Raw genomic sequence first — 72,089 nt, 5'->3', positions numbered from 1 at the left:
CAATTCTCTCCCTCCCCCCTCTTTTTTTTTTTTTTTTTTTTTTGTCAACTTATATGTTGCAGGATATTGTGGAGTGGGGAAATCAGAAAAAATGTTTAATTGCAGTAGATGCTGAGATTTAAAGTTAAAACTACCTAAATGGTACCCCTGCTTCAGCTCCACCAACAGCAGCAGCATAACATGTTTTGTACACATTAAAAGGAGGGACTCTAAAGTTCTCAAGCAGGCAGAGTAAAAGAAATGCTGTCTGTAAATTTCCATTATTATTGATGGAAATATTTTTCTGGTGCTTTGAATGTGTACATAAAATACATGTTCAATAACATTTACTGAAAAAATCTAATCCTTCCAAGCCTACGTATGACCCTGCAAGTTGTTTGACAGAGCTTTCTGGGTCTGGTGCTGGCAAAAGAGGCTTGGGGTTATAATTAAGACTACGACTTTGTCATAGACGTTTTTAGTAAAAGCGAAGGACAGATCATGGGCAAAAAACAAAAAATCATGGAAGCTGTGACCTGTCCCTGACTTCTACTAAAAACATCCCTGACAAAATGGGGAGGGAGGAGGGTCCAGCACCTGGCCCACCCCAGAGTGGCTGGGGGCTGCAGGGACCCCATTGCCCAGTGGCTGGGAGGGGTTCCCCTGTGGGACTGGAGCTGAGGAGTTCCCCCCACTGCCCTGGAGGGCTGGGAGTGGCGATGGGTGTGTGTGTGGGGGGGTTCCCCGCTGCCCACAGCAGCAGGGGAGCTTCAGGGGGGACCTGCTAGTGGCAGAGGCTGGGGAACTGCAGGAACCCCTGCCCCAGCCACTGAGCAGCTCTGGGGTCCCTCTGCCAGTGCTGCTGCTGACTGCGAGCTGTAGTGGGGCCCCGGCTGCTTGTGGCAGCTGATCTGCTGCAGGGGAACCCCTGCCAGTGGTGGCTGGGCAGCTCAGGGGTTGCCGCCAGCGGTGGCAGCTGGTCCTTTGGGAGGGCTGGGCTGCCGCAGGGCCCCCGCTGCCAGCAGTGGCTGGTCAGCTGCAGGGCACCCAATGTCATGGAGGTCGCTGGAAGTCACGGATTATATTACTTCTGTGACCTCCATGACCTAATCCTGGCCTTAATTATAATCAAAGAAACTATCCTATCAAAAAGGGGTAATAAATATTTTTTAAAAATGCAATGTGTTATACATTGTTACAAGACTATATTATAATAGGACTTAATCCTGTAACACTTACGTTAGTCCTTACCAATGAGAGTAGTTCCATTCATTTTGGTGGGATTGCTTATGTAAGGGCTATTAGCAAAAAGTAAGAGTTTACTGGACTGTTCTTATTCTACATTGCAAATATAATTTTTAAGATGTATTCCTCAGCTTACTCTTGTGGAAAAAATGCTCTCTGGGTCAAATTTGCTTTCCTTACACAGGCAATATATGCTTTGACTTCACTGACATCAGTTGGATTCCTGCCCATGTGAAGACTCTGATTTGGCCTATTAACATAAAGGTTACTCTGTTAGAACATCCCTGATACTAGAGAGCTTGCTGCATTATCAGAAGTTTATAAATATAGTACAAAGTACTTTTAATGAAAGGTCACTTAAGGATATTGCCTCAAAGTGTCTTGTGGTTGATGTATGGGTATGTAGGAGTGTTTTTTACTGCAGTGCAGTTATATGGAGAGCTATGTAGATATGATTCCACTTTAATTTCACTCAAACATTTTTAATTCTGGGGTGAATTGTATGACGATGTGAAGGTGCAGGTAGGTACAATAGCGTCTCCTGATGTAGCTCTGCCAATGCACCTCAGTCCTGGCCAGTAATACCCTCTGGTTACTACAGTCCTGGGCAGGCACCTCTCTCTTTAGTGAGACTACAAATTGCACTAAATTGGATGGGATTTTTGTAAGTGGGCAAATGCCCAAGAAAGCTATCCCTCCCCAAATTCTCTAGACTGTTCTATCCTTTATAGATTTGCCTTTAATCCTGCGAGTTTGGATAGTTAGAGTCCTGGATTTATTTCAGGCCTTATGAGGCCTGATGACATTGTGCAACAATATGGGAGTGTGGTGTCATCCTGCACTGATACATTTTGAGATTAATCAAATCCTGATGCTACTTCATAAATTTGTTTCTTTTCCCTACAGGGTAAAGTCAAATAGAAATAGGTGGGAAGCTTAGTTCAATCATTTGACTTGTGACTAAAGTCAAATTTAACTCACAGGTGAAAGAGTAAAGTAATAAATTAACCTAATAACATTTAATTCTTTTGGCTCCCTAAACTTGCATGTTCTCCTCCATCGTCCATAGATTAAAACACTATAATTTAAAAAACATTTGCTTGTAGGTTCAAATATACTTGGACACTGTGAGGTGTCCACCCCACACAGAACTGGAAGGGATTAAGGTGGCCAGGTAGATCTATTAATTGCCCAACCTGCCCTAGACAAGAAGCCAGGGAGGGCTGGGACCTAATTGCTGACAGTACCCAGCTGAAGAGGAAGTAGCAGGGCCTAAAAAGCCAGGGAGCTGGCAACAGAAAGGGGCTGCAGTCACTCCCTGAGAAGAGGGTTTGGAGCTGGTACACCGAGAGAGGAACCAGGAGTTATAGGAAGCAGTCCAGGAAAGGAGCAGTGAGGACTGGGAGAGTAAAGCCCAGAACTGTTGGGTTGAGGATCCCTGGACTGGAACCCAGAGTCATGGGTGGGCCTAGGTTCCCCTACTGGCCACTAGGGAAGTGGCACCATCAGGGCAGCACTGGAGAAGACCGCCTGGGACTCTTTGTGCAGAATGACTCTGGGTAAACCCCCAAGAAAGGAAACCACATAGTGGCCTGGCTGGAGGGCCAAGTCACAAAGAGGAGTCTGTGGTTCCTGGAGTGAGGGGGGCCACAGGGCAAGATGACAGAAGAGATGCCACCAGAGGAGGGGGTGCAGCACCTGGCAGAGCTAATTCCCAGGAGGAGGTGCCAGCTGTGGTAAGTGAGCCCTGTCTCCAACTGGTGGAGAATGTGGGCACACAGTCACCCCTGACACAAGGGGGTTGAGAGACTGTGGTGGACTGAATAAACCGAATAAGGCAGTCACTCCTGATACAAGGGGAGTGAAAAAGGCCACAACAGGGAAAGAAAGAGACAATGGAGCTGCAGTGTTGGGAAGCCTTTTGTGCAGAGGGCTCTTGTATCCTCCTAGGTTGGATTCCAGATTCGTTGCCCCCTACAGAAGGGGGGGATGACAAACAGGGATGGATCCTGGCTCTGCTGAGGCAGGTGCTGGAGAACCAGCAGACACAGTGGGAGGCCCAGATGTACCTGCAGAACTATTTGGTACAGCTGACTGAACAGTAGCTGCATTTACTTAACTTCCTGCAGGAGGAAGTTAGTAGCGGCTGCAGAGAGTGAAATTGTAAAGGAGGTAGCTGGGTTAGGAGGCCAGAGGCCCAGCCCAAGGAGTGTTATGCCTGTGGAGGGGACACCTGGAAAGACTATGCCCCTACCTGTACAGAATCCTGAAGGAAAGAAGCAGGAGTCGTCGTAAGGAGTGTTGGGAAAGGCTGCAGTCACTCCCTGAGAAAAGGGAGGTGTGTTTGGGGGGCTGCAGAGATGAGATGCCTAATGTTACTCCCTGGAAGGAGGGCGGGAAGAAATTGGCAAACCCAGAGGAGTGGGAGGCCTAGGAGGTATGGACGCAGCTCACAGAAAAGCAGCAAGATGCAGAGAACAGACCTTGGTTGTTGTGTAGAGTGTCCGTGAGGCAGAACGCAGAGTAGAAGGTGGGCCCAGTGAAGTGGAAGACTCCCTGAGACTGCTGGAGACCAGGAACCTGGATTACCTCTCCCTAACCGCTCGCCCTGGAAGGGGAAACCATGAAGTGACCTGGAGGGTGGGCTAGGTCACCAAGAGGCTGCCACAGTTCCTAGAGTGAGAGGGGGACTGCAGACAGAGAGGTGGAGGGATGGAATGCAGCCATGGGAAGGGGTGTTGTCCTGGTGAGTTAATCCCCAGAAAGGCCAGGAGGAGATGCCATACTCTATGGTGAGTAGAGTATCCCCCATAACACACCAATGGCATTTTGGATTTGTGGCCATCCTGGGCTCTGGCCTTCTTTTGAAGGTGAGACTATATTTGTCATGAATGATTTTGTACTGGCTTTAGATTGACCCAATTGGCCCTCTCATTGGCTTTTGATACGACTATGAGGTGCTACTTCAACTACTAAGAGGCATTGGGCCTGATTCTCCACTGGTTTGCCACTTACATAGTCATTTATATCTTTGCAAAGGAATGTAAAGTTGTGGCAGGAGTAAATGGAGAGTCCTGATCTGGGAGCATTTTACATCTCCTGTACTTTGCAAAGATGTAAGTAATTATGTGAGAAGCGAGTCAGTAGGAAAGTCAGACCTATTTCCAGTGGCCAGTTTTTATTGCTTAGCCCCTCCTTTCTGAAATTCCTTCAGAACTCTTGGATGCATCAGGTCTTGGTGACATTGCAATTTACATAATCAGTTTATTCTTCACCTGCTACAGAGACTGAAGTGAGAAACGGGATGTATTGGAACAAAGTCATTTATCTTCTTTGCAATTTCCTTCCTTCCCTCTTTATGTATTCCCTTTACTCCCTGATAGTTTTGCAGATCCATTGACACTCTTGCATTCTTCCTGTTTCTGATATAAAGAATTTCTCATTTGTTTTTTTATCTCTGGCCATTTGCTTTTCAAATTCCTACTCTTCCTCCTAGTTTTCATCTTGCATTTTAATTGCTGTAGTTTGTTCCTTTCTTTTGGCATCACTTGGGCTCCATTTCCTCTTCTTGAAGGACACTCGTCATTTGAATAAAACTTTTGTACTGGGCCGTTTAACCATACTAGTTTTCTTCTTGCCTTTCTGTTTCCATTTTTGTTACGTGATCAGAATACTTCATATAACCAGGGCCGGCTCTGGCTTTTTGGCCGCCCCAAGCGTGCCAAAAAAAAAACAAAAACAGGGCGGCCAGAACAGCAAAGTGGGGGAGGGAGGGAACAGTGATCTGTGCGCGGGTGCAGGGGGACTGGCTAGCGGGGGGAAGAGGGAGGGAGCGGGCGGGAGAGAGAAAGAAGGGGGGCAGCCAGGGCTACAGCGGGACGCTGCCACGCAGCCCCTCCCGCCGCACCACACGCCGCGAGGACTCTGCTTCGGTCAGCGGGGAGAGAAGGATGAGGACTGCCCTGCTGGGCTTGCTGCAGGGCGCTCCCGTCCTCTGCGCTGCTGCCCCCTACAGGGCGGCTGGAGCGGAACCAAAAAAAAAAGCGGCCATGCCACCCTAGGATTGGGCAGAATGCCGTCTCGTTCAATCTGCCGCCCCAAGCACCAGCTTGCTCAGCTGGTGCCTGGAGCCGGCCCTGCATATAACTGTAGTCTGGAGTGCTTACCTAGCCTCCATGCTCCTTATAAATGTTTTCATTTTGTAATTTTGTCTTTAGGTTCTTTTTAATGAAGTCCCCTTTTTTGTTTTAAAATTCCCCTTCCTAAAGGCTCCACTCTTCACTAATGCTCCCAGTAGTGCAGTTACATCAGTGCTACATCAGAGTATACATTGTGACTATTACAGTTTACTTCTTCCCTGGAGCAGCCAGGAGACCAGAAGGCATATTGTGATTTGGGGAGTTATAATCTTCCTCCCAGTCTGCCCCAGAGACAATAACAAACTGCCCTTCATTAACTGTTATACCACAAGCTGATGATTAGCTCAAAAGTACCAATAATATAAATTTACATCATGTGGCTTCCTGATGCTTTCGTGTTGCCAAATGATAAAAATGCCCTGTAATGTGTTCTGTTTACAACATTAATTTGAGAAGCGGCGACTAAGGTGGGACATGAGAGGTCTATAAAATCATGACTGGTATGGAGAAAGTAAATAGGAAGTGTTATTTACTCTTCTCATAACACAAGAACTAGGGGGCACCAAATGAAATTAATAGGCAGCAGGTTTAAAACAAACAAAAGGAAGTATTTTTTCACAACGCATAGTCAACCTATGGAACTCCTTGCCGGAGGCTGTTGTGAAGACCAGACTATAACAGGGTTCAAAAAAGAACTAGATAAGTTCATGGAGGATAGGTCCATCAAGGTTGTTAACCAGGATGGGCAGGGATGGTGTCCCTAGCCTCTGTTTGCCAGAAGCTGGGAATGGGTGATGGGGATGGATCACTTAATGATTACCTGTTCTGTTCATTCCCTCTGGGGCACTTGGCATTGTCCACTGTCAAAAGGCAGGATACTGGGCTAGATGGACCTCTGGTCTGACCCGGTATGGCTGTTCTTATGTTCTTAATCTAAGGTCTTTAATATCTGTCTTTTCTCCCATCACACCGAGCCCTCAGTTGGAACATCTCCTGGAGACAATGCTTGATTGTAATTTGGCTGCAAGTGAAAGTTATATTAAAAACAATCAGTCAAAACTATGGGCCAGATCTTGCAGTGTTCTCAGTACCTCACTGGGTTGGGCCTTAACTTATTAGAAAAACAGTGCAGTCTCTGGTTATAATTTTGTGCATCTATGTTCCCATATCTGAGAGATGTATTTGCCAGAACTATTATTATTCACATAAATTGACATGGCACTTTACAACATGTAAAATAGTCTAAAGAGAACACAAGAACAAAATCCCTTCCCCAATGAGTTTACAGCCCAGCGCCTCAAATGTTTACCTTAAACCACTGCTCCTTTAAACCACACGACACTTGTTAGCAGTGCCACTTATAATAAAACAAGAGTTAACTAGAGATAAGCGGGGGGAGGGGAAGGCAAATGGTTATAATACAAAATAAAAATCACAAAACATGACTTTGGGTCTATACTTATCACTAGTTCCCTTTCCTAACTAATAAAGTAGCGCCCCACCCCCTAGTTCAGTAGGCTGCAGAAGTGGCTGGTTTCTCAAAAACCAGGATCCAAATGTTCATGAAAACACCTCTGCTTCACCACGGGTTTCCTCACCGAAAGGATACAAAGTGCCTCTCCCTCTGTTGTACTGAAAACAGCTTTTTGTTTCTGTTCACACACAGGGCAAACCCCTGCCTTGTTGTAAAGTTCCTTTTTTACTTTTACAGTGGCTTCAGTCATTTGCAGTTGCTTTTGATGGTTTCTGATTAAAAAAATCTTAGTATTGTGCAAGGCTAAATAATTGAGCCTTGCAGTGCATCACTGTCCAAACAGGGCTGGGTGGCAATGCCCCCTTGCATGAATGGGTCATCACTGAGACACATTATCTCCAGGTGACTAAATTTCTACTCTACAGCCATAAAGTGTACTTTCAGTATAAATGCATTATTCCTTAAGTATTACCCATTCATACTGTGATACTCTATACCTTGGGGGAGCATCATGTAACCCCCATATTCTTCATTTATATATAATTGTATTTTGCATATAAAGCAGGCCATGTGAGGTATCAGGGGAAAGGTTATGATCTGCTGAAAGTCATTTTTATATCTAATTATGTATATCATTAATGCATATGAAGTTATGAGAATGTGTTGTTTGGTTGTGACTAAAATATGCTGTGGTTTTGGAAGAGCCAAGATACTAGCTCTCCAGAGACAATGCCAAGGAAAGTAACTGACACCCACCCAGGTGTCAAACAACCATTGTCCAGCAAGGGAGCTACAATTCAATGACTCACCTGCATGAGGCCATACCAGGGGAAATTCTTAACCTTGCCTGGGAACTCAGCTATGCCCACCAGACATGCCTGGACTTGTGTTCTCCAAGCACATGGGACTGAGGGTATAAAACAGAACACAGGCCAAGTATGGGGCCCCTTTCTCCTGCCCCCACCCATGCTGCAAGCAACAAAGACACTGAGACGACTGCAGACTCCAACAGAGGAGACTGTCCCTTAAACCTGGGCCAAACATGTATATTAAGGACTGCAATATCTAGTAGGGTGAGAAACTGCTTAATCAAGATGTTGCCCAGTCTAACAGAGTTTAGAGTGTGCTTATATTTTATTTTGGTAACTAATTCTGACTTTTTGCCTAACACTTATACTCACATAAACAAATTCATTGACTACAAAAGATAGATTAACGGTTTATCTATCTTTACCCGTGAGTTTGCCTGAAGTGTTTGGTAATCAACTCATATTTGCAAAAGCTGGTGTATATCCACTTTTCATTGATGAAGTGGTGAACCAATTAATAAATCTGCACTGCTCATCTTGAGCAGTGCAAGACAGTATATGCCTGATGTACCAGGTTGGGAGCTGGGGGGATTTGGCTGGTGCCTTTCTGTGTGTGATTCAGTTGTGCTGAGTGATACAGTGCCCAGAGAGGTACACTGCTTGTCATTAGCAAAGCATTGTGAGAGACAGCCCAGGCTGGAGAGTTAAGGGGGCACAGTGGTCCTATGGTCTCAGGCTGCACCCCAGGAATCCCGTCATACACCCATCTTGCAATAATTATGAATCTTGACAAATTAGAAGCCTTCTGTTGATACTCTGAATGGATAAATACCCTCCAAGACACATGCTTGGTGTAGTGAGTTTGTCAGGTCTGAGATAAGAGTTGCTGGCAAAGAGCAGGAGACTTTTTGCCAAGGGGCCTCTGTATCACAGCTCCACACACTTCATTCAGGTCACTGCAGTTCTCTGACAAACAGCAGGAAACAAATAAAAAAGGGCAGAAGACCAGAGTGCCTATGGCTCAGAACTCACTCAGCCCTAGTCTATGAAATCTGTCACCTGCAGATATATAGTATACTTTAGGTCTACAGGATGCTAAAAGAACAGACACCACTTCATCAGCTAGTTCATTACAAGCAGAACAGTTGAGTGTAGTACACTCGCTGATAGGCCCAGATGTGAAGTGGTCCTGCTAGTGAAGGCAGGGGGCTGGACTTGATGACCTTTCAAGGTCCCTTCCAGTTCTAGGAGATGGGATATCTCCATTTATTTATTTATTTGTTTTAATTTATGTCTACATACAAACTCAGACCCAAATCTTGCCTGCTTCAAAGAGTTCTTTCCTTCTTTGCAGATAAAATCACCCAAAACCGGCTAGGGCTTCCTGTGGCAGAACTATCCACCTGTGAATGGGGTACAACACACACAACATATGGCTTGATTGCATTTGGACTGTTGATGAAGGAGCTAGGTCAAAAGTTATCTTAGTAAGAAGGGAGAAACATTTGAGAAACTGGCCAATATGCTCACTGTAGCAACAACCAGAAGTAGATCACCGATTGTCAAAGGAGTGCAAAGCATTGGGGGCCTGCTGACTTATTGCTACTCATAGACAAACAGAATGCCACAGTGGCAAGCCCATCTTCCCTTGACAGCCCACACAAGGACCAGTCACAACTGTAGCCCTTGCACTTGGGCACACCATGGGGGAGGTCAGTCATAGCTTAAGGCCAGAGGGACCACCAGATCATCTAGTCTGACCTCTTGTGTACCACAGGCCACCCCAACACTAAACCCTACAACCAGAGAACAACCCACAGAAGACCAGACTGTCAAATGCCACAGAGACATAATAGGAGGGACAAAGTTGCACCAAAGCCTGAAGCCCCTGCAATGGCAGTGAACTGATTAAGTGAGATATACCCAGATAATCCTGGCAAGTGAACTGCACTCCATGCAGCAGAGAAAGGGGAAAAAAACCTAAGCTCACTGCTAGTCTGACCTTAGGAAAATTCCTTCTTGACCCCACATATGGCAATCAGTTAGATCCTGAGCCTATGAGCAGGAACCAGCCAGCTGAGCACACTTCTGCATTCCTCCGAAGAGGATAAGGATGGACAAGGAAAGGGGGGGAGAACCAGAGCCCCATATCCCCTCCACACTGGTCCATGGCACAGCAGCACTGAGTAAGTTGGCATAGGCACAGTCTCTCCCTGAGCTCTGATGGGGCAGTGCGGTTCTTCACCACCTAGCCTGGGCAATAGCTAAATATCACAGCTTGGCCCTCTGTTAGCAACAACTTTCCTCTTATGTCAGTTCCAGTATAAACTCTACCTTTTGATTAATTCTTCTTAACATATACGCAACATGCCTCAGGTGGCATGTGACCAGGATTCATCACCGAAGACCATTCGCTTCCCTGGCCTGGCTACTGATAGGGAGTGATAATGCTGATCCATGCCCCCTTTGGTTAATTGTTAAGAGACTTTTCCATATAAACAATTAGCTGGATGCAGTGCAGAAGACTGATGTCACAAACAGAAGATTTAGGCAACAGATGGAGAATGTGGTGATAAGCTCTTAAAAACACAGAACCTCTTTTACTTTAACAGTTCCTGGTGGTAAAAGAGAAGGATGGGGGAAAATAAAATGTGGTATGCAATAAGAGTAGAATATAATTTTTAAAGAGAACATTATTGTGGCTTTTATGCTGTTTCAATGACTGTAAAATACAGTGAGGTTTAGAGACGTTAAAGAAACGAGCATGAATAATGGGAGACTTGGGGCCTGGTCCTGCAAGGTGCTGAGCACTCTCAGTTCCCACTAAATTCATTGGGAGATGATGTTCAGAACTTGGCAGAACTGGGCCATTAATTTGAATACATGTAGAGCAGTTTCACTTGAGAAAAAACCCCAAACAAACACATATGTCTACAGTAGGAGAATGTTGGCAAGGAAACAATATTACCAAAATAAATCCAGGGACTTAGTAGAGAGCATATTGCACAAGAGCATATAAGACAACAAATGCTGAAATGGGATATATAAACAGCTACTAGACACAGAAGCAGTGAGGTCCTTATTAGTAAGGCCACAGCTGGGGTGTGGCATGCAGTTTTGGCATCCATACAAAAATGAGCGAAAGATTTAGAAAACATTTTATTATTGCCTATAGATGACAATTAAGCTTTGTTGTCATGTTAATAGTTTGTGCCATGAACAGTGGAGGATGTTTAAAACCATAAGTTCTTTCTGAAATGTATGACGTTTTAATACAATTAATCGTCTGTCTTCCTCCTTGCCAGATCATCGTGACCTATGAATCAGACAGTCACTCTAAATCCCGGGCTGCCACCCAAAGATATTTACTCTTGGTAATGCAGCAGTGTAACATGACCTTATCATTAAAAATAGCCCAAGGGATTGGCCCACTTAGTCTGTGAAACTTCTAGCTTAGCTTGTGCTCCTGTTTTGGATGATACTATTTTAGAGCATGGTGCAGTTCATTTAATGACAATACAGATGTAAGTGTGAATAAAGAACAATATTTTATATTAAATCAAGAAGGGAAAACAAAATAAACTACAGTAAGCACTGTTTTGTACAGGGCCTAGCACAGAGTGGGGTCCCAGTTCGTGATTAGGGGCTTGCCTCTTAGGTCCTGTGCTAATACAAATAATAAATATGTTCCCCAGTGTAGAATTATTAAATAAAAGGGAGAAATATATATGTTATACTCTTCAGCATTGCATAAGCAGTTAGGTATAAGTCTCACACTTAAAAATAAGGTAGTAGCTCACAAAACCAAACAATAGCTTACTGTACATATGCAGTGTGATGGGGTAGGAGGAGCAGTAGACATATTAAATATTATGTTAGTGCCCAAAGTCCCAGTCTGCTGGGCAATGTACAGCCATAGAAAAGAGACAATCCTGCTGTGAAGAGCTTACAATCTTTGTATGAGTCCTTTGATGTTGACTCTGGAGGGGATTCTGTTGCCCTCCATCTTAGTGGTACTCCCAGAAGGAGCTCCTGGAAACTGGGTAGTGGTCTGGGTTAATACCCGGCTACTATCAGGACCGGCACACAACATTTTGGCACCTGAGGCGGGGAGCTCAAATGACGCTCCCACACCCCCACACTTGGGCCAAAACTTTGAAAGGTCTCGATTCTGCCTTCTTCCTGTTCTACCCCTCTCATGGTACTGCTCTGCTACCTACCCCAATATCTGGAGCAATGGAACAACTGGACAAAGCAAAGTCATACCTACAGTCTTACTGGTCAGATGAGGGATTTCAAAACGTTCTGAAGAGTGCACAGAAGTTGGCAGAAGAACTTCACACTGAAGCTATTTTCTCACCCATTCAAGAATACAAGAGACACCAAAGAAGAAGACATTTTGATTACGAGGCACGGGATAATCCCATAAGAGACCCCAAACAACAATTCAAAGTTGAATTATTTAACCAGGTGCTAGATTGTACAATACAGTCACAATACAGTTGAAGAACGTTTCATGCAGCTCAAGGAACACAGCAGTATATTTGGGGTGTTGTATGATATTCCAAAACTCCTCACTATAACTGAAGAAGACCTACACCAGCAATGCAGGGCACTAGAGACAGTGTTGACACATGATGACATACACAATATTAATGCGAGTGATTTAGGTGATGAACTGAAAGCTCTTTCAAGATACATTTCAGCAGGATCAACTCAAGCATGCAACCATCTCAATAGAGCATGAGCTGGCCCAGACTGTGGTCCCTCAGGAAGCAGTTCAAATCTTTGCAACCAAGAAGGCATGGAAAGCACCACTTTAATTATCAAACAGATAAAAATGCCAGTGTTTACTATGCAGACAAGAGAAGTTACATTTGCTGTTCAGGCATTCGAAAGTTAAGTATTACTTACAATTTTTGAACAAGGCATTTTAAGTTGTTAGTTCTCCTTTATTGGGGTAGGTAGCAGAGCAGTACCATGAGAGGAGCAGAACAGGAAGAAGGCAGAATTGAGACCTTTCAAAATTTTGGCCCAAACAAGGGGGTATGGTGGTGTCATTTGAGCTCCCCGCCTCAGGTGCCAAAATGTTGTGGGCTGGCCCTGGCCATGGCCTCTCCACTTTGTCACCATTCCTCCAGCACAGCACTCCACCATCTCTGTGCATCTAGAGCAGAGAGAATACCTATGCACCATCCATCTTGTATCTACTCTGCGGATAATTCTCAGTCAGCTCAGAGACACCTTAGCTGGGAACCTGTTTAGGGTTAGCACCTTAAAGGCATGCTGGGTTACTGCTGGGTAAAGAGAGGGGGAGTGGCTAGTCAGAAGCCAAGACAGGGCACTCTGGAAACATAGCTACATTGTTTGGCTCTTATATTTTTGGTTCTGGAGTTCACTGCATGTAAAGCTCCATGCAAGCAATGCAGCCAAAGAGTTTTGCCAAATGTGTATCATGTTGGTTGAGCCACCAGAACCCATGAAATAAACCTGGAACTGGCAGAGAATTGTTTTGTTTATATCTGTATTCAGTGAGCATTCACTTGCCTCTCTCTCCCAGCCCTGTTGCACTCAGATATACTGTGCTTTCACAAAACCATATAGCTGACACAGCAGTGTATGCCATGAGTGGGAGAACTATCCAAATAAGATTTACATGCAAGATAATGCCTACTTTAAAAAGAGACAAAAGTGACAAAAAAATCTAGTGAAGGACTGGCTAGTTAAGGGGATTGGTAAGACTATAGACCCTTTCACCTGTAGTTTATATCCAGGACAGGTCAGCAGTGACTGTCTAAAAGTTGCTGTCTGGTTTATGTGACATGTTGATTGGTACCACGTCCAGTTCCCAGGGTACTGGTGTCCATATCACAAAAAACTACCACTGCGACTGCTGTCAGTTCACTGGCAGGATCATCCCTTGCCAACATGTGGACTCCGGTGAGAGCTAGCTGGTGCACTAAGCATGAGGCGCATGTCACACCACAGCCCTGGTACTAGGGTATGTCTGCACTGCAATCGGAGGTTCTCAGTTAGGTATATCCACATGAGCTTTAATCTAGTTAGCCTGGCTACAAATATTTGTAGCCAGGATAGCTAGCTTAAAGCTAGCACAGTATGCCTACCCAACTGCAATTGCACCTTTGATTGCAGTGTAGACACACTCATATGAGGCAAGAGTCCCAACAGCCGCCTCCTGGAATGGGAGCAGCAGGAGCTCCACCTGATGCTGAACAGTAGTAGGAGTTTTACTATGCCCTGGTCTATACTACGAGTTTAGGTCAAATTTAGTAGCGTTATATCGATTTAACCCTGCACCCGTCCACATAACGAAGCCATTTTTGTCGACTTAAAGGGCTCTTAAAATCCATTTCTGTACTCCTCCCCGACGAGGGGATTAGTGCTGAAATTGACATCGCCGGGTTGAATTTGGGGTAGTGTGGATGCAATTTCGATGGTATTGGCCTCCAGGAGCTATCCCAGAGTGCTCCATTGTGACCGCTCTGGACAGCACTTTCAACTCAGATGCACTAGCCAGGTACACAGAAAAAGCCCTGGGAACTTTTGAATTTCATTTCCTGTTTGGCCAGTGTGGCGAGCTCATCAGCACAGGTAAGCATGATGGAGTCCCAGAATCGCAAAAGAGCTCCAGCATGGACCGAACGGGAGGTACTGGATCTGATTGCTGCTTGGAGAGACGAATCCATGCTATCCGAACTCAGTTCCAAAAGGTGAAATGCCAAAATATTTGAAAAAATCTCCAAGGAAATGATGGACAGAGGCTACAACAGGGACTCACAGCAGTGTCTCGTGAAAATTAAGAAGCTCAAGCAAGCCTACCAAAAAACCAAAGAGGCAAACGGCCGCTCTGGGTCAGAGCCGCAGATGATGAGCTGCATGCAATTCTAGGGGGAGGCTACTACTACCCCACCCCTGTCCGTGGACACCTGCAAGGGTGGAGTCTCATACAACAGGGATGAGGATTTTGGGGACGAGGAAGAAGAGGAGGTGGATGAGGATGAGGATAGCGCACAGCACGCAAACGGAGAAACTATTCTCCCCAACAGACAGGAACTGTTTATCACCCTGGAACCAATACCCTCTCAACCCTCCCAAGGCGGGCTCACAGATCATGAAGCCGGAGAAGGCACCTCTGGTGAGTGTACCTTTGTAAATATAATGCATGCTTTAAAAGCAAGCGTGTTTAATGATTAATTTGCCCTGAAGACTTGGGATGCATTCGCGGCCAGTACAGTTCCCTCCTTTTAAATGGTCAACCCAATGGGTGCTTGGTATGGGAAAGGAGGGTGCTGCTGTTTGAAACCATTCCCACATGTTATGAAGGTTGAAGAAGCCAAAGACTGTGGCTTACCAGGGCTGCCTGCAAGCCGAATTCTGTTGCCCGGCCTTGCGTGTGTGATCTCTCAAACCAAACCGGCAGGCCGTCAATATAAGAGGCAATATGTGACCTTGTACTGAAAGCACATGTGCTATGTAATGTTAACAGCTTGGTTCACCATGAAAGGGTCTACCCATTGTTCTCTAAAATGTGTCTTTTTAAATACTACTCTCCCTTTTTTTCCTCCCGCAGCTGCAAATGTTTAAACGCTCCCCCTATCATCTCCATCTCAGAGGCTAGCACAGATAAGAAGGCGGAAAAAACACACTTGCACTGAAATGTTCTCTGAGCTCATGCAGTCCTTCCACACTGAAAGAACTCAGCAGAATGTGTGGAGGCAAACAATTCAGAGTCCGGAAAGCAGAAAATAAATGCGAGGACAGGAGGGACGAGCAAGATGAGAGGTGGCGGCAGCACGATGAGAGGAGGCAGGATGCAATGCTGACGCTACTGGGGGATCAAACTGATATGCTCCAGCGCCTGGTAGAGCTGCAGGAAAGGCAGCAGGAGCACAGACCGCCGCTGCAGCCCCTGTGTAACCTCCCGCCCTTCTCCCCAAGTTCCATAGCCTCCTCACCCAGATGCCCAAGAACATGGGGGGGGGGACCCTCTGGGCACCCAACCACTCCACCCCAGAGGACTGCCCAAGCAACAGAAGACTGGCATTCAATAAGTTTTGAAGTGCAGCGTGGCCTTGACTTCCCTCCTCCCCTCATCCACCACCCTACCAGGTGCTTCCTTCCTCCCCCACCCCTCCCGGGCTACCTTATTAGTTATTCCCCTATTTGTGGGATGAATTAATAAAGAATGCATGATTTTGAAACAATAATGACTTTATTGCCTCTGCAAACAGTGATTGAAGCGGGGAGGGTGGTTGGCTTACAGGGGAGTAGAGTGAACCAAGGGGGTGGGTTTTCATCAAGGGGAAACAAACAGAACTGTCACACTGTAGCCTGGCCAGTCATGAAACTGGTTTTCAAAGCTTCTCTGATGTGCAGTGCACCCTGCTGTGCTCTTCTAATCGCCCTGGTGTCTGGCTGCGTGTAATCAGTGGCCAGGTGATTTGTCTCAACCTCCCATCCCGCCATAAACATCTCCCCCTTACTCTCACAGATATTGTGGAGCACACAGCAAGCAGCAATAACAATTGGAATATTGATTTCGCTGAGGTCTAACCAAGTCAATAAACTGCGCCAGCATGCTTTTAAATGTCCAAATGCACATTCTACCACCATTCTGCACTTGCTCAGCCTATACTTGAACAGCTCCTTACTACTGCCCTTGTATGGTTTCATGAGCCATGGCATTAAGGGATAGGCTGGGTCCCCAAGGATAACTATAGGCATTTCAACATCCCCAACAGTTATTTTCTGGTCTGGGAAGTAAGTCCCTTCCTGCAGCTGTTCAAACAGACCAGAGTTCCTGAAGATGCGAGCGTCGTGTACCTTTCCCGGCCATCCCACGTTGATGTTGGTGAAACGTCCCTTGTGATCCACCAGTGCTTGCAGCACCATTGAAAAGTACCCCTTGTGGTTTATGTACTGGCTGCCCAGGTGGTCCGGTCCCAAAATAGGGATATGCGTTCCGTCTATCACCCTACCACAGTTAGGGAATCCCATTGCAGCAAAGCCATCCACTATGACCTGCACATTTCCCAGAGTCACTACCCTTGATAGAAGCAGCTCAGTGATTGCATTGGCTACTTGCATCACAGCAGCCCCCACAGTAGATTTGCTCACTCCAAATTGATTCCTGACTGACCGGTAGCTGTCTGGCGTTGCAAGCTTCCAGAGGGCTATCGCCACTCGCTTCTCAACTGTGAGGGCTGCTCTCATCCTGGTATTCTGGCGCTTCAGGGCAGGGGAAAGCAAGTCACAAAGTTCCATGAAAGTGCCCTTACGCATGTGAAAGTTTCGCAGCCACTGGAAATCATCCCATATCTGCAACACTATGCAGTCCCACCAGTCTGTGCTCGTTTCCTGAGCCCAGAATCGGCATTCCTCGGCATGAACCTGCCCCATTACCACCCCGATGTCCAAATTGCCAGGGACCGTGCTTTGAGAGAAGTCTGTGTCCATGTCCTCATCACTATCGTGATCGCGCTGTCGTCGCCTCCTCACCTGCTTTTGCAGGTTCTGCACATACTTCAGGATAATGCATGAGGTGTTTACAATGCTCACAACAGCAGCGGTGAGCTGAGCGGGCTCCATACTTGCCGTGGTATGGAGTCTGCAGGAGAGCAGAGTTGCAGCAGAAGCGGTGGATGATGATGGTTTGCAGACCTACTGCACCGTCTGCTGCCAGCAGCACCCAGGACACAACAGCAGCAGTGACGGTGAGCTGAGCTGAGTGGGCTCCATGCTTGCCGTGGTATGGCGTCTGCACGGAAAAAAGGCACAAAACGATTGTCTGCCGTTGCTTTCACGGAGGGAGGGGTGACTGACGACATGTATCCAAAACCACCCGTGACAATGTTTTTGCCCCATCAGGCATTGGCAGCTTAACCCAGAATTCCAATGGGCAGCAGAGACTGCGGGAACTGTGAGATAGCTACCCACAGTGCATCACTTTGTGAGTCGATGCTAGCCACGGTATTGAGGACGCACTCCACCGACCTACTGCGCTTAGTGGGGACATACACGATAGACTGTATAAAATCTCTTTCTAAAGATCGACTTCTATAAATTCTACCTAATTTCCTAGTGTAGACATACCCTATGTGTCTAGCACCTGCTTTGGTACTTTATAAATAGTGAAACAAGAATAAAGAATGGACATCCTTGTTGACTGGGTCAAAAGAGGTCAAGAGCAGGTGAGGCAATTGGCAAAGGATGTCGAGGAGCACTGCACTGGCCATGCGGTATCTGCTCTTTGTCCGGGGTGGACTAAATGGACATTTCAGGCATTTGTCCATCAATTCAGTTGTATCCCTTTCCCAGGGTTGGGGGGGGGGGTGTTAAAAAACCACTGCCCCCCAAACCAGTTGTTACTGCAGTTTCATATATACAGTACTACACACAAAAGTTGCCAAGTCATGCTGTGAGTTGGCCACTTCCTGTGCACCTCCTCGTGGCCAGGATGCCTTTGCAGTGCCCTGCTCTTCATTCTTCTTCCAGGCCCCTTTCACAGACACCACACACTTTGCTTACCCACTCACAACATCCTTTTCGGGGAGGGGAGAGGGCTAAGTTTATTCAGACAAAATAAACTCAATCTGCCCCAGGGCATGGCTCTTACCTCAGAGCCTGGGTGAGCAGAGAGATTCCTTCACAAAGGGTACGTCTACACTTACCGGAGGGTCCGGCGGCAGGCAATCGATGTTCTGGAATCGATTTATCACGTCTGGTTTAGACGCGATAAATCGATCCCAGATTGATCCCGGAAGTGCTCGCCGTGGACGCCGGTACTCCAGCTCGGCGAGAGGAGTACGCAGCATCGACGGGGGAGCCTCCCTGCCGTGTCTGGACCCGCGGTAAGCTCACAACGTAGCTGAATTTGCGTACCTTAGTCCGAAGTGGGGCGTTAGTGGGGACCAGGCCACAGTCTTTTATCAGTTCTTAGGAAGTAACCTGATCTGAGGCTCTGGTTGCAACTGTTCTGCTCAGAGCTGATTCCCTTGCAGACTTCCCCAAATTAGCTCCCTCTCCCCAGGGGAGGCTTCATGCTCTTTTATTGCCAAGGTGCCAACGCTTTCACTGGGCCAGGTGTTTCTGGTTGGCTCCTTTAGGAAGCCTGCTCCAGGCTGCAAGACTCCTGCTGAGTGGCTCCCTCACTGCCTCTCACTCCTTTGCTCTCTCACACATGCACTCAAAAGTTAGGAAATATCAGACTTGTGGTTGTCTGTGCAACCTTAATTTGGCTCCTATTTGCATATCCATTATCATACAGTCTTGAATTACATATTCACAGTGCATACAGCGATTGACAACAGAAGGAGACTCTACAGCCTCATGAAATCCCAGCCTGACCTAGGGGAAAGGTCGGAACAGACCTGTTCACTTTTAATGACAGGACCTGCATGGTCACAGTAGATTACTACTCCCATTTTTGGGCAGCGGACAATCTGGAGAACTGTGATCAGGAAACCGAAGGCACATGCTGCGAGGCATAGCAGCACACCTGACACTCTATGCTCAGACAGGGGCCACAGTACACTGCAGCAGAGTTCAAATGCTTCAGCACCAAAATGGGAATTTGAACACAAGATGTCTTGCCCCTGGGTACTCACAAAGCAACAGGAAGGCAGATTTGTCAGTAAAGACAGCTATGGCAAAGGCAAAACTATCTAGTCCCGTTGCAGCATGCACTGCCAGGGACTAGATAGTAGCCCATTACAGAGACTGATGGGTCAGAGAACCAAGACTCTCCTTCCCATGATGGGTGGTCTGATGCAGCCCAGCAGCAGAATAATGGACAGGACACAAAAACAGGAGAATACCAAGCTAGGCAAACAGCCTACTACTGCAAAGGAGCCAAGGACCCAAGGCCATTATTCACAGGTGAGCAGGTCTGGGTGCAACCATCAAGTAGCTACACAAAGCAATGGCAAGTAGCAACAATCCAAACTGCAATGGGACACAAGTCCTATGAGGTAGCTACAGACTCAGGACAATGGAGAAGACAAAACCAAAGACAATTGTGGAGTAGTAGCAGACAATTGGGCCCAAGCCAGGACCAGGAGGACTTAGAACAAACCTCAGCCATCAGTGGGCCTGATGGAGGTGAGTCAGAAGAAATTAGGTATCTAGCAGTCCGAATGACCAATAGGACGCCACCCAACAAAATGAAGACAGCCACAGGGAAACAAGTTCCCCATCAACAACAATAATTCAAACTGAAACAGGAGACTGGTTTGAAGACTAGCACACTTGAAGCACTATGAGGCCTAACAGGCTGCATTGAGCTGGTGGTAAAGGCTGTCTCTCTAGGGTGGGCTATGCATTAGTAACCTCTGGCCCCAGCCAGTCAGCAAACACTTGCATAAAAGACATTTTCATGATCATTTTGCAAGGCTATAGGAATACAGACACTAGTACATTTTCTAGGAAGGACTTTTGTTTAAAATAAATGAATATTCAAGTGCATGTCAGTGCTCCTGGAAAGGAATCCTAGCATTTAAACCTAGAACCTGTATGGTGTGTAAATGCAAGTTTCTGGGTGGCAGTAATTGTGAAGAGCTCCTTGGGGGATAGGTTTAATTGTGTTTATCAATGGGCCAGACTGGGTCCAATTCTGCAGCTCTTAATTGAGTAAAACTCCCTTTGAAGTCAATGGGAGTTTTGCACAATTAAATCCACAGAATTATGTCCAATATTATTTATTTAGGGCAAGATGCCTGGCCCTTACATAGCAGTGCAGTGGGGGTGGAGGAGGGGCACAAGAAGCCTACATCGCTCATCCCTAACATGACTCAGGTTATGCTCAGGAACTGTTTCCTCCCTGGCAGTGGGTGTTACAGTGTGTATATCCCCAAATAAGTGTAAGGATGGAACTAACTCCAACTATGAATTTCTTAATTCTTATTATTTCAAGGCTCTGACCTCTGTGTGCGTGGTGAAAACAATATAAATTGTGTAGCAGCAGAACAGGTAAACCCCTAATCAATAAAAACTGGGATATCCCATGGCTGTCCACCAGCTATCGTGATAGAGAAAAGAGCAACAGATACCACACTGATAAGCTTTGTGAAAAAATAAATATTTCCTGTTGCATTTCTTGGAGCTGCAAAGACTGCTCTGTCTCTGTATTTATTTCCAGGTCTGATTCAAAGTGTTGATAATAATCTTTAATGTTCTAGAGGCCTGATCCAAAGCCCAGTGAAGTCAATGGAAAGATTCCTATTGACTTCAATGTACTTTGGATCAAGACCTATATGTCTGGTTTCCTGCTACACAAGAAACCACCGCTCCTTCTGCACCACTGGAGCTCTCCCAGTGTCTAGCTTTGAATGTCTTGGGGCTAAGAAAGTATTTTTGATAGAGGATCATGGACTCTGGAAGTCACTTCTGCATTGATCACACAGAGATTATCTGTGTGTGTGTGTGTGAGAGAGAGAGAGAGGGTGGGTTACAAAGTTGTTGTTATGATCAAATTTCTCATGAGTGTACATATATTCTGGTAAGGCTCTGATTTGTTCCTGTGTCATCATTCTAGGACACAAAATCAATACCAGCGCAGTTGCTACAGTAACAGGAATCCTATTTCAATTTGCTTTATATAAGATGATTTGTTTATTTCAAAGCTAAGATAAACAAAATGACCATTTTAATGTATTTAATCATCACATGCTGTAAATAGCGCGTAACTAGACCCAGGCTTTACTAAGCATCATATGGAGAAAATCTAGCTATGTTATTGGTAACATTGCATATCGCTGGGGGAGGGGGACATGGACAGAAAATTCCAGTCTAGGATTTCCCATTGACTGCTACTGGTGGAGTGATAATTAAATGTATTTTAAGTGATGGAGACTTTCTTCGAGCTAACACTAATGCAGTTTTCTTTGACTTACTATTTGTGCTAGTTTTCCTTGGATAAAAAAAACTCACTTCTGAGAGACAAAGGTAAATCCAGATGTTTGTCATATATTCTTACTTCTTGACTGAAACAGACTTATTCGAACTCTTTTATAATCATTATTCATAAACCATTTTCTGCTTTATAGAAACAGTGTAAAATTCACTACTATTCATGTAACTGATTAGAAGTCATTTATCAAGCATCATTTAACATTATGTAAATACCCAGCGAAATACTGGTCCTTTTGAAATAGCATTAGTTTGTCCTTTTACATATACATTCACCATACTTCTGCTCTCCCACTGTGCCTATGAAAAGATAATAAACGCCTTTACAAGGTGTTGTTCTTGATGTACCAGCATCATGTAAACAAGCTAAACTAGGTTGGATAGCTGTGCATCAGTTGCTTGAGTAGCAGGCTCCCTAGGGAGTTACATTCTAAAATTTTCTAGAGGCACAATGGAGAATTTTAGACCCTTTAGGTGCAAAGGAGCATTGCAGAAAATCTTGAAGAAATCAAGGGCCATAAGTAAAAATCCACCTTTGCAGCCAAATAAAGAGTGAAACTTCGATGGCAACAGCTTTGATCCTTCTCACCTTCTCCAAGAATAATTATGCTAGAATCATGGCAGATAGCAAGGGAAGGAATGAAGAGAGGGAGCAAGATAGCCTTTCAGCCAGAGCTGCAACTGGTCTAGAGAACACAAGGAACATATTTTGGCTGACCTACCCTCATAGTCACTGATCAGGCAAAGAACTAGTTTTAAAGGATCCAATTAAAGAGAAAGAAAGATGAAAGAAAGCAGAATGTCAACTCTTGTATCTAATACACTGAGTGATGCCAGAAGCAATTTATAATCTATTAGGTCAGGAGCTTCGCTTAAACCAGTATAAATAGCCCAACTGGTAAATCATTTTAAACCAAAACTAAAGCAGTGAGTTTGTTAAAGATTTCTGGCTGTAAAAGCCAGACTGGCAAAAGCACTTTTTAAAACAAAAACAAAAACTATTAAGTGAAATATCCTTTAGTTCTAGTCAACTCCACACCCTAATGTGGATTAATTAGGGTTTTCCCATAGCTTTAGTTATAGTTATAGATAGTTATTAGTTAGAGGAGGTAACTGGTGCAGAGTCTGGATTATTCATTGTCATAGATAAATGACAGGCAGCTTGGATCTTGGTCTGGCATTTGTTTACAAAGAAGGAGCATAAGAAAACTCCTGCCACATACAATGCTTTTCTATTTAGCGTGTTTTCATCCGCTACCTGAAAGACAGCTGCTAGTGGCTCAAATTTATCACAGGGCCAAAATTCATACCAGGGTAACTACAGGGAAATCAATGGTGCTGCTCGAGAGGTAGATTTGGTCTCCAGTACTCCGCATATTCTGTTGGAATACCCAGTAGTGGACTGGATAGTACATTACTTAGTCTAAAAGCTTCCTGTGGCACATGTTCTTTCTCTACACAGGGGACCTGATTCTCATTTTCATTAATTATGTCCTTTTAAAGGCCCCTTTAAACTGCCAGGATGTAAGAGAGAATCAGGCCCTAGACTTTTTCTGAAAGTTTTGGACTCATTTTTCCTTCTGCATTTTACACATATAGAAGAGGAGAGAGGAAGAAAACCAAGGGCATCTCCAGAGACCTACAGTAACATTCACTGGAACAGAGGATGTTTGCTTGGCTGTCTAAACAAGAGACCTCAAGTACCCACGTTAACACAGGAACCACTCAGAATTCAATCAGATCCAGCAACTCTACCAAGAATAACAATTTGCCTATCTAATGCCAAAAGGAAAATCAATACAAGCAGCTTTCCTCTGATTTTTTGGAATTGCAAAACAGAATATCACATGGCAAATATAAGCCCAGGAGGGATGCTGTCATGCATCAAAATATCACACTGATTGATTTTAAAAGTTGTTCTGAATGCTGAGAAGAGGCCCTTTTTTAGCTAATAAGATACCTAAGCATACAAGAGAGTGCACTATGGTTGAGGAATAGCGTATGTTAGGGTGTAACAATAATCAGATGGGCCCACACAAAAAGATTCTACTTTCCCCCCATCCACAACTCTTCTATGCCCTGCTCTTTTCACCATTCACTCAGCATGTTTGTCCCAGCTGCCCTCCAGTCCTCATGGTCCTGGTAGCTCTGTCTTTCACCTCCACCTTGTGGTGCCTTGACTCATTGGCAAAAAAGGCCATTGCTGTCTGCTGCTCCCCTAGGCAGATGTCAACTGCTTTGCCAGAAATATATACTCCTCCCATGTCAGGCTCCTTCAGGGACTGCTTCAAGGTAGATTGATGGGTGGTGGATGAGTGAGTGGCTTAAAAAGAGCCACCACCAGCTGCTTTCCCTGCTCAATAGCAGGAGATTCTTGCAGTGGCCGTGGGTGCTTTCTCCCGCTCCACCTCCTCTGGGTCGTCCTAGCTGTTTCTTTCCATCCCTCACCATCTACAGACTCATCAAGGAGAGGGGAAGGGCCTTGCTTGGAGCCTGTGATAGCGGCTCCTACAGGGCCTCCTGGATGCCTGGATTCCAAGCAGCTCTGAGGGATGCTGGAGAAAAATTTGCGTCCCTGAGTTTGTCACTCCAAACAGGGGAAAAGGAAGAATATTCTCTGGACTACAATCCTTAGTTTATGTTCCCTCTAGCACAAAACCATTTGGGATTAGGGATGGGTCTGAATAAAGCCCAGGATCCAGATGAGACAGGGTGAATAACCCCTGCACTAGAACTGACAGGGTTAAGAAGGAACTTGGGGCCCAAGTGATCCTGCCCAATGACACCTGCAGAGCCTGTTCCAGCTGGACATGGAGCTTAAAAGGGAGCCAAACAGCTCAGAGGGGGCCTGACAAAGTGGGGAGAAGGCTCTATCCTCAGAATGCCTGAAGAAAGATGCTTCAGAAACCTTCTCTGGTAGAGGAAAAGGCCTGCTGAGCCCAGAGGGGCTGAAGGGGCAGTCGGTACCTTTTCTCTTATGACTTTGTGACCGGCTGCAAGACTCTGATAAGGGTGATGGGAGGCAGCCTTAAGACACTCCTTGGTGCTAAACATTTGGTAACCCTTATAGGCTCTGAGCTGGAGGCTGATGGAATGGAAAGGCCTGGTCTCCCCGCCAAACCCTCACCTTCTGGACTCCTCCCTAGAGGGAAGGAAGGAAAGGATTAATACCTCTTGCACCCCCCCAGCTGGGATCAGACACTCATGGATGGGGGGGTGGTCCATAGCCAAACCCTGTATCTCCCAGAAACAGATAGGACTGAGTGATAACCTAACTGGAGGGTCAAGGCAACCCCCGATAAAAGACAGATTAGCACCAGGGATGAAGGTGATCCAGGGGAAGAGTTGAGATGTGGTAGCCAGGGGCCTAAACCCCTAACCACCAGGCAATGCCACCTGCCCATCACATCAAACACTATGAACTTTGAATCTAACCCCTAACTCTAATGGGTTGAACCAATATCCTGGATCTGAACATCCCCAAACCTTGAGAAAGTTCAGCTCTAGCTCTGAACTTTGAGGGTCAGGCTTGTCTTGATCCTGAGTAATATAGGGGAAGTGTGGAGTATGGAAATGGAAATAAAAATATTCTCTGTGCTTCTTAATGGGATTATTGTCACAGCTTTGCTTTAGTGGAACAATTTGGGGAATCTATACAATTTATGAATTCTGTTAGATGTTATGAGCTCTCTGTATGTTTATGCCCTTATTACTCCTGGGGGAATTCTGCATCACTGTGCATGCACACAATTAATGTTTTCTGAAGATTTTTCCCCCTATAGAAAATAGATTCTGCTGGGCTTTCACCAGCAGGGACTCCTGTGGCACCAGAACAGAGGGCAGCTGGCTCATGGGCTGGAGCAGCTAGCTGCGGATAGGGAGGGAGCAGTGGCTGCATTCCTCACTGTGCCCTGTCTGCAGGGCCAGGTGAGGAGGCATGGGATATGTGGGGGGGACACAACAGAGTGGGTCACACAGACTGGAGTTCAGAAGGACTAATGTGGGTGGACAGACTGGAGTGGGGGCACAGGAACTAGTGGGGTGACAGCATTGAGCCAAGGATTGAATGGGAGTGGGGGTGCAGGGCCACATAGGGATGGGGCGAGGAGGGGCGGCTGAGTGGGGGTGCAGAGCCACATAGGGATGGGGGAAGAGGGATGGCTGAGTAAGGATGGGGGAGGAGGGTGCTGGGACACATGGGGACGGGGCAGTTGTGCTTAACTGACTGGGAGAGGCTAGGGGTCAGCCAGGATCTGCATGGGGGAAGTTCCCAACTCCCTAACAATCCCCCCCCCCGAAAAAAAACCCAACCTGTTCCATACTTCTGCCACCCAAACCCAACAATCCTCCAAGTTAATTCCCAGCAATTACTTCCCTCATTCTCTGCTCCTCAATTACTCCTGACACACCCAAGCCTTTGTTCTGCTTCTGAGGAGTGCGGGAAATACATTTCTGTATTGTAGTTTAAATTAATTACTCAAAGTTCTGTATTAATGTGCCTAGCAAGGAATCTATTTGTAAAAAAACATTTCCTGAATCTTTCTTGTTGTCTGTATTGTTACAGACATACTATATTGTGCACAGAATGTTCAATTTTTTGGTGCAGAATTCCCCCCAGAAGTACCTTATGACTTTATTGTTGCACCACACTTCTTGTGCTTAGATGATGGGGAGTGGTGCCTGGGTATTTTTCTCTGAATGGGACAGTCATTAAAGAACATCAACAACTGCATAGAGCTTGCCTTAGCAGAACAATGTGCTGGCTACAACCTAAGTGAAACCAGTTCTCTCCAGATTGCCTACAGAGGACAGAGTGAAAATCCCCTCAAAAGGGGAAAAAGACAGGTGTGGGTGCAGGCCTTTAAACCCCCAGCATAGAAGATGGTCAAGGATTGAGACAAAGGGGCATGCTTTCTGAGCAAGGGGGAACCTTCAGCTGCTGCACTAGCTGAAGGAGGCTGGCTGCAGGGTCAGAGAGGAGAATCAGTGACCTAGAAGAGAAGCCTGAGCTGGTGGAGTGAGGTCCAGGAAAGGGGACGGGGGATCCTAAAGGACACTGCCCAAAGAACCCTCAAGAGTGGTGAGGAAACTGAGGCAGGGAATGGTGTACAGGTGTTCATTGTTTTGACTACATGTATCTCTCTTGTGCTGTCTAAAAGAGAAGAGTGTTTGTTTTGTGGAAACCCCTCTGCAAAGACTGAGCCTTTTTTGCTTCAACTATCATGTATCCCTGAAGGGTTAAACTATAAATCACAGTCTCCATGAGGGTGGAGCTCTGAGGAAGGTGTGCTTAAGCTAGTGGTGGGGTCTTATGGAGGGAGGGGGGAGTTCAGCACTGGTCTAAGGCTTAAGGTAGCTGGACCACAGGGTCTCCTGAGAAGGGGTACAAGACAGAGTTTGTGCACCCAGAAAGTATACAAAGGGGAGCCTGCTCTGGCCAAGGGAAGCTTAAAAGCACATGAATCCTGCATCTGGATCCAAGCACAGCAGCCTGGTGAGTGTCCAACAAGTGGGAGCTCAGCCAGGTGTGTGACAAAAGTCTAAAAGGTGGCTTTGAACCATGGACTCTTTGAAGGGAAGAAAACACAGCAAAAGAAAAATATCCCCTCCCCCCCGCCAACTTGTTACAAAAAAGTAATCAGAAAATTGGGCTACATCTAATTTTGTAACTTCTATGGCTCTTGTGTATTGCCATAGCAAGTAACCACAGTCACCAATTTAACCTTTACCTGGGCAGCATGGAGAACAGAATCCAGAACCTGATCCTCAAATTCGTAACAGCTAAGCCATAGGAGTATCTTCATTCGTTATCACCAATATATTCTCTCATAAGCTGACCCTGAATACAAGATGGCAAATCATTTAAAGCCACATCCCTATAGGCCAGATTGCTAAGGGTTTGAAAGATGTTTGGATATGGTGTTACAATACATGATGGTATTTGTCCCTTTCATGCACACACTTGTTGAAAGTTGTGCAGTTACCTATCCGGAGTAAATCTTTAAGCCAAAGCTATTTTGGCTGTTCTTCAAAAAACAAAACAAAACAAAAAACTCCTATACACTTCTCTTTGAAAAATAAGATATAACCAGTAGGTTTTATTTCTGTTGCACCAGTAATATTAGAATGTAAAGCGTTTTTAAACAAGAAAACCCTTTGTTTGAACAGAGCAGCAGGAAAAAAGGAGGTTAATTTTCTTTCTGCTTTCTTTAAGTCTGGAGAACTTCCCAAGATTTCCTTACAAAGAGGAATGTAATGAGAACTGAGATGTGTGGGGGAATTTTAAATATTGAAGAATCAATGGATAAATAAGGGAAGGGAAGGACACCGCTGTGCTGACAGAAGTCCAGTTTAAATGATTGAAGAGAAATTCTTCCATGTTTGTCTTATGATGGTGTGAAGATTAATTTTCTGGACATTTAGGCCTGCAGCTGCTGTTCAGTTCAGCACTTCACAATATCAAGTAGCAAGTTTCCAGATTTAAAATTCATTGGTGCACGCTTCCTGGAAGGAGGGTGAAATCAGTCCATATAACGTCCAGCAGCCTAGCTGATTTGGATCTCTGCCAGAGTAATGTATAACTTGTTGGAAGAGTTCTTTTGCTGGTGGTCACCTTTACTAGCAACACTAATAAATCATACTTTTCAGGGCTTCAGATCACGGCTGATAAATTTAGCTAGCAACGTTTTTATAGTGAAAAGATTCTTAGAGCATAACTTTGCATTTCTATAGGCTTTTGCAAACTGCTGGAATTAGCAGTAAGAAAGAATGGTATCTTCTATGAGAGCTGCTGAGGACAACCACTTTTCATTTATCTTATGTTTCTAGAGTGATTTTAGTACTGGTGAAAGGTCCTGCTTCATCACCCAAGAGGACAAAGTCCCTTATTTAGCCACAGGACAGTTACAGCAGTGGTAGCAACAGGCTTCTACCCATACCACCCATCCCAGACAATGTGTCTCCCCCACGAGGGACCACCACTAGGGGAGGGAAAAGGTAGTTGCCTCTGCTAAGAGAGTCTTTTGTGATAGTATTGTTTGTGACATGGATAGGGTCTCTGTGAGTAGTTCCATTTACTGCCATAGCACCCCCAGATGTCAGAACATGGCATTGCAGGTGTTCACCTCTAGCATCTCCTATTGACCACTTTTTTGGCCCTGCAATGGCCAGTTTCTGTCTACATCCAAACAGAAGATCCTTCTGCCCCTCTCAGGAAACATTGAAGTTTACTGCTTTTCACTCTCCGCTTCCAGGGACAACAGATTTCCTTCTTCACTTCCTTGGTTGTGCACTGCCATCCATGGCACTTTTCCTGGAGCAGGAGGCCCTTCTTCCTAGCAGGTTTCCCCACTGCCTCACCTGCTCAGAGATTCTGGCAGCTTTTTCCAGGGACCTCCTTGCTTCTTCCAGGCCCTGTGTCAAGGCTTCCCACAGGAGCTTGACCTGCTCCCTGTAGTTCTCTTCAGCCTGGCTTCACAAGGCCTTTCCCAGAGAGAGGGAGGGAATGCCCCATGCTTCTCATTCCTGGGTCTACTCCTTACTGAGTTCTCCCTGACCTTTCAGAACAGGGCTCATTAATTGTAATTGGGTAACTGTAACATTTTTGGGGATCACTCAGACTAGCACAAGGTTCTGTCACTGCCTGCCCTGTGACCTCGGGTGCCTTAATGCTGTGCTGCTATGGGTCAGAGCCCTGACACCAGTAGCCAGCCTATAAGCATAAAGGTCCTGAGTCTCCCCAAACCCATCTACCCCAAGTATTTAACCACTAGACACTTTTTCCCTTTGGTTTGTGACCTCCCAAAGGAGTGAAACCTGCCCCCAGTTATCAGTTCACTTGGGCACATGCACACTTCACACAGTTTGCACTATAGTGACCTGCCTGGGGTAATAATAAACAAAAGGTTTATTTAATAGAAAAATCAGATTCAGAGATGAAATAGTAAGTTACACAGAAAATAAACATGAAGACAAAATTTCAGGCTTTACAATATTAGCTACATTCCCTTTTCTAATATGTTACCTATTGCCTCTGAAGAGTTTCTCCACATACCCCCATCACAGAGGGGCTTCAGCATTTCACAGACAGCACCCTGCCTAGATACTGCCTCTCAGTTTCTGGACATCCTTCACTTTGAACCCCTTCTCTTCTAAGGGTTTGCATTTTTTTTCTTTCTCTCAGACTATAGTGATTCGTGGTGGGGGAAATTCTTTCCTCTTAATTTTTCAAGACAAGGGTTTTCTTTTCAGTTTCAAGTTGATTCAGTGTTTTCCCCATTAATTCTAGTGGTCCACCATTATCTCTTTCTGGTTGAACAATGGATAGGTATTTGACGGTAGTCTCATATAAACAACTGGCTTGGGAGTTCTTCTCTCCATGCAGTTAAGTGCACTTGAAATTATAATACCAGTTCTGAGCATACTATTCTATGTACACAAACACATCATTCATAACCACAGTCTGTGTACATATCTCATGACCATAATGTTCAGACCATTACATACTTTCACAAAAGCCCTTACTTGATACACTTTCATTGTACAAGAACATTGTATACAATCAGTTGAGTCAGCTGCTTACTCTTTGGGTTTCAGACCCCCTGTTCTGCTCTTGGGTTGTCTGGATCCTGATTGACACAGACACCCAATCAGGATCAGCTGGGGGGCTAACTGTTTGTGACATACCAGGGTACAAGGCAGACTAATTAATAGCTGTGTCATCCTCTATCTTGGGATGCCCTTTACACTGCTTTGCTGCTGTAGCCTCCAGCCTGGACTGTTCACAAACAGCCTCCAGCATGTAAGTCACTCCCAGCTCTGTCTCTTATCAGCCTGGGTTGTACTGCAGGGTGACCCCAACACACCCCCAATCTCAGATTTTCCTCCAGATATGTATATTCTGTACTGCCCAGCCCTTTCCTGGACAATAAAAGTGTATATAAAGTCCATTATTTCTGTAATAAAATAATATGCACACAACTTGCCACCCCAAATGGAGATTTCCAAATACTTCAATTTAAACACCCTGGATTAGATGAAACAATAAAATAAGTTTAACTACAAAGAGATTTTAAGTGAGTACATGTAATGATGCATAAAAGTCAGAAATGGTTACAAGAAAATAAAGTTAAAATGTTATTGGTGCTTAACTTAACAAACTGTATCAGATTCAAGCAAAGTTTCTGCTTTCGGTGGTCTTACTGACCAAAACCTCTAGGTCAGGATCCCTTCCCCAGAAATCAATGAAGGCTTCTTCTATTGTTTCAGGTCCAGAGAATCAATGGGCAGGGAGAAAGGGGGTGTCTTGGGTGTTCTCCCGTCCTTTTTATAGTTTCAGTCCTCCTTTTGAAAAATACTTCCTGCTGGGTACTAGGAGACACAAGTCTATGTGGAAGGATGTTCCCTGCTACTTTTTATTCACTTGTTTGAGCTTATTTTGTCTCCCCTTCCTGCTTGATGACTCTGTTTATTGATTAGATGCAAATTAAGCAGAGCACACATTCCTTTGTTTGAGACAGACCTGTTTGCCAACTTCTGTTTGGATCATGTGTTAATAACACCATAGAGGGGAAGCTTATAACTTCACATACAATGTTGCCCCACACATTATATTTTATCCGGACAATATTGACCAGCAAATTATGAGGATTCAAATGATACACTTTGTACAAAGATTATTACAATGGTGTGTAGGGTGAGGACCCAGGGGTACATTGTGTCACACCGCTACTGAACAGACAAGGCTGAGAATGACTCGCTTTAAAGGGCCAACTATCCTGTGATAGTCATCAATGCACAGGGAGTGGGGAGGGTGCACAGGGCTCTTTACAGTGGTGGGTGGGACCCCTTCCTTCCCCTTGTAGCCAGCCCAGAAAACCCCAATTCTCCATTGCAGCTCTTTCCCATCAAGTTCCCTCTCATGAGAAGCAGCCCGACCACCCCCAGCTTCCTAAAACTACTCCAGTTCCCACTGACAAACACTCAATGCACTCCACTCCTCTTATATCCTATGTCCAACTGCCTAAACTCTTGGATTGCCCCCAAATGTCCCATCCACACACCACAGTTGTGCAAACCTTCTGTTAAACCCCAAAGTACTTTATTCTCCCCTCCTATATCTCCTGACCATAACCCTTGTCTGTAACCTCCCTCTTTTCCATCCACCCACAAAACTGTTCCAACCTTTTTTCCTGATGCCTCAATCCTCAACAACTAAAAACCAGAGGCTATTAACAATATTGTTTATATACCATATGTGCCTCTTGCTGAACTTGTGTAAATGAATTATTGTAACTGAGTTTTCAATTGTTATCAACATTCTATTTGATAAAGTGTTGATTGACTGAGTTAGCAACACTCCTCACAAATAACAAGATACTGTACAATATGGTATATGCAGATAACTTTTCCTGCCAATGAAATATAAACACTTTGAAAGGTGAGATGCAGCAACCATTCTATTCTAGCAACACTTCCCAACATATCTGAAGACCGAGAGAATAACTTATTCTGTTGAACAAAAGGGAGAATTTAGGGAACGAATGTAAACATCCAAGTTGGAATTTGCAGGACAATGTTGCTATCACCTCCACTTTTCTGAGAAACACCATGAGATCTTTAATGTCTCATCTGTGGTGAAAAAAGCTGTTCACAAAAGCAGTTGATATTGTATATTTGTGTCTTTTTCTTTAAAAATGAGATTATGTTCAGTGTATGTGTATCTTTGTATTATTGTTCCCATAGTAAATATTAGTGTTTTTGTGAATACTGTCAAATACAATCGAATATAAGACAGCATTCTATTTTCCTCCTGAGCTGAGCTTATACAACAGTTAGAACTATTTATTAAAACGTTAGATTGATCTAGAGGGTTTAATGACTCATTTACTGGGCAGGAGGAGAGGGAAAAAAGAATCAGAACTTGAGACAAAACTTTTTAAAAAGGGCAATGGTTAAAAACCCAAAGAATAAGATTATGGGCTTCATCCTTTCCCCACTGAAGCAAATGGCAAAACATCAGTTGACTTTCAAGTGAAATTAAGATAAAGTTCTGTGGCTCCAAATGCGGTGCTTAACTTACATTTAGCATCAGTGCTTAAGGTTTTAAAGTGTCACAGTATACACCAGTATGTATTAACTTAATCAATGGCTAGACTGTGAGTTGGACTATGTACTCACACAGGTGCATAAAGGGGAATACATTTCCCTCTCATGCCCTTGGACAGACTACATGGGCCTGGGCACACAGGTGTTAACAAGCACAGTATTCCTGTTATTCTCCCTCCCCTGTCAGTTGTTAGGCCTAGTAGCTTTTGACTCAGCAGACTGTATAGATTTTGGTGATCAAAGTCTCTGAGACCATAGGCGCAGGAACTAGAGGTGCGGGGAGTCCCACCTGCCAGCCTTGCGCCTGGCGTTCCGGCTGCCGCCCCGCGCGCCCAGAATCCCGGTTGCTGGCCCCGCGTGCCCGGCCTCAGCTCTGTGGGGTGGGGGTGGATAGGGTAAGGGGACTGGCTTTCAGCACCCCCACTATTAAAAATGTTCCAGTGTCACTGACTGAGGCTTAGGTGAACTCAACCTAAACTTTTGGGAACTCTCTGAGTTTCTCCTCAGTGTGTTTCTGTGGGGACTGACCTGTTTAGATTTAGTTTGTTTTTCTTTATTTGTTTAAGTATAAATGTGAAGATAATGTATTTGGATGATGAAGTAGCCATGTTATGTTGTAGAAATTAAGTTGTGGTTTTATTAATTATTAATTATTATTATTAATTATTATTATTATTATTGTTTCTTTATCATATGATTTTGTAAAGTTGGCACTCAAGAATTAATTCCTTTTTGGGCCTTGAATGTGGGGAGGTTGACCCTGAGCAATCCTTGCTGAAAATCCTTAGAGACCGAATTCAGGGTCTCCAGGTGCTTTTCTATGGGAGTTGGGGGGGTTTAAGCACTGAGAAGGGCAATGAAGTAAACTCTAGCCCACCCAAAGGTTACACTTGCTTCTGATGATGAGTTTGGAGGGGTTGTGGGGGGTTGTTTGAAGGCCAGAAGAGGATGTTCAGGAAAGATTTCTTTCAGGATGGGTTCCCTATTGAGCATGGTTGTAGTTAGTTGATGATACCTGTTATGGGTTCCAGTGCGGGATGCTAGGTGACAACTAGGGGTGTACAGTGCAGGGGGGTATTTTTATATTGAAGTAGGTTCTCTCAGGGTATTTGTGTGGCCCGTTCTACTTCATGATCTATTACTCTGGTGCAGTTCCTAATTTGGTGAAAGCGGTTTTATGTGTGTTGAGGTGTGTATCCCAGTCTTGCTCCTCAGAGCCTGTTCTGCGGTATCTGAGTGCCTGGCTGTAGATAACAGATTTATGGGAGTGTTTGGGGTGGTTACTGGCTCAATGAAGGTAGGTGTGGTGATCCATGGATTTCTTGTATGTAGTTGTCTGTAGGGTTCTATTAATGGACCACTTCACCTTGACTGGTCCCTTGAAATACGTGTTAATAATTTATGCAAAAAAATCTGTTCCACCTTCTATTTAGCTGTGATGCTCTGAGTAAGTTTCCCAGACCTGAAGAAGAGCTCTGTGTAAGCTCGAAAGCTTGTCTCTCACACCAACCAGAAGTTGGCTGAATAAAAGATACTACCTCACCCACCTTGTCTCTCTAATATTCTGGGACTGACACAACTACAACAACACTGCACACAGGAAAGAAATTGTCAGACACAACACAAGTCACTGGCAATCAGAAAAAAAAAGCAGGATTGATGTATACTGGCTGATGATATAAAAAACACAGATGAAATCCTCCTGAATGGCAACAAAGTTAAGCAGCTAACGTAATTACTTGACACGTTTTGAAGTTTCTTTTTAAAATCTTGTGCATGGGCAGATTTACTAAAACTTTGTGAAATTAATTAAGCACTCTCTCAGGAACTCGTTCAATTAATCTTTTATTTTAGCAGGTAAATATAGCAAGAACAAAATGTAAAGAAATAAATGGTTTGTTTATATCCTGTTCATGCCAATCAAACATATTACAAATCCACAGTAATGAGATACTTAGGCCTTGGCTACACTGGCAATTCACAGCGCTGCACTTGCTGCGCTCAGGGGTGTGAAAAAACACCCCCCCTGAGCGCAGCGAGTGCAGCGCTGTAAAGCACCAGTGTAATCAGCGCCTGCAGCGCTGCAAGCTATTCCCCTCAGAGAGGTGGAGTACTTGCAGCGCTGTGAGAGAGCTCTCGCAGTGCTGGCGGCGCGACTACACTTGCGCTTCACAGCGCTGTGAATCCACGAGTGTAGCCAAGGCCTATGACTCCTAAGTATCAAGGCTAACTTTATCTTAGGGTATGTCTACGCTGGCAGAGTTACAGTGCCAGCAGTTACAGCGCTGCTGAAAGAGCACTGAAGGGAAACCGCTGTTTGTGTTCACACTGTCAGCTGCCTGCGCAATAGCATGTTCACACTTGCGGCACTTAGAGCAGTATTCGGAGCGGTGCACTCTGGGCAGCTATCCCACAGAGCATCTCTTCCTCTTCTGCCGCTAAGAGTTGTGGGAAGGCAGAGGGGGTCGCGGGGCATCCTGCTTCCTGTCCCAATGCCCGGTGGTGCATTGCTTCGCATCCCAGAAATCCCTGTGCTTCTGTCCACATTTGGGGCCATCTTTCAACAGTTTGTGTAGTGCGCACTTTGCCTCTTCAGACTGCCGGAATGGATCCCGGACTGTTGACCAATATGCTGCTCACTCTCACTAACATGTCATGAGTGGCAGTGGAGTTATTATTTAAACTATAAAGGCAAGAGGAGTTCGACATTGATTTTGCCACTCATAGTAGCTACAACACAAGATTGCTTGTGGCATTCATGGAGATGCTGACCAGAGTGGAATGCTGCTTTTAGGCTCGGGAAACAAGCACTGAGTGGTGGGATCACATCATCATGCATGTCTGGGATGACGAGCAGTGGCTGCAGAACTTTTGGATGAGGAAAGCCACATTTAAGGAATTTTAAGGAAAAACTCCACTGCCATTCGTGACGTGTTAGTGAGAGCAAGCAGCATACTGGTCAGCAGTTTGGGATCCATTCCTGCAGCCCAAAGAGGCAGAGCGCGCAGTACACAAACTGTTGAAAGATGGCACCAAATGTGGACAGAAGCACAGGGATTTCTGGGATGCGAAGCAATGCACCACCGGGCATTAGGACAGGAAGCAGGATGCCCCGCGACCCCCTCTGCCTTCCCACAACTCTTAGCGGCAGAAGAGGAAGAGATGCTCTGTGGGACAGCTGCCCAGAGTGCACCGCTCTGAATACTGCTGCAAGTGCCACAAGTGTGAACATGCTATTGTGCAGGCAGCTGACAGTGTGAACACACAACAGCGGTTTCCCTTCAGTGCTCTCTGAGTGGTGCTGTAACTGCCAGCGCTGTAACTCTGCCAGTGTAGACATACCCTTAGCTGCAAAAACAAAGATTATGTGGTATAGGTCAGGAAAGGCAGTGCAAAGCCATGGCAGGCAGCTTGAATAGCCAAAACTGAGACCTCATTAAAATTAAAGCAGCAGATACTGACATGCTTTAATCCTCATGTAGATGGATACACATGTTTTGCTGTTAGATTTTTCAACACCTCAGCCATGCCATTTGCATTCTCAGCAAACTTTTTTCATACAGATGTGATGATGGAAGGTTAAACTTACTGAGAGCTTGAAACGTCAAAATCCAGTAAGGGTTCATGGTAACTATCTGGTGTTCTGGTGCCAGGACTGCCGTGCTAACATGCTTGAAAATGCTACTGTTATATGTACTTTTAAAGGTAATTTCAAGCAATTTTTAGAGAAACTGTAATTTCCAAAGCCTTCTGCTGTGCAAAACCAGTTTCCAACAATAGATGCTTCTGTATTGTTTCACCACTGAGACCATACACCAACCTGTCATAAAGGGTGAAAAGGTGAATGAGGTAATATCTTTTATTGGACCAGCTTCTGTTAGTGAGCTTTTGAGCTGCACAGAAATTCTCTTCTTCATCAAAAAGGGTATAATTTAACACACAAATTCAGCATTAAGCCAACATTTTAAGACTATCACAGAACATTAAACTTTTTTCCCTCTTCTTCTTGGTTTCTCTTATGAAACCCGAATCCCTCTGCAGCCGGTAGTAACAGTGAAGCAAAATGTGTTGGAAATACTTGTACAATTTCTGTATGTTCTGAGTTTGCTACCATCAGACTACATAATGCTATAAAGTGGAAGGTTTGCCCCACACTCAGGAGAGTGGGTATAGTTGGATTCACAGAAATAGCATTTGCAGCTGCACTGAACATTTTTAATATTTTGTAGGAAGTCCATATTCTCATCCAAATGGCCCAGAGGTCCTTTCGCAGCTGCCATTTTAAAAAAATTGAGATTAATATCTTCAATCTCACCACACACATGGCCAACTGTCCCTCCTTTCCTCTCGGGGAGTTTTACTTTCTCATTCCAGGGCATGAGAATACACAACTCAGCAAAATAGGTTTCATTCACCTACTAGAACCCCTGCATCTAAAAAATACTTAAAAAAAAAAAATCCAGTTGTCCTGCAGCTTTTTTTCCTGATGATTCATAGGAGAATCATCAGACTTGTCACCTTTATTAAACCTGGAACTTAGAGACTGTCACATCAATGAGAAAATTCACCAGTGGCAGATCAGTAACCAACTATTTATGATGTTCTCCTGTACAGAAAGATCTAAAATAATTCCTGCCATCCCATCATTTTAAGGTATATTGTTAAAATTAACTATGCATTCTGTGCAGTAACTGTTATCTAATCTACCATGGGTACTTATATGGTCCCAATCACCATAAGTTCCAACCCCCTCTCTTTTTTGCTTCCCAATCTGCTTAATTTATTTATAGGTATTTTTGGTTTGATTTATTTTAAGTGAGAAGAGCTTGTTTCAGGGAAGTGAAACCCAAGGAATGAGTTTTCCATTTAGCTCTGAAAATTGTGAGTTATTTTTATTTCATCTAGTAACAAGTTCTGTTTTCTAGCTCCTATGGATGTTCTCTCTCCCATGCTCACAAGCTGCCCCATACTGATTGGCAGTTCCATTATTCCAGTGGAACATAGCTGTCCTGGTAACTCTAGTTGTTACTGAAAGAGACAATCTCTCAGGTAGCTAGGGCTAGTCCCAAGGAGAGGGTTGTTTATTTGGACATAGACTTTGAACTGGATTCTGTATTCAGTGGGGAGTCAATACAGAGAATGGAGCATGGAGGTGATGTGTTTGTGACACTGGCAAACCAGGTGCCAGCTCTTGCCAAGACTGCAGGCATTAGCTAAGAACCGACAAGCTCATAGCTGGCGACCAGGCCAGTTCACCTATATGTTAGTTTTGCTCAAATAGGTATTAGTCTCATAAGAACGTATTTAGACTCTATGAAGTGCTTGTAAATTGCTGCATGCATTAATTTCACTTGTAATGTCTGTATTCCGGGCTATAAGAAAATATGTAAATTTTGCTTTATAACTTTGAAAATGTTTGCTCTCAACTTGTGAACCCAGGCACAAAAATCATCCCCCTCCCCTTCCCAGTCAGAAAGATTATCATAATCAGATGGGACATCAAGGGACATCACAATATAAAGGATTGATTAATGACCCTATCAGACCTGGAAAATACTATGTGCCAGGAAGCTTGTCCTGTGGACTTGGAAGCTGAATGAAGGAAATAAAAGAAAGTCACAGGAAAATTTTCCATCTTTTTGGCTGGTTGAACTGTGACAGGGCTAGACACATCAAACTGAAGCCAGAGATTCCCAGGGGCTGCCCCGTATATCTGCTGTGAAAGACTTGACAGATTCTCTACAACTCTGTCACTTAGGATTTAGATGATAGCTCATTTGTGTGTATAAGTTTGCTTGCTTTAACCTTGTAATAACTCTCTCATTTATTTTCTTAGTTAAACTATCCTTTCCTGAACCCTGCTCTTCTGGCTTTCAAATTACCTCCCCAATCTGCAAACTCTTCATCATTGGAAGCAAGCTCCCCACAAACCAAGACACAGTCACCAACTCAAAGCAGCAGCAGACCCTTTGAGAACAACAGATGCAAAACCTGCTGACATATCTCCATTGGTACAATGATCAATACCACCCACAACACAACTTTCAAAAGGCATGTGTAAAACCCATTGATATCACAACTTATGGTGTACCTCATCCACTGCACTAAATGCCCCATAGCAACTATGTGGGTGAAACCAGACAATCACTACGCTCTTGAATGAACTCACACAGGAAAATGATAAAAGACAAAAACACCATATCACCTGTGGGTGAACATTTTTCACAAAGCGATCACTCTATAACTGTCTGTCCTCATCCTCAAAGACAACCTGCACAGCACTTTCAAATGATGTGCCTGGGAGCTTAAATTCATAACTTTGCTAGACACTAAAGATCAGGGACAGAATAGCAACACTGGATTTATGGCTTCTTACAACAATCTCTAAACCACTAAGGGCTTTTCTACACTGGCACTTTACAGCGCTGCAACTTTCTCACTCAGGGGTGTGAAAAAACACACCCCTGAGCGCTGCAAGTACTGCCCTCATGTAGGTGGATTTTTTAGAGTGTTGGGAGAGCGCTCTCCCAGCACTATGCCATGACTACACAAGCCAAGTTAAAACTTGTAGGGAGGGATAGCTCAGTGATTTGAGCATTGGCCTGCTAAACCCAGGGTTAGGAGTTCAGCCCTTAAGAGGGCCACTTAGGGATCTGGGGCAAAATCAGTACTTAGTCCTACTAGTGAAGGCAGGGGGCTGGACTCAATGACCTTTCAGGGTCTCTTCCGTCTCTATGAAATAGGTATATCCCCATATACTTTTATGGGGGGAGGGATAGCCCAGGGTTGTGAGTTCAATCCTTGAGGGAGCCATTTAGGGATCTGGGGCAAAAATTAGGGATTGGTCCTGCTTTGAGTAGGGGGATGGACTAGATGACCTCCTGAGGACCCTTCCAACCCTGATATTCTATGAGTCTATGAAAGCACTGCCACAGCAGCACTTTAACGTTGCCAGTGAAGACATGCCCTATCACAGCCATCCCTGTCCCCCCAGCCCCAGCTGATTTCCCTCCCTTCCTTTCCTCCATAGGACTGAAGAGGTATTACTGGGCCACTTCACTTTGAATGGTCCCTTGAAATATGTGTCAATTACTTATGCTAAACAATCTGTTCAAACCTTGTATTTAGCTGTGACACTCTGAGTACACTCCTCAGACCTGAAGAAGAGCTCTGTGTAAGGGCACACTGGCTTGAGTAGTCGCAGTATAGCCAGCGCTATAAAAAAACCACCTCCATGAGGGGAATAGCTACCAGCACTGGGAGCACAGTGTTGGTGCACTGTCTACACTGGCACTTTACAACACTGAAACTTGCAGTGCTCAGGGGGGTGTTTTTTCACACCCCTGAGTGAGAAAGTTGAAGGGCTGTAAAGTGGCAGTGTAGAAAAGGCCTTAAAAAGCTACTTTTCTCTTGAAGGTTTCTTTTTTTTTTAAATATCTGAAATTCCGGCACAGAACAAATACCCAGTAGTTGCCAGTCACTTAGCAATCAATTTTGAAAATCACATTAAATAAATAATGACAATTAGGTGGACTGCAGCCCAGACAGGATTAATGAAATAAGTTTGTGAAAAGTTTTTAAAAAAACAGACTTGATATATATTTGGTTCTACTTGTAATGTTTCATAGGCACTCAGGAGTCAGGTTGGTTAGACAGAAGCTTTATTTAAAAGTGCACTAACTTGCAGTTCAGTTTGAGTTTGCTTAGGCTTCTGTGACTATTTAGCTGACAATGGGCATGCTCAGAGGCTTAGCACAGTTGTTAGCGCAGTCAGTCTCTAGCTAATTCTAACTCAACTTATTTGCATAATCACTGTGGAACTAATAATGTGATACCTATCAGCAAAGTACTGAAGCCTTCAAAATGGATGAAAAAAGTACATGCACCAGAATTCTTTCTGCAAGGAAATTAGCATGTCGTTCACAGCAAGACACAAGTAAAGCTAGACACAGCATCAAAACAGGCTTCTAGACTTTTACTTTGATACTTTTATTACCAGTACCATTTCATGAAATATCAGGGTTTCTAGCAAATCTAACCTCTTTATAGGTAGGGCACCAACCATTACAGTATGTAGTTACTGCAAATAGAGAAAATGGGAGGTATGAAGGTGGGCTACATTCTTGCTGTCCTGATGATTCGCTGCTTAAACATTTTAAGATTTCCTTTAATGAAAACAAAACAAAATTCTGGATCAAAATATCCTCTAGAAAAAAGTCATATAGTCTATTAAAGAGCAAGACATTTTTCAGCAAAACGTTTTGTGGCATTTGAGTACTGGCTGCCTGACCTCATTTGACCCCGGCCACATACACATGCTCTCACTTCCCCCTGAGGTAAACTCAGGGTTACGGTGGAGAATAGCAGGAATGGTGGGCTTTTAATTGACTTCTTCATTCATCATTTATCCTGCCTTGCGTAATTGTTTTCACTTTTCTGAGGACTTGTGAGACTCTGCTAAGTGGTGCAAATTTCCTGGCAAAGCAGCCAGTAAGTAGCTTATTTACAGCACAAATGGCAAGGTAAGAGAGGAACCCTATGTTTCTTCATATTTTGTATATGTTTAAGACCAAATCCTCCAATCAGCTCTACAGGCTGATGCCACGTCTGCATTGTGGCATCCAGCCTGGCAGCCAGAAGGAATGCTAGTTTCTGCCAAGATGATAGATCTGGTTGGTTAAGGGAGGTTTGAAATAACACAGTTTAACTGTAAACTCCAGCAGCAACAACCTCAAGAGGATCAGGGTCCTGTGGTCTCGACTATCATACAGGAAGCGTCATGTTCTAATCTTAGCTGTGTGGCTTGGGACAAATTGCTTAACCCCACTGTCGCCTCATATAAAATAAAGGGATTTTAATTTATTTGTATAGCACCTATTGTTCCAGCAAATAGTGCTCCGGTCTCAAAAATTACCAGTGAGCCATCTGTAAAATGGGAAAATAATACTCTTTTCTCCTACTCTTTATTTTGTCTAAATAGACTGAAGCCTCCAGGGAAGGGACACAGTGTGTATGTTGTAAAGTACATTGGCCCATACTCAAGTGGGTCTGGGATTACTTAACTGTTCAACTCTAAATAAAATTAGTTTGATAGAAATGTTAAAGCAGTTTTCCATCTTTACGTTAGAGGGTGCTGAGGTAAGCTATGGACTTGCATTGAGGTGGGGCTCTCAGAGACATTTCCTTAATTTCTTGCCTAGTAACAGTCATGAGTTAATATGAGTGAAAATGGCTGACAAGTTGCTAATTATTTTTAAATAAATGAAGTGTGGGCCCCAAGTCCATCACCCGGAGTAGAAGCCCATTGCCAATCTCTCCAGCAGGAGCCCCACACGTGTCCTGGTTTTGGTATTCTTGGAAGAGCCCCAGTCTTTGGTCGCCACAGTGGATCTTGCAAGACTGAAATTGTCCATTATGACTGAAGACCTAGAGATTGTCAAAGCAGAGGAGGCGAATTATATGGACTGTGGTGCCTGTGCTCCACCAATATTCAGGAACGTGGGCCCGACTCCACCAATGTTTGGGCTTATATTTTCGAGCTGTGCCATCCATAAGATGGACCAGGGCAACCTCCCCGTGCTTTCGGGGGCCCCGAAGTGGGGTCCAGGGCAGCCTGGGAGGTTAGCAGGGGGCCTGGCACCGGCAGCAGCGAGTGACCTGACCCCAGCCTGCCCTGCCTTTTCCCGCCCCTGCTCCGCTCCCGCCCCCATGCCACCCCTTCCCCCAAACCCCCACCCCACCTCTTTTCAGCTTCTGCCCCCTCCCCTGAGCAACACCAGGATCCAGCAGTGCGGAATGGAGCGGTGCAGGCTGGGGCCAGGTTGCTGGCTGCTGCTGGTGCCAGGCCCCACGCTAACCTCCCAGGCCGCCCTGGACCCCACGTCCCCCTGAAGCGTGAGGCCCCCAAAACACAGAGCCTGGAGTGGTTACCCTAGTCTGTCCTATGGATGGGACGGCTCTGCTTGGACCCGTTCTGGGCATCACCAAAAATTATACAAACCTGACGCCCATGTGCCAAAGGCTTGGGCCACAACAATCATATCTAGCATGCAGGGACCATCTAACTAGCCTTTGAAGATACAACGGTGGCCCCTGAGGTGAAGTGAATGGGATACTGACCCCTATAAAAATTAACATCATGAAAATTAAATGTGTCACTCTCGAGACATTAGCAACACCAGACACTACATGCCCCTGTCCTCCTTTGTCCATGCCCCTTGTCCAAGCCATCCAGAGAAAATGAGGTGAAAGACCTAAGCCTTTGGCCATGCCATCCTGACGTCTGCAACCAAATGAGACTCCCCATATACACACACACACCAGGTGCCTAATCTTGTTCACAGCAAGTTTACACAACATAGTACTTGAAATATTAGAGGCTTCTAGCATCTTATCCACACAAGCTCACTTACCTTTGCTATCACTGTTGCCGCTCCACAATTGGCAGAAGTTTTAGCAGGAAATTTTAACAAGAATTTCTTAGGCCATGTCTACACTACAAAGTTTTGCTGAAGCAATTACGTTGGCATACGGCCACCACAGTTAGCATATTGCTTTTGTGCAGGCATACCTGGCTCCTTGCATCAGCGCTGCACGGACTCACCAGAAGTGCGTGTGTTGGTGTACCACGGGTAGGTATACCACCGCGCAACCTGCTACTGTTCAGTCTTTTGGGTAGTTTTGACAATGCATGGTGGAGCGGAAATGAGTCACAAAGGGGTGATTAGGAGCAAGGGGTCAACTTCCCATGATGCAATGTTGTCCATCCCATAATATCATCTATAGCCCATAATTTTCTAGAAATAGAGACATTGTTCTTTGACCAACCAAGGAAGTAGCAGTCTTCTATGAGGGCCAGATATATTGGAATTGGAAAAGGTACAGAAAAGGGCAACAAAGATGATATGGGGTATGGAACAGCTTCCATATAAAGAGAGATGAATAAAACCGGGACTTTTCAGCTTGGAAAAGAGACAACTAAGGGGGGATCTGATAGAGGTCTATAAAATCATGACTGGTGTGGAGAAAGTAAATAAAAATATGTTATTTACTGCTTCTCATAACACAAGAACTAGGGGTTATCAAATGAAATTAATAGGCAGCAAGTTTAAAACAAACAAAAGGAAGCATTTCTTCACACAGCGCAGTCAACCTGTAGAACTCTTTGCCAGAGGATGTTGTGAAGGCCAAGACTGTAACGGTGGTCAAAAAAAGAACTAGATAAGTTCATGGAGAATAGTCCATCAATGGCTATTAGCCAGGATAGGTAGGGATGCAAAACCATGCTCTGAAGTGGCCCTAGTCTGTTTTCCAGAAGCTGGAATTGGCAACGGGATGGATCACTTGATGATTACCTGTTCTGTTCATTCCTTCTGGGGCATCTGGCACTGGCCACTGTCAGATGACAGGATACTGGGTTAGATGGACCATAGGTCTGACCCAGAATGGCTGTTCTTATGTTTTTATCTCCAGACAAAAGGATAATAGGAGCTAGTGAGGGCCAAATTCATAGGAAAGGCTAAATTGATGCAAGACCTCCCCCCCCATAGTGATAGTTGCTTATCTCTGCTAGAGATTTTTCAACTTTGAACCCTCTCCTGGAGCCAGGTGCTTATGCTCTTTTAGCAAAAAGCCAAGGGCAGGGAAGGACCTCTTAACTTTTAGCCCAGTGGTTAGGGTATTCAGCTGGGATGTGGGAGAACCCCAGTTCAAGTCCCTCTCTCCTTGCCAGGGAGAAGGGTTTTGAAATGGGACCTATCACCTCTCAGATGATCACTCTAACCACTGGGCTATGGGATATGCTGATATGGAACTCCCTCACTCTCTCCTCTTAAAGCTGTTGCACTGTGGATAAATAAAGAGTCATTGGAGCTGGGGAACTGGATCCTACTAGATTGGGCTCTGCACATGACTTAGGGGGCCAAATGCCTATCTTACCCCAGTTTGTGAATAGTTCTGGGGCTTAGGAATCTGGAGGCCTAGAGGGTGAAACCAATACACACATTGAGAGGCAGAAACGTAAGTGCCTATGGAATTTATACGGAAAAAACTTAGGCGCTGAGTGAATTTAAATACTTACAGGGTTCAGAGGGAGTTTTGTGCATCACAGTGGCCCAGAAACTGGGACTTTAGTACCTGAAACAGGGACTTAGGCACCTACCTCCTTTTGTGCATCCAGGACTTTGTACCTGACTTATATGAGCCAGATTTTGGTTGATGCACTCTCAGAGCTGGTCTACGCAGGGAAATTTACAAACAGAAATACAATTTTACTGATATAGTCATACCGGTATAACTCCCTACATAGACACTTATTCTGGAATAAGAGTGTCTTGGAAAAAGAGGGCACAAAAGAAGGCTTCTAGAAGTAGTCTATGCTTAACTATACATTTACAAGGTTTATAAATAAGAGGGCAACATCTCGCCTAACACTAATCAAGACTAATGCTGATGGACATTGTTGCACTGGCTGTGCTTTGTAAGCAAATAACCCAATCAACATGCATCACACGGAGGTCTGTATTAAAATTGTTCTTTATTGTAAACAAGGTATAAAGTACGACATAAGAAGTATTGTGCAAAAATTTAAAGTAGTCATAAAAGATTATCTAGCACATTATTATCCAACTGTTTAGTTGTCTATATTTGTGTACTCAACATAGTAAGATACAATAGAAATATGGTTAGTGAAAGTTGATGCATTATTTGTCACAAAATCTACACTATTAATTCAAGGCTGGTGTCTTTACTGCCTTATGTTTACTTTGCAAATAATTCCTAATGTTCTAATTTAATACAGTATAGATTATATCCTTATTACATAGAGACCATTTATCTCAAATAAAAATCATCTTCAAAAGTGACCTCCACATCAAGTAGCCTAGCATAACATATTTGTTCTTGCCTTCTTAGTAAACCCGTGTAATTTATTATTCTTATAGTTACATTTAAAACCAAACAAACAAACAAACAAAAAACAACAACAATATACTGTCTCAGTGTTTATGAAAAATGCAGTGGCATGGAATTTTGAAAGGTATAAAGGAAACCATAAGCAACTTGAAAGCAGAAGCATCATAGGATGCCTAAATATTACCTATTGTAATAAGCATGAGCTTTCAAGAGGAATAGCAAAAATAGTATTAGCTTTCTATATTATAATAAATTAATGGGGATTTAGATACTTTTGGCTCTCTCTAGCCACATGGCAGCACTCAATCTATTCCATATTTGGACAGTAATGTAAAACTGGCATGACTGATATACTTGATACATTAAATACTGTATCAAGTGGTGAGCCTCAATGCCCATCTCTTGTACAGATGCATTTCTGATCAACAAGTCTGTACCATACGTTGATATTTCTCTCTAGTTTGTGCTCTACTGAAAACTCATTACATCTTTGAAAGCTGTAATTTCAGTTGGTTTCAAGCATTAACATCAGCCAACAGCTCTGCATGACTTATGTCTGACCACTCTATAGACATACAAGTAATCTGCATAAATTCAAAACCCTTTGCTACCTGTGCTGCTCTGCTCTCAAACCTTCAACCTCTTTCTCTTTTCACCAAGTTGAAAAGAAACCTGACATTCCATTGTTAGTCGCTGGTTCTCTCAGTAGCATTTCCTGTGACCAAGCACAGACTGCCTTTGCCTCTCTGCTGTAGTGCCATCAACAGCTGGCACTGAAGAACTACAGACCTGGAATAGGAGCTTTTATACATCACTGGTGGTATACCATAGTGACAACAGTTAGTTCCGGTAACTTTTCAGGAGTTCTTTCACTGTGCAGGTGTAGATGCAGGTGGCACAACAATGTCATTTAGCTTGCTCACTTCCATTTGCCAGTTTGGTAGCTTCTTAGCTGACAAATGCCGCCGTGCATGCTTTGTTAAATGGTCACTCCTCATGAACCGCCGATCACACATTGGGCAAGCAAACTTCTTCTCACCGGTATGCGTTCTGCGATGCCGAGACAGTTCATCAGATCGTGCAAATCTCCTGTCACAGCCTTTCCAACTACAGCTAAAAGGCTTTTCTCCTAAAACAAAATAGAGATGAGCATTTATTTAGCAACAATTTTACTTTTGACTGGTAATATTTGTTTGACTTTTTTAGAACCAATTTCTACTGTGCCAATCAAGACACAAAAACAAACCAACAAACCCAGAGACATAGAATATTAAGATGGTTTTGACTGTACTAATTCGAAGAATCAGCATCACCAGGTAGCTAGCTGTACAAAGAAAGGGTCATTGCACTAGACCAGGGGTAGGTAACCTCTGGCACGTGTACCTAAGGCAGCATGCGAGTTGATTTTCAGTGGCACTCACACTGCCCAGGTCCTGGCCACCGGTCTGGGGGGGGGGCTTTGCATTTTAATTTAATTTTAAATGAAGCTTCTTAAACATTTTTAAAACCTTATTTACTTTGCATACAACAATAGTTTAGTTATATATTATAGACTTATAGAAAGGGACCTTCTAAAAACATTAAAATGTATTACTGGCACGCGAAACCTTAAATTAGAGTGAATAAATGAAGACTTGGCACAGGACTTCTGAAAGGTTGCCAACCCCTGCACTAGCCTTTCATCACTAGAAAGCAGAGTTCAGCTTGTGCTTTATTTTTCAAAACAGTTTTATTCTCATCCTTATCTTCATTTATATACATTATAAAACCACAACAGCTTTGCATGACCAGCACCCACTGCTGAAAATGCTATCTGTACTAAAAACAGGAGGCATGTTACATGACAAGGCTGAAGTGTGCTAGTAGAGCTGCGTAAACATACATAGCCCCTTATCCTTTGCTAGTGTAATTAGATTCACTATCATATTTTTTTTAAGAACTGCGGGGACACCTGAAGGAACGACTCTCTGGGGTATTAATGTTGAAGGTAAGAATGCTAGTCACCTCTCCTTTTTGAGGCATCCTACCAAAGATTATGCCATGTATTAACACCTACTGGCAAAAGCAAGCAATAGCACTCTGGGACTGCCCCACAATGCTAGATTCTGTTCGGTCAAGACAAAAAAAAAAAAATCTTTAGAGATGTACAATGTTAAGAGAGCGTTGACTGAGGTAACTAGAAAGGTCACTATTATCAGGAAGCCAGCTGTACAAAGGATTAGTGCACTAGCCTTTCACCTCTGGAAAGCAGCAAACACAAACAAAATCACAACTCACTAGAACATTGATTAAACATTAGCATAAATATACATGAAAAGCTTTCTTTGAAATTCCTGCTATCCACTGATTAATGACTTACCCGTGTGTGTTCTCACATGGGCCTTCAAATGAGAGCTCTTGAAATAAGTCTTTCCACATCCTGGATAGTTGCAAATGTGGCTTCTTATTCTTGATGAGTCAATTGGTGGAGTGATTTTTGCTGCAGAAGGTGTAAAACCTGGAGCAGGAGCAATAGGAGAGAGTCTAGTGCCATTTGGACTAATGATTGGAGCCTTTGTGTTCTGCACAACTGGCTGGGGCACAACAAACATAACGGCACCTTTAGGAACTTGAGTTCCCATGAACACCATAGGCTGGCAAAGGGTTGATTGTTGGCTAGAAGGAGTGTTGGGCACTATTGCTGTCACAACAGAGTTGTTAGTAGACAGAGGAACCATCTGGCAAATTACTGGCACAGGTGAGACACCACTCGCTTGCACAGCAGGTGAAGATACTATCGTGGATGACTGCTGTACTGATCCAGGAACAGGCTGAGGTTTACTGGTTGAAGTCTGGATCAGGGACAATGGACTGACAGCTAGTGCTGTACTTGTTTTTTCTTCTAAAACTGGCAGTTTGTCACTTTTGTAAGTTGCTCTGTTTGGTGACACAATTGCACAAGGTGGATTTTGTTTTGCAGTTCCATTATTCTGTACATTTATTTCCTTTGAAGTATTGTCCTGATATTTCAACACACCAGCTGCTCTCACTGGACATGTTCTGTGATTACAAAGCTGAGCATCAGCTGTATGGCGAATAACACTTGTTGCTTGAGCTTTCATTGGTCTGGATGCTGGAGACTTTTCAGTCTCTTTAAAAATTGCTGAAGGAACAGGCTTTGAAATATCAGTGAATAATCTGCATTGTACAGCAGATGGCGCTGCTGCTGGCAGATGAATTACTTGAGACATCTCAAAATCAGATGGGCTGTAGGGTGGAGTCAGGCACTAAAAGGGGAAAAAAGATGCAAGTAATGAGACAGCTATTCAGCATGATTATTTCTCACAGTTAATGTGATCTAAAAAACTTTAATAAGGCGGGGTACAATAATAGAATAAAGCTTACAAATGCTGGTATTGCGTGAAAGTCAGCTGCACCAGGTAGCAGGTTATCATCAGTTTCTTCTGACATATCAGATGCTGGTGTTATAGGTCTCAGTTCGGCATATTTTTTGAAGTCTGATTTCCAGTTGCAGCTCATAGACATAAGGGCTTCTACGGCTTCAAAATCACTCTTTTCAGCGGTATTGTTCCAGGAACGTCTATTATTGTTTTGCTTTTCAGTAATCATCTCTTTTCCTTCCTCCTAAAAGGAAAAAAGGAATATTTTTCAGTTTACTGTTAAATTAACTAATTAACAGTTCCTTGTTTAAAGAAAAATTACAAAAATTAAATGCAACCTGTAAAACATATCATACTTCACAGAGCGGATTCAATATTTTTAAAGACACTCTACATTCCTGTTTCTTCCCCTATTATATAACCTTTATTAAAATGTTAATATGATACAGGGAATCAGACTGATGAATATTCTGCCTGCACAGTTGTGTAAAAGTTACTAGTGACCCCCCTTAATAAAGCAGTTGTTATGTCAGCCAGCGGCCATTAAAAGAAAGCAGACACCTTAAAGACACAGTAGCCTGAACTTTTCAACTGTTTTCCCTTCAAGGCCTTAAAGTAGTTGGAGCTGGTCCCAAGCTGGTTTTCACTGACCAAATAGCAAAAGCACGGGTCTGACCACCACCAATCAAGTGTTAACACTGCAAAGACCTTAGTCTGAATGTGTATAAAAAATCTGTAAAATGTGTGTAAGACAGAGTTTTTGTACTAAAGTGTAAAGCTCTCCTTTCTTCTGCAGAATAAAGCAACTCCTCCTTATCCCTGTCTGGCTGTTGTTAGCTCTCAGCTAAGTAAACCCGATATTTCAGTAACAGTTGTCTAGTGAAATTAGTTTTTGAAAAGTAACAGTAAGTTAGTCCCTTACTGCAAGTTTTGAATGACTGAAAGAAAGCAAAGCAGAGCAGACAGGGATAGCTCAGTAGTTTGGGCAGGGACCTGTTAAACCCAGGGTTGTGAGTTCAATCCTTAAGGGGGCCATTTAGGGATGGGGGCAAAAATCTGTCTAGGGATTGGTCCTGCTTTGAGCAGGGGGTTGGCCTAGATGACCTCCTGAGGTCCCTTCTGACCCTGATATTCTATGTTCCTTAAACTTCACTTTGAGTTATTTTGTACTTACTGTTCCTTTATTCCACCCTACAAGGATTTTAGTTAGGGTACAATCTTAATTTTTTTGTTTGAATAAACTGAAAAGGGTTGAGGCACAAAATTTGACTGACTTGAATTGTGACCTAATAAAGTTTGTCAGATAATATGGAAAGTGTTTCTGTTGTTTTATGCTATGTGAGTATATATACGCACACACACTCATATCATTTGAATATTAAAAAGATTAGGTAACCACTATTTTGTGTAGCTGGAGGGTGGGTAGGGAATGTTTTGGACTCTGCATGATCATATAGCAGCCACCATTGCTGAAGCCACTGACTTTAGAGTGCTGATGCACAAACAGATGTTTGTGTGCCTGAGCTGGTTGGTGAGTGTCTTCAGTGGACAATTTACACCTCAGAAAGCTGTGCCTAAAGTGCTCTTGCCAGGGCCCAAACTCGTGGAGCTTCAGCATGCATTAAGATGGAGCTATTTGATCAAGCTTTTAACCAGCCTCTGGATTATTCTTAGGGGCAGGACAAGTAAGGTTTTATAGATGCTTTATTAAAGGCCTGTGTTTTGCAGATTTTTGAATTTTATAAGTACAAGAAAATATGGAACATGCAATACTCAGAAGATGGATCCTGAGAGAGCTAGGGGAAGGTTGTCCGCATTGGATTCTATAGGGCACTGGCCTATATTAACAGAGACGTGACCAATGAGCAAAAGCAGCGCAGGAAAAAACTGCCTCTGGCTCACAAGGGAGGCAGCAGAGGCTCACGGAGATCCTCGCTGGCAGACGGATCCTGTGTTTGAGCCACGCTCACCTCAGTGAACCTCTGTGACTCACTCTCTCCATCCGTGCACTCAAACCACGCAGTACCGCCCCCGCCTCTCGCCCATTGGTCGCCAAGGTCAGGGGCCTCAGAAGCCGAATGGCTGGCACAGGGCCGAGGCGAGGTTGGGGCGGAGGCATGTGAACAAAGCGTGATCAGCGGCTGGTCCCAGGCAGTCGCGAAACGTGGTGAACTGGGGACTGCCGCTCGGCGACCTTTCCCCTACTTGTGCTGCGTTCGGTCTCCCTCTTCCCCCGCCTCCCTCCCCCGCAGCCGGGGGCTGAGCCCGGGCCCGCCGCCAGGCAGGAAGGGAGCCCGCCTGCTGCAGCAGCGGGCACGGCTGACAGCCAGCCAGCCGCATGCTTCCTCGCAGCTCCCGCCCGGCCAGAGCCACACATGCGGGAGGGCGGCCTCAGTCCACCCCCGCGGCTCCCAGGAGAACAAGGCGGAAACAGCCCCGCCTCTCGAAGGGTTGCGGCCGAGAGGTTCAGCACCACCACACCCGACGCTTTCCCGCGCCGCAGCTCGGGTTACCAAAGCGAGCCCTAGGAGGGGGCCCGGCTGCTCGAGGGGGGGCTCTGAAGGGAACGGAGACTGGGCGCTCCCTGCCCCCAGGCTGCACAAGAACCATTCACCCAACAGGCACAAGCCCTGCCCGGGGACTCTTGCATGGCGGGAGCTGGCCACGGACTCCCTCGCCCCGCCCGCCGCCGCCTAGCCTCTCCCGCCGCCTTCAGCCAGTCTCGTCTCGCCCACCCCTGGCTGACCTCCAGCCCCCGCAGCCTCGCCCACCGGTTTGTCCCAGCCTCATCCCTCCCCGTTCCTACCGCCCTCTCTGAGCCTCGCCCACCGCCTTCCTCCTGTCTCACCCCCCAGGGAATCCCCCACTCACCCGCCCCTTTCCCTCACAGCCCCCCTCAGTCTTTTACCGTAACCCCCATTGCAGTCCGCCCCCGACCAAACCCTCCCACCCACCTCCCCGCTTCTCCCCAACTACCCTCATCCTAGCGACATGCGCCCATAGCTCCCGGTACACACCACGTGCCCCCTCCACTCACCACAGGCCCCCCAACAACCTCTCCCCGCCAGCGCCCGCAGACTGACGCCCTCTGACATCCCGCTCCCCAGTAACTCCCCCTCACTGCCATCCCCGATCTGCAGATCACCACAGCTTCCCCAATACCCCCCCGCGACTGCCTCCCTCTTTGCAGATCACCACAGGTTCCCCAATAACATTCCCACAATCCCTCCCCCTCTCTGCAGGTCAGGCTCCCCAATAACCTATCCCAACCCCCCACACACTGTCTCCCTCTCTGCAGATCAGGCTCCCCAATAATATACCCCAGCCCCGCCCAGACTGCCTCCCTCTCCCCAATAACCTACCCCAGCCCCCCACTGCCTCTCTGCAGATCAGGCTCCCCAATAACCTACCCCAGCCCCCCACTGCCTCTCTGCAGATCAGGCTCCCCAATAACCTACCCCAGCCCCCCCCCACTGCCTCCCTCTCTGCAGATCAGGCTCCCCAATAACCTATCCCAACCCCCTCCCCCGGCCTCCGTCTCTGCGGATCAGACTCCCCAATAACCTGCCCCCCGCCCCCGACTGCGTCCCTCTCTGCCATCCCCTCTCCGCAGCGCAGCGCACCGCAGGCTCCCCAACAACCTCCCCCCGAGACCCCGATCCTCTCTCCAGATTCCCACAAGCTCCCAGTATCCTCAGCCCCAGATCGATTCCTCCTCTGCCACCACAGGATTCCCAGCTACTCCTCCCGCAGCTCCCCAAAGGGAATCCCTTGTTCTCGGGGCTCCCGCCCCAGAAAGGTGGCATCGTACCCCAGACATCTCTCCCCCTCCATCTTCCCTGGGCTGAGCCCCTTCTCGTGCCCCGCATCCACCTCTCCCCAGGTGCACCTGATGCGGGGAGGGCTCGCTGGGCACCAGCCCCCCCAGGACTAGGAAGCTGAAAGAGCCGCACTTACAGCTGGCTGGTAGAGGGAAGATGCGAAATTCAGCATGGCCCGGCTGGGAGACGCGGTGGCTGGGAGCTGCTCTGATGCTGCTGCTGCTGCTGCAGCTGTTGACAAGAGCCTTCACCCCAGGCGCTCTCTGGCCGCTGCCTTGATTTTCCTCTTTTTGTTCGCAGCTGCCCATTCAGCTGGCGGTTCCACCAGCTCGGCGTAGGGGGAGACCGGAGCTGGCCGCGGCCAATCCGCTGCAAAGGTGTGTGAGGCGGCGGCCAATGGCGAGCGGGGGCACGCGTGATCAGCGGCTGCCCAGCGGCATGGAGAGCGTGTCAGCTCTGCGTGTGCACTAGCCCCGGCAGCGTGTTCCCGGCGCAGCCCTTGGGTAAGTCCCGATGCGGGCTGAGTCAGTGTCACGTCTCCGCTCTGTCTCCCTCTCCGGATCCATGTGGGAGAGGCGCGCCCGAGCGGGGGAGGGGGCAGCAAGATACTTCCTGTCAAATGAGATCATACCGCGGGGGGGGAGGGGAGAGCATAGCTCATGTCTCCGCATCTCCCTTCTCATCGACTAGCCGGGACTTGTCCTTGCGAGTCCCTCGAGGTCTCAGGCTGGGTAGGGAGTACTTTGTCCAGGTTTTTTTTTGAGGGGGGGGGGGAATCCTGTGGGAATCCAAATGGCTATACCTAAGTGATATCAAATGGAGCAGTTTACAGTCACCAGTAATAACTGCTATTTATTATTTTAGTTGTGGCCTCCCTCTGAGCAAATATTAACCAACTTTTCACGGCAATACCCCTGTGAGGTATGCAAGTATTATCTTAATGTGACAGATGGGGAACTGAGGCACGGAAAGATTTGTGACCCTGGGGTAAGTGTGGCAGAGCCTGAAAGAGATCTCAGTCCCAGCTTTAACAGAACCATCTGATATTCTTACCATTTGAGTGGGCTGGTCAGTGTGATCCATGGAGGCTCCAAGTTCCAATATTCATTGCTCCTAGGGGGCCTTCAATGCAGTCAAAGGAAACAGCTGCTCAGGTTCCTACGTGTGTATGTCACCACTCTAAATCCAGCCAAGGTTTGAGTCCCAGTGACAATGAGTTTGCAGTTCGTAGTGTAGAATGTGAATGACCATAATCATCTGTAGAACCCAGCTAAAACCTCAGTCCTAGCCTAGCCTGCTAATGGAACACTCAGAGGATAGCCTTGCTGTAACTAGGTTCAGTCAGCTGTCTTCCTAGTGGCTGGGCCCTTAATGAACCCCCACCCAAGGCAAGCTCTACTGAGCCTAGCTCCCTTACTATTACTCAAAGGGAAGATAATTTAATGTTTTACACACATGCTTGAGAAGAGGCAACTTATGGCTTGATTTCTCCTACTGGGAAGTTGGGACATAAACTGTAAGGCCAGCCTCTTCTTAATCGGAATGGTGCAGTTTATGTGGCTGTTAGTACTTATTTTACAGGTTCTTATATTGTTACTAAAACTGTAGTATCTGAGTGCCTTGCATATATTAATGTATCCTCATAACACTCGTTATTTAGAAAAGTATTATTATTAGTCTTTTACAGATGGGCACACAGAGATTAAGTGACTTTGCCAAGATGGTACAGAAGGTCTGTGGCAGAACTGGGAACTGAAACTAGATATAGTCCCAGTCTAACACCTTAACCACAGCATGTGCTGCTCTGTCTTGATCTGAGAAAACGACTCTTGCTTGGATCAAGTTGGAGTATCTCTCAGGCTAGAACCTGTTATCCCCACAGACTATAATTCTGAATCAAAGATGTGATGACTGAGGGTCATACTGTTGCAGTTAGTTGGCTGTTTGATAAATGGACCGTGCATTGGTCCCTATATCTCTCAGTGATTACACGGCTTTACTGTAACTGTTGTTGGGGGGGAGGGCTTTGTAGTTAAAAATTCTATTTCCCTGTGGAGCTGGCTAGAAACTTGAAGAGTGAAAACATCTAAACTTTTAAATTTTACATTTGTCAAACTTTATTCCTTTCTTTGTATTATTAAAAGAGCTGAAGTCAGCACTGTTTTAAAATTAGTGTTCTATAGCATCTTTGTCCAAAACATCTTTGATAGTGATGCTGTAGAAAATAAATACGGGTCTGACTTAACTTCCATTAAATTCATTGAAAGTTGGATTGGGATCAGTGGCAATTTAGATGCTAAATAACAAACTTTTTTCTGCATTTAATAAAAATTGTTACTGGTTTTCAATCCTTGAATGTTAAACTTTTGAAGTATTATAATGTCTGAAATAATCTCTCTAATTGCTTTCATTTTCATTTAGTTCCAAAATACTTGGTTAACTATATACATCTAATACCAATGAAATTCAAGCCTGTCTTGGTTGGAGGCTGGCAGTCAACTGACACATTGCATAGCAACAAGGGATGTAGGAATTTTGGCTAAGGACACTGGAGCAGAGCTATGAAAAGTGCTATGGGATCTTTAACTTTCACACACAACAGGCAGGATGCATTCTAAAGGCTCTAACACAAGCAACTTCTTTTGTTGTCTTTGGGAGGATGAAGAATTGCAGTGCATTTTTAGATAGTACAGATATGTATTTAGAATCCAGAGGGCGCCCCCATAATATGTGTAATGATTTAAATGCATACCAAATATTGGGTTAAAATATTCACAGTGTCCTTTTAATTAACTCTAGGGGCCTGATTCTTCACTTAGTTGCACCATTGTAAATCAGAAGTAGCATAAAATACACCTCTACCCTGATATAACACGGCCCGATATAACACGAATTCGGATATAATGCGGTAAAGCAGTGCTCCAGGGGGGGCGGGGCGGGGCTGTGCACTCCGGTGGATCAAAGCAAGTTCAATATAATGCGGTTTCACCTATAGCGCGGTAAGATTTTTTTGGCTACCGAGGACAGCGTTATATTGAGGTAGAGGTGTATATTGAATGATGTCAGCATAAAACTAGTGTGAGAGGAGAATCAAGTCTTTTGTGCTTATTTTCCTTCCACAGAAACACATTGGTTAATCATTTGGGCTCTAGGAAATGCACACAGAGCAGTGCCAAACTCAGCATTCATTTACATTAAAGTAAATGTGGAGTCACTCCACAGAAGTTGATGGAGTAATCCATCCAGATTTACACCAGTGTACCTGAGAACAGAGTTTGAAACACAAGCTTTATGTTTCCCACCAGAATAAGAATAAATTATTTAACTATTACCTTTCTTCCCATGTTGGAGTATTATGGATCAGGTTTCAGCAACCATCCTTTCAGCCAACATGGACTGGACATGGACTCCTTTCACAGTCACTCCTGAGTCTAATATCTTCTATAGAGGTTACTGTTGAGAAATGAATGTATCTTTTCCTCCTTGGCTGTCTGTGTCTTTCCTCTCTGTGTGTCCCATCCTCCTATGCATGTTGTGCTGCACTGGAGCAGTGTAGTTGGACATAGCACCGCTTGGAATGAGTGTTGTCAGGTCTGAACTCAGCACTTAATACAGTGCTTTCTGTCATTGATTGACAGGGAGTGCTGCATTCAGCTACACCAGGGGTCGGCAACCTTTCAGAAGTGGTGTGCCGAGTCTTCATTTATTCACTCTGATTTAAGGTTTCGTGTGCCAGTAATACATTTTAACATTTTTAGAAGGTCTCTTTATAAGTCTATAATATATAAGTAAACTATTGTTGTATGTAAAGTAAATAAGGTTTTTAAAATGTTTAAGAAGCTTAATTTAAAATTAAATTAAAATGCAGAGCCCCCCGGACCGGTGGCCAGGACCCGGACAGTGTGAGTGCCACTGAAAATCAGCGTGCATGCTGCCTTTGGCACGCGTGCCATAGCTATGCCATTTCAGAGTGATATGTTGTCGTCAGGACAAGCGATAACTAACTGGTGTTTCAGATAGAGGCTCCGTCCTCTGTTACATGTGGCAGGGTCTTCCTCTGTGTGTTCTTCTTTACCCCCATCTCTTTAATGGAAATTATAATACAGTACCAAGATGTATTAGGGGGAAGGAGGGGAAGAGCTTTTCTGAAGCCCTCAGGCCCTGGTGCTCTCTTCTCTTGCTGCTTTTTTTTTTTTTTTTACTGTGGTTTCTCATTATCACGGCAAAAAATGTACGGAGTGCAGGACACAAAAGAAAGCACAAGTTATGAGGATGAGAAGGTGGTTGAGTTTGGCAGCATCTGAAAAAGTATCACCTCCTCCAAGGCTGTTACTTTGGTGGTTCAGTGCACCATCTCATTTCTCCTGCATTGGGACACTCCCCTCACTCCTGTTCTGCTCCTCCAATAGCAGATCACCACCTGCAGATGGGAGCTGACAGCAAGTTGGTTGTATCTTGCTGTTTGCTTGGAAACATCACATAATACTTTGCATATCTGAAGGTGTGAAGTGCCATCATAATAGTGCACAAAACACTCTGGGATATTTCAGTCTGAAGGTAGAGTGAGGATACAAAGTGAAAGCTGAATTCACAAATTCAGTGGACAAGAATAATTTTAAAAAATTCTTAAATTATTTATATTTTTAGCTGAGAAGACACATTCTGAGGTGTTACCTTTATTCTGCACTTGCCACTGAAATTCTGTGCATGGGGGTTCCTCTCAACACAACTGTTCATACTCATTTCCTTTTGGGCACGCCTTCCTACTGGGGCACTCCATGCTGGGCACCATTGGTGTCCTTCTGTCTTTCCTCTATTCTGTTCTATTCAGGTTATTTATACTGCTTTCATCACCATGGTATATCTGAGAGACCCATTATCTCTCTGAAATAGGAGAGCCTATGTATTTTGCCTTTTGGTTACATTATGTGGCTTGTAGCAATATTGAGGATCTGCTACTCTTTGGCTGCTTCTTTAAGACCTCTAATCTAATTGTAAGGAGCCCAATCGGCTGAAAAGCCCTTCTCTAGAGGTCTTGAAAGTGATTTAGTATACTCTGAGTCTCGTTCCCTAACAGCAGCAAACAGTTGTTTATAAACTAATCCTCTGGTTCTCACAACTCCAGTTATGCTTCAGCAGGAGAAATTGTATTAACTGTTAGGGCTCTCGATCTTTCTCTCGCTGAAGTCCGTGGGAGTCTTCAGTGGGAACAGATCAAGCCCTTAATGTACTGTACTTCATCAAAAGGCCCAAAAAAATCCCTTAGGCATCCTCATAAGCACAGATTCCCCTCGCTACTGCCCCAAGCCCCCACTCCGAGTTACATAAATAACTGTTATGAGATTGAGGCAGGAGTCACTCGGTGAAATTTTATGGCCTCTCTTATGCAGGAGGTCGGACTAGATGATTGTAATAGTTCCTTCTGGCCTTAAAATCTATGAAATATTTCATTTACTAGTATGCTAGGGATTAATCCAGAATAATTACAACAAATAACAATTGTCTGTAAATGAAATGAGTACATTGTATGAAACACTTTTTCCACTTTTTTATTTTTATTTTTAAGAGTTTGTTGACTTACCCTCTGAGGCCCACTGCAATTACAGAAAGTAGTTGTTGTGGTTTAGGTTGTGTGTTTTTTTTTTTTTTTTTTTTTTTTTTTTGGCGGGGAGAGGATATTTGGGCAGCCCCACCCCCAAATACAAGGTTCATTTGTAAAACCCTGCTGTAGAGGGAGCTAACAGAAATACCGCTAGGAGATGTTTCCTTTCACTCCTTACAAGAGGGGAATGGTAGGCAAGAAAAATATGGAAGTTGCTGGTATGTCTACACTGCAGCTGGGAGCTAGCGGGCTCAAGCTAGCACATTAAAAACAGCAGCATGGATGTTGCGGCTGGCAGCAGCTCAGGCTCTCAAGTCCACCTGACCCCCTTGGCTTGAGAGCCCGAGCTGCTAGCTTAAGCAGAGCTAGTGTGAATGTGTCTCCCGGGCAGCAGTGTAAACAGACCCTCAGTCATCAGTGAAAGCTAGTGATCTACAGTACTCTCCTAGTGGGGAGAAAGAAACTACTCAGATAAAATATCAGAGGGGTAGCCATGTTTAGTCTGGGTCTGTAAAAAGCAACAAAGAGTCCTGTGGCACCTTATAAACTAACAGACGTATTGGAGCATAAGTTTTCGTGGGTGAATACCAATGTGTCTGACAAAGTGGGTATTCACCCACAAAAGCTTATGCTCCAATATGTCTGTTAGTCTATAAGCTGCCACAGGACTCTTTTTGTTGCTTTTTACTCAAATAAATTACATTGTTAGGTTCATACATAGGTCAAAAACAGAATATTTCTTTAGTTTATCTATATTGAGGCTTGATTCAGTGCTCACTGAAGTCAATGTACGGACTTCCATTGATTTCAATGGGCACTGGATTAGGCCCTTAAATTGTATGCACTTTGGGGCAAGGACTGTGTCTTTGTATTTATACAGCACCAAACATGATGGGACACCAAATCTGGTTGGAGTCTCTGGGCACTTCTGTAGTATAAATATTAAATCCAAACAAGGGCTCACTCACATTCTCAGGTGGCCTTTCTCAGTCAGTTTTTCCTTTTCTGCTCTTTCTTCCTCTTTTTCTCCCTTCCCCTTTTCTTTCTTCACTGCACTTCGTTATTCTCACCCGTTTATTTTGGCTTCCTCTTAACACTTTCTTTCTGACTCACCCCTTTTTTGTTGTCTCCTCAAAGGGTGACTTGCTGCTGTTGCTACACCATCTTCAGATAGCCACTATTCACCCACTGCTTTCCAACTGCCACCCCCAATTAACCCCTCCTAACCTCGCCCCTCCCAACTGCCATTTTCATCTGGCCCTTCTTAATTTGCCCTCTCCTAAATGTTCTCAGATGCTCCTTCCCATCCATCATTTCCAAACTGCCTTCTCCCAGTGAGCTATGTCCCACACAGCCCCCTCCCAATGCCCCCTTCCAACCTGCCCTGTAACAACTGTCGTTCTCAACCCACCGCCTCCCCACTGCCCTTTTCAGTTAAATTCTCCCAATCTGTCCCTTGCCAACGCTCATTTCCAGCTGCTCTCTTCAATGGTGTTTCCCATCCTGCACCTCCAACTGCCATTTTAAACCTACCCCTTGCAACTGTAATTCCCAGCTGACAACTTCCCACCTGCCATTCTCACTTGCACCACCTAACCTACTTGTTGCACTCTAATTCCCATATGAAGCTTTCCCAACTGATATTCTCAACTGCCCCTCCGAGCTGTCATACCCAACCTGACCCTTGGCTACTATCATTCTCACTTACCCCATCCCAACTGTCAGTCTTGTCTGTCCCCTCCCTGTTGTCTGTTTCCAGCTGCCATAGCACCTTCAGAGTCCAGCATGCCATTCCATCTCTTGTTCAAGGGACAGCATCCAAAACACACTGCATGCTGCTTGAACATCAATACAGAATAGAATATCACCCTATCACTCCTGTTACAATTCTTCTTGGATCCTTTGGGCTAGATTTCAAATGAGATCTGGCCAGCGGCACAAAGGGGCTGAGTTCTAGCTGCAGTGGCCAGCAGGGAATTTTCCTGGTGTAGAGGAACTCCATGCTGGCATAAAGCTGACACACCTGAGTCCTATGCCAGCTGCTCCTGAATCCCGCAGTGGGGTTATATCAAGGGAAAAGGGAGGGGAAGAAGCATGGTGGAGTAGAATTTTACTACACCTATCCTCCGCTTACAGAGACTCCCTTAAGGACCCTATGCCAGTGTCATAGACTTGTCAGGGCTGGGATTGATGTAGACCAGCCCCTCGGAATGAGAGAGCCGTAACCAGCTCGGTGACACCCCTGCCGTTATCCTAAGGAAATCTGTGTCTCAAGAGACTCTGTCCTTTCTGTGTACTCAGAACTTCCTATTGGGCTAAACCGTTGCAGGGTAATGGGAGTGGGCTGGTGTATGTTGTATTGTCATTTCCCCCTACTCTGCATGTTGGTTCCAGGATATTAGAAAGAGGAGGTGGGTGAGGTAGTATCTTTTATTGGACCAACTTCTGTTGGTGAGAGAGAGAGAGAAGCTTGCAAGCTGCACAGAGCTCTCAGTTCAGTTCAATGTGCTGCTCAGAAATACCGTCCCTGCTTGCTTCCGAGAGAGGAAAATGTGACAGCTTCATTTTCACACCTAGAGCAGAGCAGTGGGTGTCTGAGGCATAGAAGTTTGAGGGGGTGGGAAGGGATGCACAGTGCTGAAGCAGCTGAAGAGTGTTGAATAGTCAGGGAACAGGAGAGGAGAGAAGTGGGAGGAAAGAGAACAAATTAGAAAGTGAGGAGGGGAAGGGGAAGGGAGGAGACAAAGGGGAGGTCAAAGTGGGCCAGTATGTGGCCGTTGAAGGGATAGATAATATTTCCTCCCTGACTCTAGTCTGACTTGAGGAAAAATGAATTGAAGCAGCATTCATTTCAGAAGTGTTTTGTTGGTGGGGGCAGGTGACAAGTGGTGCAAAGGAGGGGACAGTGTAGGGTGACCAGATGCCCTGATTTTATAGGGACAGTCCCGATTTTTGGGTCTGTCTTATATAGGCTCCTATTACCCCCCCACCTCCTGTCCTGATTTTTCACATTTGCTGTCTGGTCACCCTAGGACAGTGTAATGATGTGTGGATGTTGTAACTGTGTGGTAGAGGTGGAACTTACAGTTTGCAGGGGGTGGATTCAAGGGAGGTGACAGCATGTATGAGGATGAGAAAGTGGATAGTGTGCATGGACCTATGGGAGGGAGAGAAAGTGGAGAAAGGCAACAATGTTCACATGCAGGAATACAAGGCCATGATCAGAGATGATACAGGCCCTAGGAAATGTTTGCAGTGTCCTGGTTATAGAAGAGATTGTTTTAGTGTCCGAGAAAAGACAGAGCTTAATTGTAATGAATATAAAGGGGATTCTTTATTAAGGCTCTGGAGACCGGCAGCTCCCTGTAGTTTCTTCTACCAGCCTGACTCCCAAACTAACCAAGCACTGTTTGGCTGACAATATTTTTTTTGTTTCTTCCCCATTCTACATCGCATAATCTACAGTCATTAAATGTAACTACTTTGTATGTGCATTTCCCAGAATACCTCTCATGGCTTAGGGCCGCTTATCTAGAAGCACTTGTGGCTGGTCCTGAGTCATCATTGTTCTAGTTTTGCCTCTCCTGATTGGTGCCTTTCAAGGGGAGGGATCAGAAGACGTTCATAACCAGGACATTTTCACTCCTGCTGGTAGGAGAGCAAGGCTGCCAGGAAGGGCAGGGACTCTGACACCCATGATGATCCTTCCTGAAGCCTAAGGAGAGCAAGAGAAACTATTTGTGCTATCAAATAAACTTTTTTCAATAAATGTTTTTTGGTTGTTTTTTTTTTCAGTATAGCCATTGGACGCATTTGAACTATCACAATAAGCTCAAACTTAGCTATGCTTCTCATTCACTTTCCCAAACATGTTAACTACATTCATGTTTCCAAGAGAGAATTTGTGAAGAGTTTGCAAGTATGACTTCTTTAGCACTTGTGCCGGGGTTATCTTATACAGGTCTGTCTCATTTTACGCGGGGGTTCCGTTCCGCGGTTACCACATAAAGTGAAAACTGCATATAGCCAAAACCCCATTGAGTTCAATAGCGGGCGAAATCGCCTGCACTACAGGTATAGTATTGAAATTGTTGTTTTTCTCTTTTGTTTTTTTGTTTTTTGTTTTTTGTTTTTGCCGACCACATAAAGTTGAAATTGCACATGTTACATGCGTGTAAGATGCGACAGACCTGTATGTCTGTTGCACTGGATTGCGTATCTCTTATGTTGAATTTCCCAGAAAGCCTGCAGCCAGGAAGTCCAGCCTGTTGATGCAGAAAACTGAAATACCATGGAATTGTGAAGTTAAACTGGGAGGATAATTGGCAGCATGTTGGGTTTCAGGTGGGGAGTTCCTGGGATTGGGAGGGGGAATCCCAGGTCCCAGCCATGCACCTCTGCACAAACATCAACCCTCCCTTCTGGGGGGGTCAGAGTTAACCCGAGGAACAAGCACCTCACGTAACTATTGAACAACAGTTCTATCTATCCCAGGCAAAGCCAGGAATAGACCCATGCAAGGATCTCTAGCAGGGCTTACACAGACTCCCTTGTCTCTGAGACAACATAGAAAAACAGCACCCCTTTCTCCCCGCTCCCCCCACAACTGACTAGGCATGCGTAAGATCTCTGCTGCACACCAATGAATTCTCCCCCTTCCCCCGCTCCTTGGGCACAGTACAACCTATCTGTGCACTCTGATGCTGGCATGTGGTGTGAGCTCAGAATGGTGTGTCCTGTTGTGTGATCTCAGCTGTTCTGTCAGCTCCAGGCTAGGCATTTATAAGAATCCCCTTTTGCAAACAGCTGGCTCTCCTCCAAGCAACTCCCTTGCTGCTGTAGCTGAGGGTTTCTGCTTCCTGTGCTTGCTTCTTCCTTTGTTTCCTCTCTGAATTTTCCCAGGCTTGTTCCTGTCTGTGCATTTGCTCAAACCCTGGCTGAGTTCAGAGTTAGTTCTGTGTCCTTAGTTTGGAAAATGCCCACCCCGCCCTGCCACCAATCAGGTTTGTGCAGAGTATCAGGAAGCGGGGGAGAGGAAGGAAGGGAGGAGCTTTCTGCTTAGCTCCACACCTGCCACCATGTAACACACATGTCACCAGGTAGTAGTCATGCGCTGTAGCGTGGTCACCCTCACTACTGCTATAACAGACCTAAAAGTGACAATTCTTCAACAACAAAAACTTCAAAAACAGACTCCAAGATGAAGGTGCAGAACTGGAAACTATCAGATTAGGCCTGAATAAAGACTGGGAGTGGTTGGGTTATTACAAAACCTAAACTTAATTTTCCCAATACTAATTTCTCTCTACTGTTACTCACACCTTCTTGTCAACTGTCTTTAATGGGCCATCCTCTTACCACTTCAAAAGTTATTTTTCCTCCCTTGGTATCCTGCTGATAATTGATTTATCTCGTTAGACTGACCTCACACTTGGTAAAGCAACCCTCCGTCCTTTCATGTATTTATACCTGCTCTAGGGTGACCAGATGTCCCGATTTTATCGGGACTGTCCCAATATTTGCTTGTTTGTCCCACGTCCCGACCAATGTTAGGTCGGGACACTGGACAAACAAGCAAAGGCTCCGGAGCCCGGAAGGGCTCCGCCCCCCCGACTCCGCCCTCTCCCTCCCCCATTGGCTCCCTCCCCAAATCCCCGCCTCTTCCCCAAGCATGCCATTTTTCCACCCTTCACAAGCGCTGGAGGGAGGCCCAGGAGACGCAGGGGAGCGCGGGGCCGGGATGAGTGTGAGTCCGGCCGGCCCCGAGCGCAGGCAGGACTCGGGTGGGGTGGTACCTGGAGGGAGAGTAGGGGGGCAGCCCGCGGGGCCAGGCAGCGGCTGTTCTCCCCACCTGGGCAGTGGGAGTTGGGAGCAGCCACTGCTGCAGCTCCCACTTCCACTGTGGGAGGAAGCGGCCAAGCACGTGGCGCTTGGCAGTTGCGGCTCTGGCACCCGGGTCCGAACCCCCCGAGCCCGGGCCTGCTGCAGGGACCCCGTACGCACGCTGCGCCCAGCCCCTGGTCAGTCGCATCTGGGCTGGTTGCCTAGCTGGTGCAATCCCGTGGGCATTGGCAGCCCTGTTAGTTCCCCTGCGGGACCCGAGCAGGATGGGGGGGCTGGGGCCTGCTGCTCCCACTCTGGGGCCTCCCGCAGGATTGCACCAGCTGGGCAGCCAGCCCAGATGCGACTGGCCAGGGGCTGGGCGCATGCGGGCTGGGCGCATGCAGCCTGCGCGCTGGATCACCACAGCAGGCCTGAGCTTGGGGTGTTCACGGGCGCCAGAGCCGCAGCCGGCAAGCACCACGTGCTTGGCCACTTCCTCCCCCGAGGGCAGTGGGAGCTGCAGCAGCAGCTGCTCCCGAGTCCTGCTGCCCAGGTGGGGAGAACAGCCGCCGCCTGGCTCCAGGTACCGCCTGAATCCTGGCTGCGCTCGGGGCCAGGCCGGACTCACCCCGGCCCCGCGCTCCCCCTGCGTCTCCCGGGCCTCCCTCCAGCCAGTGGCGTAGCCAGGTTTTAAGAGCAGGGGGAGCAAACATAAAAAAGGCGCCCCCCCTTGGCTCCTCCTCTAGCCATGCCCCCCTTGGCGGCTGCTCCGCACCCACCCAGCTCCTCTCCCACACACACACCCATCTCATCTCTCCTGCCATTGTCCCTGGCCAGCCCTTCCCCCGCCCCTCTGCTGCCGGTGCCCGCCGGGCCAGGGCTTGGAGCTTGGCAGGCTGAGCAGCAAGCGGCCACCCGCCCACCCAAGCCCGGCTGCGCTCCTCACCCCTGCTCCGGCAGCCGGGCTGTTGCCGCACTGAACCCAGCCAAACGGAGCCTTTCCCTCAAGCCTGCTGCTGAGGCGCACAGCCTCCTCCCCCCTCACTGCTTCTCCCGCCGGCCCCCCTATTGCCAGGCGGCACGCGCCCAGCCCAGCCCCACTGCCACACATGCTTGGCCCGGCCCGAGTGCTCCGGACCGAACAGGCTCAGCAGCGCAGCCCGTCCCCGCTTCTCCCCCTGGCCGCCAGACCCCCTATTGCCGGGCGGCACGTGCCCAGCCCAGCCCCGCCGCCGCACATGCTCCCCCTGGCCCGGCCCGAGCGCTCCGGACCCGAACGTGCCCAGCAGTGCAGCCCGTCCCCACTTTTCCCCCTGGCCGCCGGCCCCCCTATTGCCGGGCGGCATGCACCCAGCCTCGCCCCGCTGCTGCACATGCTCCCCCTGCTGCTGCACATGCTCCCCCTCCAGCCTGGCCCGAGTGCTCCGGACTCAAACGGGCCCAGCAGCGCAGCCCGTCCCCGCTTCTCCCCCTGGCCGCCGGCCCCCCTATTGCTGGGTGGCACGCGCCCAGTCCCGCTGCCTCACATGCTCCCCCGGACCCCGGCCACCGCGCATGCTCCCCCCAGGCCGAGCGCTCTGAACCCGAACGGGCCCAGCAGCACAGCCCGTCCCCTGCTCTCTACCTGGCCACCTGGCGTGCTCCTCTGGACGTGCCCCCCCATGGCTCCTCCGGCTGTGCTGCCCTTCAGAGAGGAGCAGGCCCCACCCGCTGGCACCATATAAGGTAACCCCTAAGGCGCCGCTTTTGAAAAATGTGCTGAGGGGAAGCAGCTGCTTCCCCTATACCCCACTAGCTATGCTACTGCCTCCAGCGCTTGCTGAGGGAGGAGGAATGGTAGTGATGGTGGGGGGTTGTTGTTTGTTTGGTTTTTTTTGCTCTGCCACCATTTTCCTCCCTCTGCCCCCTGCCCGCCCACCCCTCCCACATCCCGATATTTGACCTGGGTGATCTGGTCACCCTAACCTGCTCCTGTATTTTTTACTTTATACATCTGATGGAGTGGGTTAGGGTTAGGAATGTCAGAAGCCCACAAAAGCTTATGCCCAAATAAATTTGTTGGTCTCTAAGGTGCCACAAGAACTCTTAGTTGTTTTTGCTGATACAGACTAACACAGCTACCACTCTGAAAATAGACACAAATGTTCACAGTGAGCCTTCCAGCCCCAGTGAGGATGTGAGTGTTGAGGAGAAGCCTGATCTTGCAGTTACTTAGAGTGCAGGTGACCTGGCAGCTACTGCAGCATCCATATCTCTATCTCAAATGGATGTAACCTATACATTCCTGAAGAAAAGTGTAGATCAAAGAAGAGTGTCGTGAAGGTGCAAGAAACAGCTGCTGTTGAGTTTAGTTCCTTAAGTCTAGATGATCCAGGACAGTGGACCCACTTGAGCAGTAGCCTGAGGGACTTCCTTGTACTGCATGGGCCACAGCAAGTGAAAAACTTCATGTTCCTCAGAGACAATGAAAATAGAAGTTTCCATCCAACACATTACTGGTGTGAAATCCCCAATGGTGACAAAGTGGAGAGGCCATGGCTTATGTACTCATAAGCCCAGAATGCTGCATACTGTTTTTGTTGCAAACTCTTCCAGTCTAAAGTTCCAGCCACATTAGGTTCTACAGGAACAAAGGACTGGAAAAATCTGGCTAGAAATCCAGCATGCCCTGAGAAGGCAGCAAATCACCAGAGAGCATTCCATAGGTGGAAAGAGCTTGAGATGAGACTAAGTTTAAAGGCCACCATAGATGATCAGCATCAAGAATCTCTTTACTGGCAAAATGTTCTGAAAAGGCTTACTGCAATTGTGAGAATGCTTATGTAAGCAGAGTCAGGATGAGCTCTACCCTGACATCTGGTGGTGAATTATGGTGAGGGTGGAAAAGAACTCCAGGGGCTGATCTTGTTTGCATAGGCACACTCACCGGCCTAGCATGAGCCCACAACAACTGAAAGTGGTTACTGTGACTGGTGTGGGATCCCCAGTTTCTCTGTTATTGGGGCAGGAAGAATAAAGTTTTGTTACCCTGATTGTGAATCAAGGCCAGTGGAACAGTTGTATGACAGAGGGACTCACCACTAACTATGTAGCACTCGCTAGACAAGGGTTGCAAAATTCAGTGAATTGAGAAAGGCTGAAGAGAGGTATTTGCACCGGATGGTATGGGGCCCCTTGTGAAGGCCTGAAACACCAATTGCACCATCTTCTCTCTCCACTGTCGAATAGCAGAGCTAATTTTTATTCTATTAAGAGTCTAATTACAGGCTGCTATGCTAAATTCACTTTGGGCCAATAGTACACCGGCACTGGGGCTCTCCTACTACAAGCTGAAATCACTAAGAGCTGAGATCACTGAGTACTGTGTTAACTAGTGGGGGAGCCTAAAGATTTATTGTTAAGTGGCTAGCGGAGTGGAGCAGTTTGCGGGATGGTTGGTGTGGCCCACAGGACAGTGAGCGGAGCAGTTGGTGTGGCCCACGGGACGGTGAGCGGAGCGGAGCAGTTCGCAGAATGGCTGGAGCGGCTCACGGGACTTGTGGCCACAAGTACTCCTATTGGTTTTTTTTTTGCGGATACAGATTAACATGACTGCTACTCTGAAACCATCCAAGAAATGTACACACACCACTACATTGGAAAAACAATTCAAAATGAGATCATACACTTATGGGCAACAAAAGTCAAACAGAAGATTGTGGCAGATCTGAAGTCAGCAAGATATTACGCTTATTCTGGACTGCACACCTGTCATCAGCCCTATGGAATAAATGACTTTAATAGTGTGTTTTGTAACAACAACAGAACCTAGTGAAAATGCTCCTGCAATGGTGATTGTCAGAGAGCATTTTCTAGAATTTATTGACATTGATGATACTACAGGAGCTGGTATGACAAATGTGCTTTTTAAAAAGCTGGAAGATATGGGAATTGCGATAGCTGACATCAGAGATCAGGGCTACGATAATGGTGCCAACATGAGAGGAAAGAACAGAGAAGTGCAGACATGGATCCGAGAGTTAAACCCTCGAACTTTTTTTATCCCATGCAGTTCTCATTCATTGAGCTTGGTGGTCAGTGATGCAGCATCAGCTTCTAGTGAGGCTGCTGAATTTTTTAATGTAATTCAAAGCATCTATGTATTTTTTTCTCTGCATCAACTCATCAATGGCAAATTTTGAAGCAACATCTGGGAACATCCTCTCTGACACTGAAACCACTGAGTGCCATATGATGGGAAAGTCGAGTGGAGGCAATAAAACCTATCAAACACCAAATTGGGATGATAGATGATGCCATAGTTGCTGTCACAGGTCCGCACAGGTTTCTGCCTTCTCGCCCTGTGCCTTGTGCTCAGGCTGGTAAAATAAGAGTTCTAACGCCTTCTTCTGGTGTTTCACCCTTGTGCTTTATTTTACAGTGCCACCGTGCAGTCCCCTTTATCCCCCAACTGTTATCCCCTTTTTAACCTGTTCCAGGGTCTCTTGGCCCTTGAGGCTTCCTTCTTGTGGTGAGGAGACAGCGCTGTAGCCTCCTGTCTCCTCCCAGGCTAGCCTCCCAATTGAGTTTTGTTCAGGGCTTTTATAGCCCTCCTAGCCTTCAGCCCAGCTGTCGCTGCTTAGCTCAGTCTATTGCAGTGAGCCAGCTCTCGTTAGGGCCTCCAGATGGGCTCCCTGCTGGCTGCTTTGAGCCTCTGCCCCTGGCCTTTCTGCCTGAAAGCAGAGCTTAGCCAGCATTTTAGCAGGGCATTTGAGGGGTTTCACCCCTGCCCTGCCACAGTTGCCATTATGGAGGATAATGCTATGACAGGAACTGTTCGTGGGAGAACAGTGGCAGAGGGAAATGGAACCACCAGAAACATACATAACTTCAAATTTCTGTGTGGCTTAGTGTTGTGGCATGACATACTGTTTGAAATAAATGTTGTAAGCAAGAGACTCCAAGGTGTTGACCTTCATATATGTATCTGGAGCAGTGAAACAACTGGACAAAGCAAAGTCATACCTACAGTCTTACTGGTCAGATGAGGGATTTCAAAACGTTCTGAAGAGTGCACAGAAGTTGGCAGAGGAACTTCACACTGAAGCTATTTTCCCACCCATTCAAGAATATAAGGCCTGGTCCCCACTAAGCCCCCACTTCGGACTAAGGTACACAAATTCAGCTACGTTAAAAACATAGCTGAATTCAAAGTACCTTAGTCCGAACTTACTGCGGGTCCAGACGCGGCAGGAAGGCTCCCCCCTCGATGCCGCGTACTCCTCTCGGCGAGCTGGAGTACCGGCGTCGACGGCGAGCACTTCCGGGATCAATTTATCGCGTCTGGTTAAGACGCAATAAATCGATCCCAGAACATTGATTGCCTGCCGCCGGACCCTCCGGTAAGTGAAGACGTACCCTAAGAGTCACCAAAGAAGACGACAACATTTTGATTACGAGGTACGGGATAATCTCATAAGAGAGCCCAAACAACAATTCAAAGTTGAATTATTTAACCAGGGGTTAGATTGTGCAATACAGTCACAATACAGTTGAAGAACGTTTCATGCAGCTCAAGGAACACAGCAGTATATTTGGGATGTTGTATGAAATTCCCAAACTCCTCACTATACCTGAAGAAGACCTACACTGGCAATGCAGGTCACTAAAGACAATGTTGACACATGATGACATGCGCGATAATGATGTGAGTGATTTAGGTGATGAACTGAAAGACCTTTCAAGATACATTTCAGCAGAATCAACTCCAAAGGCTGTTCTGGAATATATGTGCACAAATAAGATGACAACCCTCTTTCCAAATGCTTTTGTTGCTCTTTGCATGCTTCTAACATTTCCTGTAACAGTTGGCAGTGGAGAACGCAGCTTCTCCAAGCTGAAGTTAATAGATATGTTTTTATGTTCCACAATGACACAGGAGAGGCTGGTCGACCCTGCAACCATCTCAATAGAGCATGAGCTGGTCCAGACTGTGGACCTTCAGGAAGCAGTTCGAATCTTTGCAACCAAGAAGGCATGGAAAGCACACTTTGAATAATCAAACAGATAAAAACGCCAGTGTTTACTATGCAGACAAGAAAAGTGACATTTGCTGTTCAGGTATTTGCAAGTTAAGTGTTATTTAAAATTTTTGAACAAAACATTTAAAGTTGTTAGTTCTCCTTTATTGGGGTAGGTAGCAGAGCAGTACCATGAGAGGGGTTCCATGAGAGAGAACAGGAAGAAGGCAGAATTGAGACCTTTCAAAGTTTTGGCCCAAGCAAGGGAGCATGGGGGCATCATTTGAGCTCCCCGCCTCAGATGCCAAAATTTTGTGGGCCAGCCCTGCTGCAGGGGAAGAGGAAGTCCTGTCCCTCCTCAGTCCAGCTGGGACTAGCATCTGGAGACCAGTGCATAGTTAGAGCCCCCAGCCCTGCCCCTCCCCTACACTAGCCAGATTTCTTGGGTGAGACCAGATTTCACGGTCTGACACATTTTTAATGTCTGTGAATTTGGTAGGTCTTATTTTTGAAGTTATGCAATATAGCAGTCAGGTGGAAACTTGTGAATGCTGGTGACGTGAAGTACTGGGATGACAAAATACAACAACATTTACACATTGACTATCATGATTAAAGTAGCCCATGTGCCTAGAATTAAAAAGATCAGTCTTCCAATCCAGGCAAAACCAAGGGCTGCTGTGTACTGGCCCCACACATCCTATAACTTTCCTACAGTGTTATTGGAGACATTGGGTTAGTGTGCACTGCTCTAATTAGATTTTGTTTGTTGTCCTAACTCCTTCACATTTAGAACTGCAGGTAGTGCACGCAGATTCAGAATTAGCTTTTCCTCCTCACTGCCACCCAAATCAATGACGCTGTATTCTTGAGCTTAAGCTCTTTATAGGATGATGATAATTTGCATCTACCCCATAAATGCAAAACCTTGAGTCTTGATCTGAGATGATAGTTGCCCTGGTTGTCTCAAACCAATTGGCTGCTGCCCAAAATAGCTGCATTAGGGGCCAGCTTCAGATGCAATGTATTAGTGAAGCAGCCTTCTGCCCACACTTATGGGAAATAGCTTCTTATGTTGGTTCCATTCTGTTTGGGGTTAAAGATGAGTAGGAGTGTCCGTGTATAATACAAGCCCTACATCTGTTTGTAAGAATTGCTGTTTCAAGTGGGTACAGCTAAATGTATGCTCTGACTATCTTCCACAGTAGCTTTTGGTTCTGAAGCCCAGGGTTCACTATTTGGAGTATAGTCTTGGAAATGTTCTTATGGATAAGATATACACTCTTGTTTAGTTGGCCTTTTGGGTCTAATCAGCCCAGGCAAGAGATCTGCAAAGGAGTGTTCCCAGATGAGGGTATATGGCATGTGGAAAATGGGGGGATGGGACACAGAACCCTTGGCAGGAGCAGAATAGGGGACCCTCGTATGAGGGTGAAGGGGGCACAGAATCCCTGGTATGGAGGGGAGGATTAAGAGAGGGAGCAATAGCCCCTGGTATGGGAGAGGGAGGAAGGGGGACACATACAGAGCCCCTGCTATGTGGGGCGGGAATGGGGAGTACACAGAGCCCCAGGTGGGGGAAGAAAAGGGGACCCTGGTACGGGAGGTGGGATGCAGGGGTACACAGTGATCCTGGCATGAAGGAGGTGGTGGGAGAAGATGTAGGGAGTCTCTGAAATGGAGGGAGATGGGAGGGTGGCACACAAGGAAGGAGTTTGTGGGAAGAATGGAGGGATGCGGGGAGCTCCTGGTGTATGTGCAACCTGCTCCGTCTACAGAAGCAACAAAGTTACAATCTTCTAGGCAAACTTGCAGATAGGGAAGCTGAATCGCTCTCTGCCCCATTGCTTTGAACTCTCATTCTGGGGGATTGT

General features: G+C 45.8%; 1 protein-coding gene across 1 annotated transcript; it reads right to left on the bottom strand.

The window, feature by feature from the left end:
* Positions 1-45,651: 45,651 nt before the first annotated feature.
* Positions 45,652-52,978, bottom strand: KLF10 (KLF transcription factor 10). The gene is made up of 4 exons (XM_054018723.1): positions 52,928-52,978; positions 48,975-49,214; positions 47,950-48,856; positions 45,652-46,719 (listed from the first exon to the last, which is right to left on the bottom strand). The coding sequence occupies exons 1-4, from the start codon at positions 52,961-52,963 to the stop codon at positions 46,460-46,462; spliced, it is 1,443 nt and encodes a 480-aa protein (XP_053874698.1). The 5' UTR covers positions 52,964-52,978; the 3' UTR covers positions 45,652-46,459.
* Positions 52,979-72,089: the final 19,111 nt, after the last annotated feature.

This window comes from Malaclemys terrapin, chromosome 2 (assembly GCF_027887155.1).
Source record: "Malaclemys terrapin pileata isolate rMalTer1 chromosome 2, rMalTer1.hap1, whole genome shotgun sequence".
NCBI classification, from domain to species: Eukaryota; Metazoa; Chordata; order Testudines; family Emydidae; genus Malaclemys; species Malaclemys terrapin.
This window is presented reverse-complemented; position numbering and strand designations above follow the sequence as displayed.

Coding starts and splice junctions, on each gene's coding strand:
- KLF10 (XM_054018723.1), bottom strand. CDS start 52,963: ATGCTGAATTTCGCATCTTCCCTCTACCAGCCAGCT. Junction 49,215..52,927: donor CTTCCCTCTACCAGCCAGCT/GTAAGTGCGGCT, acceptor TTTTCCTTTTAG/GAGGAAGGAAAAGAGATGAT. Junction 48,857..48,974: donor TTCACGCAATACCAGCATTT/GTAAGCTTTATT, acceptor TTCCCCTTTTAG/TGCCTGACTCCACCCTACAG.